The 72,089-nt window shown below is 42.9% G+C and overlaps 1 pseudogene; it reads right to left on the reverse strand.

The window, feature by feature from the left end:
- Positions 1 to 2,265: 2,265 nt before the first annotated feature.
- Positions 2,266 to 46,891, reverse strand: LOC115649368 (annotated as a pseudogene).
- Positions 46,892 to 72,089: the final 25,198 nt, after the last annotated feature.

Below are 72,089 nucleotides of genomic sequence, written 5' to 3' on the forward strand. Positions count from 1 at the left end.
CATCCAAGCGCTGCACCAAGGTCATGCCCCCCCGAGCGCCGCACTCCCGCCACCCCTGAGTGCCACGCTAGCCCCTGCCCCCCCAGTGCTGCCCTGACAAACCAAAAAAACCCAATCCCAGCGCCGCCCTGCTCCAAGGTGCCGCCCCAAGCACGTGCTTGGTCGGCTGGTGCCTGGAGCTGGCTCTGCCTGCATTGCACTAAGCACTCGAGTTCCTCTAAAGATAGTATGGGGGAGAAGGGGTTGAGAATGTTCAGTACCTCACAGGTGCATTCTGCACATTGCAGAATCAAGCCCTAAAAAGAGCCTTTCCAAAATAAAGAACTATAATCAATTCCAGTTTGACTTCAATATCCTCCTCTTCCCTTCTCCAGTCAAAGGTGGGTGATGTCACTTGCAGGTCATAGCCTGCAACAGTTCCAGCACTGAAGCAAAAGCAATAAGGACTTGGGTGGGGGGGGAGGCAGTGTTCACTAGACACTACTCCTCCTCTACCATGGACTCGGATAGCTAAGTAATTTTATTCACAAAATATGAAAATTCCTCAAAGTGAGAAACACTGAACTCTGTTATTGGATACAAGGAACCTGTATTAGTCAAGTTGTTTGCCACCTGGAATGGTCCTGCTACTCTTTGCAGATGCTGTTGTGGAAGTGAAGATATGGTTTTTTTCTTCCTGAACAGGCATTGTATACAAAACTTCCATCACTGGTGCTCTAATTTTCCCCTCTTTCAGTCACAGGTCAGCTGAACACTATGGTTAACTATTAGGCTAAAGACAATGAAAAAATAGTTGAGGACAAAAACTGTGTAAAATGTCCTACCAAGCCATCTAGAAACTAGTTTGTTGGCACAAGAGTATTCATTCCAAAAGCCCTCTGAAATCCCACAGGATCCATTAGACTTTGAGGGTGGACCATCAGAACAAGTCCTTTGCTCCAAAAGCTTAGATATTCCCTGATCTCAAAAGAATGGAGATAATGCTTAATCTATGCACGTAGATGTGATCTCTACTCTTTACACTTTCAATCTGATCCTAACTACTGGATCTGGAGTTTAAGTATGGCTATAAATAGCCTGAGACAATCCCTTGGATGTATTCGAGGCCATGAAATCTGGAGTTCACTCACAAGACTTATCATGTGAGCACTAAAGTTTCCAAAAACACCATACTACAGTCAGCATATTATTATTAGGTCTTTGTACTGTGGTACTACGTAGAAATCCCCAGTTAGGGGTCAGGGCTCTATAGGTTTAATGCTGTACATACATAACAAGTATCAGAGGGGTAGCTGTGTTAGTCTGGATCTGTAAAAGCAGCAAAGAGTCCTGCGCCACCTTGTAGACTAACAGACGTATTGGAGCATGAGCTTTCGTGGGTGAATACCCACTTCATCGGATGCATGTCATGTTATGCATGTACATAACAAGACTGAGGCAGGGAGCAAAGAACTTATGATCCAAATACAAGCTAAAGCCAAGCTTCGTGATGCAGTGGAACTACACATAAACCAACAATAAGTTCTATCTTGGGACTCAAATAAAATATTGATACATGACAAAAAAATTTTGCAAAAACAGCATGAGAAGTAAATGACACTCTTCCTCCCCACTTTGAGTAAGCAAAAGCATATTACAGTCTGGGTAAAAGGTGAGTTCTGCCTGTTTAACTCTTTGCAAGATGGGATTTAGCCCCTGCTGCAAGTAGCAGCATGTCTTCCTCCTTTAATTAGTGCCTAAATTGCTTGATCATGAAGATATGCAATGGGTGGACTAGCTTATCATCAGCAGATGTCATAAATACTTAATGTAGAGCAGACTGATTTCAGCCTGCCAAATTCCGAGGAATGTATAAAGGCTTAAGAACCCTCATACAGGTCTCTGATCCTATATCTTTTCTTAGGATGGAAACACAGGTTGGCACCACAAGAGATAGACTTCCATAAAATTAAAACAATCATGTAACGTTTTTCAACTTTTATTATAAAAAGCATTTCCCAGGTACATTCAGAAAAGAAACAATTGTTTGGATGTCAAATATAAAACATGGCATTGCTTTATATTAATATATGTTGTACAACGTACTCAACATTTAAAAAGCAAATGCAGTATTTTAAAAACAAATATCCTCTATCTGAACAGGTGCCATTTAAATGAAATGGTTCACCACTTAGAATCATAGATTATTAGGGTTGGAAGGGACCTCAAGAGATCATCTGAGTCCAACCCCCTGCTCAAAGCAGGACCAATCCCCAAACGGCCCCCTCAAGGATTGAACTCACAACTCTGGGTTTAGCAGGCCAATGCTCAAACCACTGAGCTATCCCTCCCTTCCTTCTTAGGTAGGATTATCATGTTATTATTTTACACTAAAAATTCACAAAGTGAACTGGCTTCTAAATTAAACAGTAATTCATATGTATTTTTCAAAAGGTTTCAATTTTGAAAAGGGAGCAAACACGTACTTTGTTCAATTACACTTGTTTTCTTCCACATCAAAGGATTTCATGATGTTTCTCTCTGAAGTCTTCACTCACTTTGCTTGCCATACAAAAGAAGATGATGACTCACTTTGCTGATCTACATCATTTGGAAGATAAGGATCGCACCCTGTTTTACATATACCTGGAGGCCCTCTAAGTCCTGGGTATCCTCTCAAACCAGACTGTCCCATGTCCCCGTGGGCCAGGCTGACCTGGAAGTCCATTGAATGCTAGTCCACTTCTTCCATGTTCACCTTAAGAAAGGGGCAGTGAGTAAGAGAAATCAGGCAATTACAGTAATATAGGTTAGAGATGGAAAGGACCTGTGGTCTCCCTAGCCTCTCTCTCTTGCCTAGCTGGTGATCTGGCACCAGCAGTGATGTTGAGACTCCACCAACCCCCATTAAGCTATGATGCTCAAGACCTGAAAGTGTGGCTGGCCGTATGCAGGGTGGACAGGAAAGGTCATGTTAAGTAGACGTGTGCAGTTTGGCCTGACATGATACAGCCTTTATGGGAAGGTTCTTTATATGGATATTGGAAAGTATCCACGTAAATAATTTTGTCAGAAAAGCGGCATGATCTTTATTTGCTTTTGATTTAGAGAAAACCAATTATGTAGAATTTTCGCGATTTAAATAATCAGACTATGTTAATAGTCTACTCTAAAGTGTTTAATCTGCCATGACAGGCTGCAGTGCAAAATATAACCTATTTGGGCTTTACATGGTGCCTTTTATATACCTCTTCAGAGGTTTGCCCCAGTTTTGAAAGAATTGCACATATACAGGATCATATGAGCATCAATTCACAGGACACATCTCGTACATCCATACCACATTAAAGTGTTTACGAGAACCTACCATAAAACAGTATGTACTGTACAACATGAATGCAGAATATACTTAATATACTTATAGCAAGAAAGATTTCAAGAGCAAAAAGGAGTACCTCTTGGGCCCTGATTTCCTTCAAAGCCAGCAAATACAAAACCTTTGGGACCTCTATCTCCTTTGTCTCCATGTTCAGCTAAAATTTAAAAATAATTAAGTGTCTTTAAGTGACTACCATATTTGTCAACAGCAGCACTTTCACACTTGTGACTGCTGTGATTTATTCAAACAAATATTGCAAAAAAGATATTTTCCATTTTGAAAACATTTTACCTTTTGGTCATTGTTTTCCTGGGTCACCAACATCGCCATACAAGCCTTTAGGTCCATGTTCTCCATCAGCTCCATTTAACCCAGGTTTGCCCTATAGAAATGTTAAAAATATTACAGTACATGAAACTACTCTATATTTTTTTTGTGTTGTTGAATTCCAATCAGTACTATCAGATAAAATACTGTAACTATATAAAAATTAAAGGATTAGCTACACTGAAAGGAGAAGAGTCCAAATGTCACCTTAAAAATCAGAAGTATTTGACTTCAATAAACTTTCCTACTCTCCAACAATAAAACATTTAATTCAGTTCATAAATGAAGAAAGAACTAAGGGTTATTAGAAGTCTGCTATGAAAAAGTCATAGTAAAATGAAAAATCTGTAAAAAATAGAAAAAGCACAGTTCATTTTTACATAGGAAAATTCCTATTGTAGTTCATTATGCCCACCATAATAAGGCGAGAGCCAAGAATATTTGAACTAGATAAAGGTCATGTGGGGAGAAGGATTAAGGCATCCACAAAGGCCTCAATTTCTCTAGATCGAATAGTGTTTAAACTTGATTTTTACCAATCAAATCAGCTGACATGGCGCTGCTGACCACTGCTGAGTGGGCCATGGCACAAAGACAAATTGTTGTTTAATATTTTGTTGTATAGTTATGGATAAACACTGGTCCTAGTAGGGTTTACTCATTATTGAGTGGATGCTAAACACAACTTTCCTTTTCCATATCAGGCAGTCAGCAATGGTAAATATCATCTCATCTAACTCGTTACATTTGCTAGGGGAGAAAACCCAAAAGCTACTGAAAACAGGCTGCGTGTTTGGGAGGTATGTTTTACCCACCAATGCAGTTGGAAAACGTGAATATAAGAATTTCAGGAGGGGAAAGAAAGGTGTTCTATATGTAGGAGTGAAGTTGTAAGTAACTCTATATATCAACAATGAAGGGTGAATGGGGTATACTGAAAGGAGTTCAGAGGCAACTGAATGAAGTGGAAGAGCAAAGAGTGATTAGGCCAAAGAAATAAGATGGAACAAGGCTACAGAAAGATTTGAGAAACACTAGCCAGATCTTTAGTTGTATACTTTGCAGTAGAGAAGGTAAAAAACTGAGGCAACGTTGCCTGCTTGCAGCTTGGCACTGTACTCTGGGAGTTGGGGTCACCAGCCAGGAGAAAGTCAGCATTTAAAGATATTTGAAGGCATTAGTAAAATGTAAGTTTTAATTTGTTTATTATTTGTATATTACTTCTATTAGGTGATATTAACCTTTATCCAACATATTAACCTAAACTTTCACATTGAAACAAGCTTTTTTTTTTGGCCATGCTATTCCAATTTTGCATGCAGTATCTTGAGTCCATTCTGTTCAGAAAAGATTAATTTGTATATTTGTGGAAAAGGTCACTAAATATAGCTGTTCCCTGGCTTGATGTTTAACTTTAGGTTATGAAACTAAATCTCTCTTTTTTTTAGAATACTTCATACTGCAGACAGTCATTTGCATGTAATAATACAGATACCTAAAGAACCATGAAGATGAAAAGGAATAGCTCAGAAATATTACCAGGAAATCTTAAACTTTTAAAAGTTTCTTACCATGCTATTTTAGATTATGTGAAAGGGTATTGGCTGCAACACAATAATGAATGTGATAACTCTGAAAAATAAGAACTACTTAGGCAGTTACTCATGTGTTGTACTGTAGGTACTGGAAAATACTACTGCGCTGTACACAATGAAGTTATGGTTCCTCAAAGGTCAATATTTCATAGATTAGTGGGTAATGAATGCCATGGTTATGAGTCAGAATTTGCCTTTGGAGCTGTCAAACATCATGATAGCACTAAATAAAAAATCCTGTTTCATATCACTTTTTAGCAGCTTAATTACTTGTGAAAAAGGTCATTACATTATTGTTCAGCTTGTAATTGTATTAAATGTACTTGTCTGATACAGCTCCACTACACATTTCTTTAAGCTTAAGATAACACAGTTATGATCTCAGGTTTTTTTCCAACATGTTAATTTCCTCCATAGTAGTGTTGTACTTGTTGGAGGAAAACGGGTCTTCTCCTGAAGTCAATACCAAGCTCACATTGATTTCAATGGGAGCAGGATCAAGCACAATATTGCCACATGGAAAAATGTTTTCTATTTTTTCAATTCATGTGTTAACTTCATTTAATTATGTTTTCAGTGTTTCAATAACTGGTTAATTTTTTTTTAATGGCTTGTTTTTCTCCCCCTGTATAATTACTTCTTCTCCAGCATGTCCAGGCAAACCAACAGGTCCTGGAGGCCCCATGGGCACATCTCCATAAAGCGGGCACGTGCTGGCACATTTCCTCCCAACACTATTGGCAAACATTGACATTTGTTCTGAAACGATTCGTTTGCACACTTCTATCACATGAGCGGCTGGGAAAGGCAGCCCCTGCATGAGAAGAACATGAGAACAATCAGAGAAATAAAATATGCAGGAACAGTTCCATTAATAGCATAACTCGCTGAAACACCTCCTGGGTTTCCTGTAATTATCCATGTAACATTTGGCTGTGCTGTTCTTTGTCACTGTACAGCTAATTATATGATAACATTAAAAAAGATTATTTCCAAGCATATTAACAAATGAATCTTGTTAAACAATTATTTTACAAAATCAAGCCATTTTTACAAGAAAATGCCTGATGGACTAATTTAGTTTTTAAATAAAAATTTAGAACTACTGAGCCAACTTCATCCCTTCTATAATTTCACTAACACGAGGAATGAATTTGGCCGCCTTCTCCAATTCTGATCCTACTTACACATGTACAATCACATTTATTACAACATGTATGTAACTGTGAGCAGAATTTGATACACCATCTCACAACTTTGAATACTTAGTTTCTTATATAATATTTTAGATCAAAAGAAATGTAAGTCTTACAGGAGGTCCAACTGATCCAACATTTCCTGGTGAACCCTCATCTCCAGGAACACCCTGTTCTCCAGTTTGGCCTCAGGATCCAGTCTCTCCTGGTGGACCTCTTTTACCAATAGTGCCCTCTGGTCCTGTTGGTCCTTTGTCTCCAACCTAAAACAAAGATTTGACTTTGTTACACTTTGTAAGTAAAGATTTCTTAGAATGGTGTGTCATAAACAGATAGCTAAGGGTTAATGTCTCTTTCACCTGAAGCACCTGACCAGAGGACCAATCAGGAAACCGGATTTTTTTCAACTCTGGGTGGAGGGAAGTTTGTGTCTGAGTCTTTGTTTTCTTTCTGCCTGCTTTCTCTGAGCTTTGGAGAAGTATTTCTGCTTTCTAATCTTCTGTTTCCAAGTTGTGAGTACCAAAGAGTTTGTTTCTTTTGTATTTACATGAATATAGTGCTGGAATGCTTTGAATTGTATTCTTTTTGAATAAGGCTGTTTATTCATATTCTTTTAAGCAAATGACCCTGTATTTGTCACCTTAATACAGAGAGACCATTTGTATGTATTTTCTTTCTTTTTTATATAAAGCTTTCTTTTAAGACCTGTTGGAGTTTTCTTTAGTGGGGAACTTCAGGGAATTGGGTCTGCAGCTCATCAGGAAATTGGTGGGAGGAAGAAGTCAGGGGGAAGTCTGATTTTGCATTCCCTCTGGGTGAAGAGGAAAGTGCTTTTGTTTCCAGGATTGGAATTACAGAGGGTGGACTCCTTCTGCTTAGATTCACGGAGGTTGCTTCTGTGTATCTCTCCAGGAGCACCTGGAGGGGGGAAGGGAAAAAGGAGTATTTCCCTTTGTTATGAGACTCAAGGGATTTGGGTCTTGGGGTCCCCAGGGAAGGTTTTTCAGGGGGACCAGAGTGCCCCAAAACACTCAAATTTTTTGGGTGGTGGCAGCAAGTACCAGGTCCAAGCTGGTAACTAAGCTTGGAGGTTTTCATGCTAATCCCCATATTTTGGACGCTAAGGTCCAAATCTGGGACTAAGGTTTGACATGGTGTTTGAGCAATTATGATTTGCTCTTGTTGGCTTTAAGTTCAAATACCATACACCTTTGATGAGTGCAGTACAAGTATCCTAAGATAAAGACAGAACAGCAAGGGGGTAAAAGGTGTTTTTACTTACATTTCCTTTTGGTCCTTTAATTCCTTTTTCTCCCTTTAAATATAAATACAAATACTATTTTTGGCACTGAAATTCATACAATAATATTTCCCATTGCTTTGTTTGCTATCCTTGTGTAGAAGTAAGAATGTTAATACCTTACAATTATGCAGCATTTTTCATCCAGATCCAAAACACAGTTGCAAATTACAAACTAGGAGTTCGAGGGGTCTTTGGGCATATCATTCAAAACTTCTGTTCATAGAATATATATTCATATAAGGCCAAATCCTCAGCCCAGCATCCACCTGTCTTTGACCCAAGTTTGCATAGCAGCTGTTGAGACACTGTTGAGATTACTTCTACTGTATGGCCCAGATTTTTAGGCATTATGGCATTCTGTGTTGCACTGCCTAATTGATATAGGGATTTTCTCATTTTCAAAAGAGATTTAGGAATTTAGGAGCCAAGATCTTGAGCTCTGACATGCCTTAATCCCAGGGGCGGCTTTAGGTATTTTGCCTCCCGTCCCTGCAGGAGGTCCCCAGTCCCGTGGATTCGGCGGCAGCTTGTGGGAGGTCCACTGATGCCGTGGGACCAGCGGACCCTCCACAGGCATACCAAAGGAAGGCATGCCGCCCTCGCAGTGACCGGCAGAGCACCCCCGTGGCTTGCCATCCCAGGCATGCGCTTGGTGTGCTGGTGCCTGGAGCCGCCCCTGCTTAATCCCTTTTGAAAATGAGATTTAGTCTCTTAAAACAGTTAAGCATTGCAATACTGAGTACAGCAACAGCTAATACCTTTAAAAATCTGGGCCTCTATCTGATTGTTTATTGAAATGTAATATTCAGTCTACACTGTACTGACTAGCTACGTAGGTCATTCAGGGGATTGAAACAAAGCCATCACATTTATATAACAGAGCAAATTGTGCAGTTTACAAACCAGTATACAATTCAAAAAAATCACCACTGGTGAATATTCAAAAACACAGGCTAAACATTTGTGTTTCATGAACACTTGCACTAGTAAAGCTTGTTTGCTTGAATGCTTGTGGAAAGTGAATGTGGAAGTGCTGTAAATAGGGTTGAAGAATTTTCACTGCAATATCCACTTGGTTCTGCATGGGACATTTAGGCCAATATTCTCAAATTTTGAGTGTCCAACATTAGGCACCTAAATAAAAGGCCACATTTTCAGTGAGGCTGAGCACTGCACTCTCACCGGCGTCAACGGCAAACCAACACATCAGTAACTAATATTTGTTGCTTGCAAGATTCTTCCTTTAATTTTACTTACCAGTGCAAAGTTCCACATACCATAAAAACAGTAAATGTCAAAAGCTATGGTGTTGCTAATATCTATAGGAAACTAATATGAGTGTGTAAAACTATAACAATGCCAAGACTGTGAACAATGTAATATTCAATTACACATACACCTCTACGCCAATATGATGCAACCAGATATAACACAAATTCAGATATAACACGGTAAAGTAGTGCTCTAGGGGGCAGGACTGTGTGCTCCGGTGGATCAAAGCAAGTTCGATATAACGTGGTTTCACCTATAACACGGTAAGATTTTTCGGCTCCCGAAGACAGCGTTATATCGGGGTAGAGGTGTATGTCATATATTACTGTACCTTGTCACCTTCTTGACCCTTTATGCCTGGAACACCAACATTGCCCTGCACAGAGAAAGAAACCCCAAACAAATATTATAATTATATTTTTTTAAGAATAGTCACAACAAGACTCAATGCTTATATTCATTTTTTGTGAGCATTATCAAAAGCTTAATAACCTCACCACTTTTCATTCCAAATACTAAGTGCACTTCTTCAACCTGGTCTATGCTAATAAATGACAGTAATATCACTCTCATTCCTGGTACACTGCAATGTCTTCATAACATGTTAATAAATAATATCTCTCTCTTTTCAGCAGCAGATCTCAAAGCACTTTACAAAGGAGATCAGTACAATTATCTCCATTTTACAGATGGGAAAACTTACAACCAGAGGGTGAAGGGACTTGCTTATGGTCACTCAGGAGACCCCTGGGAACAGAATACATATCTCCAGAGTCCCAGTTCCGTATCCACTAGATGACACCAGTGGTTCTGGGGGGCCATGGACAGGTTTCAGGGGGTCCACCAAGCATGGCCGGCATTATACTCAGGGCTCCAAACCCCATCACCTAAGGCTGAAGCCAAAGATTGAACAACTGAGCATCACAGTGCTCCCTGTGGCATGGGGCCCTGCTTGCTACCCCCTAACTCTGGCTTTTATATGCAGAAAAACAGTTGTTGTGGCACAGCTGGGCCATGGAGTTTTTATAGCATGTTAAGAAAGAAAAAAGTTTGAGAAACCCTGGACTAGACCATTCTGGTATCTCAGCAGGGGTCTCTTCTTTTCAAATGACTGATATTCAGCGCCGATAAGGTGATTAGCAGCCTTTAGACTCTATTAAGGGGCCTGCTGAATGCTCAGTGGTTGCAGAGCCAGCATAGTACCATTTGTATAGTTAAGGTAAAGAACCACAGAAGATTAAGGTTGGAAGAGACCTCAGGATGTCATCTAGTCCCTGCTCAAAGCAGGACCAATCCCCAACTAAATCATCCCAGCCAGGGCATTGTCTGGCCTTAAAAACCTCTAAGGATGGAGATTCCACCACCTCCCTAAGTAACCCATTCCAGTGCTTCACCACCCTCCTAGTGAAATAGTTTTTTCCAATATCCAACCTAGAGCTCCCCCATTGCTCCTTGTTCTGTCGTCTGCCACCACTGAGAAGAGCCTAGATCCATCTTTGGAACCCTCCTTCAGGTAATTGAAAGCTGCTATCTAGCATGAGTAACAGTTGCAGAATAAGACCCCATATTATTAAGATACATTTTACTGCTACTAATTGCTATTTAAGAAAATAATAGAAATTCTTTTTTTTTTAGAAAAAAAGCTAAATTATATATAAAAAAAGAACATATCAGAAGCTACTTGCTACTTTTCATCTCAGATTATTTTAATTTAAAATTCATTATACCTAGACTTGTAAGGATTAGATTTTTATCAGTAAATGACAGTTTCCCATACGCACATAAACTGAAGAAAAAATATTTCCATTGATAATAATCAAACATTAACAGATAGATAAAGTAAGTAAAATATTGCTTAAGAACTTATTAGAGTTTGATTTAAGGATATACACTGTTTACTTGATATATTTTGACGTGATGTTGACAATTTGTTTTTTAATGGTTATAAAGTTTTACCTTTTTGAATCTCATTGTCTACTGTCATTAAATAAGTATTGTCTCCCCCCACTAGTTTCCTGCAACTCCGAAAATTTAAAAAGATGAAAATAGAAAAAAATGCTTAAAAATGAACATAGAAATTATCTGTTGAAATTATAAAAAAATATAAATTGAATTCTGCCAAGTTTAATTAGATTGTATATGTAATCTATGTTTGAGCCACCAGCTCAGGTTCTTAGCTACCTCTTAACACATTTTTGCTCAGTTCTCAACTAGCCTTCATTCAGTGCATGCGCAAAATTTTCACATTCATGCTGCACTCATTTGTGTATATAAAACTCACATATTTTGTGTGCACAGCAGAACATTATACATTCAGTTACCTGATTTTACAGTAAATATACAGTTTTCCGTGGACACAACACTGCGGTCATCTGAAAATTAAAACCTTTATCTCTTTGTCATTCAAATAGAAATAGAATAGGTTTGCCAGTTATTAAGAGCCAGGCAGAACCTGGCTCTTACAGAGTTATTCAATGAGGGAAGGAAGGAGCTTTCCCCCCTGTCTGCAAGGCACAAAGGCTGCCCCATCCTTTCTCCACAGAGGCAATGACAGCCCAAAGGAGGTAGGAAGGGAAGAGGTGGGAATAAGGCAGTGCTACTGCTCTAGACCTATGCCTGTGGGAAAGTAAGTCAGACCCCACAATGAGGAGAGTAGCAAACACACCGCCTGCTCTGTCTGGATGCTGAGAGGTGCTCCAGGAAACATTATGTTCCCCTAAAGCAAAATTCATTCCACCACCCACACTGCTCTTTTCTCTGGGTTGCTCCTAAGCAGCACAATGTAGCTTTAATGAGGAGCCTTTTAATGTTCAGATCATACTTTCTCCAACCCTAATACAAGGATGTGTTTCAAATTCCCCCCCCCAAAAAAAAAAAAAAAAAGGTTGTGCATATTATCAGTTATAATTTTTGCTACACCCACATGCATTTAAAGTTAAAATTTGGACAAGTTTCCAGTAGCCTGTAATCTTTTTCCACATCTGTTTACCTCATTGAAAGGAAGTTCTCCTTTACTGTAACCATAATCAGCCCTGTGCTTACTGTGCAACCTTAAGAATCAAACTAGAAGTGTTTACTCCTGAAATAAAAAGCAAGATTTCCAGTAAAAGAGTTTCATAAAGGTACCTTCAATCCACGAGTTCCTGGTAGCCCAATATGACCCTGAAGAGAGCAGGGAAAGAAAATGACAACTGTCAAGCAGCAGGGGCAGCTCTAGGTATTTTGCCACCCCAAGTACAGCAGGCAGGCTGTCTTCGACTTGCCTGCGGAAGGTTCCCGGTCCCGTGGATTCAGCAGCAGCCTGCAGGAGGTCTGCCGAGGGACTAGCAGACCCTCCTCAGGCATGCTGCCGAAGGCAAGCTGCCTGCCACCCTCACTGCGACTGGCAGAGCGCCCCCAGTGGCTTGCCGCCCCAGGCACACGCTTGGCGTGCTGGTGCCTGGAGTCACCTCTGTCAACCAGTATATAGACAATCATTCACATACAATTAGGACCTGAATCCACTGCCCATTCAAGTCAATGGAAAGACTCCCATCAGTTTCAGTGGGTGGTAAATCACGGCCATGGTTACTAACAATGAAACTTACAGTAGCTCCAGGGGGACCAGCGAAGCCAGGCCTACCAGGAATTCCTGCAATCCCTTTTGAACCAGTATCACCCTGTCCAGGAAACATTGAATCATTAAAAATAAATTCACCCACCTTGATCACATGCTTATTGCTTTATATTATCACGAATTTAAAAAGGAAGAGAAACTAAAAAGTCCAGGTATACAAGTTTAGATATATTTCTGCCAGTATTTGTTTGCTTTGTTTAGATAAAGGGATTTCTGTGATACTCATCACAATGAGAACCAGTCTGCAAAAAACGACCAGCATTTTCTTCTGTCTGTTAGGTAACCAGAGTGCAAGCAATTCAAACAGGGATGTCCCAGAGTGTAGTTTTTCAGAGCCCGATGGCCAGCTCCTTCTTGATCTCCAACCTAAGGTGATGTGTGTCTGCTCAAATCTCTGGGTAAACAGAACTGGAAAGATTGTGTGTGTCTGTTTGTGTCTATATCTGTGCCCGTGCACAGATATATTTTATAATATACACTCTCAAACACAACATATAAAATGTGGTTGTATCTAGCATCCTCTTCAAAAGTCCAGTCCGTTTGCTACTCTTTATACTCTATGATTCTGTCCAGCAATTTTAACTAATAGGAATTAATCTATTTATGTTACTATAATAGCATTTTCACTATCATGATCCTGTTAATGTTTATCTCTAATAATCAGCACAGACTTCTTTAATTAAGCCCTCTATTAAAGACCGATATCTCCTCTTTATGTGTTATTCAGAACATAGTTTGCCCATGTTTAATAATAAAGTTAAATGTTAAGCTGGACAGAGTCTAGTACTAAAATGTGCATCTGGAAAGTTATTGTCACACTGATTTATGTCTTTTGTTAAATTATCTTTAATAATAAAAAGAAATAGTTATTTCAGGGAGGCAAACTAGACATGGGAGACCAGAGACCAAAATTAATTCATAGATAAAAAGATCCAATTTATGATTGTTGCTTTTTTGCCATGTTTAAAAATTTACAGCAATTTTACCAGCTGTTCTAACTTACTCTTCTTGTGAAATCAACACCACCACACACTGGATGAATATATTCTCCAGTCTTGGGTCTTCCTCAAGCCACTACTGTTACAGATGCCAACCCTATCACAACCATTGCAGGATTGCAATCCGTTACCATGGGCAGCAGCAGAATACCTCCTAGCCTCTCCCACACACACACATGCTATATTCTTCTGCATGTGTCTTTCTGATTTTAACTCCTGGCAATTATTACTTTGGGACTGTCATAAACAGATAGTTAAGGGTTAATGTCTCTTTTACCTGTAAAGGGCTAACAAACAGGGAACCAAAAACACCTGACCAGAGGATCAAGCAGAAAACAAGATTCTTTCAAATCTCGGTGCAGGGAAGCCTTTGTCTGTGTTTTTTGGGTTTTGCTTTGTTCTCTCTGGGTCCTGAAAGGGACTAGACGTGCAGCCAGGTTTCTTGCCAATCTCCCTGCTACAGTCTCTTATATTTTCAGAATAGTGAGTATTAAGTAGAAAGGCAGTTATAATCTTTTGATTGTTTTCTGTATTTGCAAATGTGTAGTTTGCTGGAAGTATTTTAAATTATATTTTGCTGGGGGGGGGCTTCTCTCTAGTGTCTATAAGCTGAAAGACCCTGTAACTTTTACCATCTAAATTACAGAGACAACTTTTACTTTTTTCTTTCTTTTTATTAAAAGTTTTGCTTTTTAAGACCTGTTTGATTTTTTCCCCTTGTTAAGGCTCAAGGGAATTGAGTCTGTACTTAACAGGGAAGGAGAAAGAAGGGGAGAAGTGTGGAATCCCTTTGTTTTAGATTCACGGAGCTTGAATCTGACTCTCTCTCCAGGATAGCCCAGGGAGGGAAAGCCTGAGAAGGAGAGAGAAGGAGGAGAACAAAACCTGATTTCTCTGTGTTGTGATTCAAGGAGTTTGAATCACGGTGATCTCCTAGTGTACCCAGGGTGGGAAAGATCTGGGAGGAAGAAAGGAGAAGGGAGGGGGAAATGGTTTATTCCCCTTTGTTGTAAGACTCAAGGAATTTGGGTCTTGGGGTCCCCAGGGAAGGTTTTTGGGGGGACCAGAGTGCCCCAAAACACTATAATGTTTTGGGTGGTGGCAGCGTATCAGATCTAAGCAGGTAATTAAGCTTAGAGGAATTCATGCTGGTACCCCAACTTTTGGACTCTAAGGTTCAGACTGGGGATAGTATACCATGACAGGGACAGATCCTCAGGTGGTGTAAATCGTCATAGCTCCATTGACTTTAACTGAGCTATGACAGCTTGCGCAAGTTGAGGATCTGGGCCCCGTTGTTGAGTTTGCAGAATGTAGATTGGAGAGCTGGTACCTTTTGGACAGCCCACACAATTGCTCTCCATTTCCTGAGTGATCAGAGGATTGTTCTGCCATTTCCTCTGGTACAATCAGTGGTTATTCATGTGATTTCTGTTTTTAAAATCTATTACTTAAACCACATCCAGCCTGGTAAATGAGTGACCTTCAAGAGCTCCAGAGTTGGGTCTGAGCTACTGGGTTTGGATATTTATCCAAGACATTTCCAAGTTTACCCAAACCTCATTGACGTGAAAGCTGAGCTGGAAATATACTGAGAACAGATTTGCATGTCTAAGCAAGGCTGGGTTCTTTCCTAGCTAACTGATTAGTCACCTGGGAAAGTTTCAGAGGGGCTATATGGGCTGCAGATTAACTTCTATCTGATAGTTCTCTTACAGAGAAAGAGTTGTCAGTCAGATAGATACAAGGATGCTGTTAGCAGTCTGAAGAATCCTTCCTCCTCATCATCCCTGCAAATGGTGTTTGTGGTAGACGAACGACAGGATCCTTCTTCCCCTGAGAGAGCCCAGCCCCAACCACAAGAAGGTGTGCTGTTTTGTTACTTTTTTAAAGAACCCACCAAGGAGAGGGATCTCTCTCTCTTTCTTACATTCTTCCCTATAACAGGACCCCTAGAATCATAGCAACTTTTGCCCTCTGCACAGCCCCAACAGTTAGGAGAGAGGAACTCAACTATTGTCTAGGACTAGTTATGGAACAGGGAATTTATTTATATGTACAGACTACACCCACATACCTTTGCTTCTACAGACAATTAGCCTGGTGAGTCTCATTTGCTTCTGTCTTTACATATTGAGGCCAGGAGCCGAAATCCAAATCCTTATTGCCCTGGTCAAGCAAGTAGTCCAGTTAACTTCTATGGAACTACTTGTGTGAATAAAGGCAAACTGGAATCAGCCCTGGGTCACCAATCTGAATGAGTAACAGCTCCCACATATAGCTCCCAAATGCTGCCTTCTGATACATGTGTGTCCCAGAAAGCCATGTCACTGAGCAACTAGACCGGGCTCCTCACAAAGAGAATGATATTTACTGTTCTTCCCCAAGGGCCTTTAGGACCTGCTTCTCCTAGAAATCCTCTCTTTCCCTACATAAGGGTAAAATAGATTATTTTAATCTACATAAAAAAGTATAAATACATTAATAATAGATAGTTGAGGGGATAAATTCAGATTTTAAAAACTCTACCTTTAAACCCAAAGTACCTTGACCACCCTCTGGCCCTTGAGATCCTTGATAGGCCTAAAGAAAATGCAGCAATTAAGACAAAGAGGTTCGGTTTTAAGATTACATAAACAAAATACTGGTTACTTCATAATTTCACACCCCATTTACCTCTATACCAGGATTCCCCTCTCGCCCAGGCAATCCAGGGTCTCCACGTATTCCCTGTAAATTTACAAAATCCCATCAAGTAAACATACAAAAAGAGATTGTGCAGTTTAGCAAGATGGAAAAATTAGGCTTATTCATACGATACCTTTGGACCAGGTGTACCTTTCCTTCCTCGAGATCCAGTAAAACCCTAGATAAACAATTAATGCATTGTTTTTATTAGATTTTTAAAAAAACCACAAAGGCCAACTGTGGTCTTTATAACTGTGACAGTATACAAGCAGGTATAGGTATCTAGTATCTGAGAAACCAATGAAATTCTGGCAGGGCATGGCTGTTTAATCCTATTTTCTCCATTTTTTAAATATCAGCCATATATATATATATAATATAATGTATTTGGCTTACTTAATAATAGTATAACATCATAATATTTTCCTTGTACAATAAACTAGCACATATTCAGTGTCAATAGCCCAATTACTGCATTCTAAGGTTTCATAATTAAAGGCCCTATTCTGTAAATACATTAAATGGGGATAGTGATTATTATTATGTGATTAGATGGTGCCTTTAGGCACAGCTCTGAGTATGGGATGTGGCTAGTTGCACCATCTTGCTGGATTCCAGCAACTCTGGAAGGCACTGTGTCTCAGACACACCTCGAGGGCACAGTTCTTCTGTTACTGCTTTCTTATACTGGGGAAATGAGAGATTAAGGGTATGTCTATGCTACCCGCCAGATCGGCGGGCAGCAATCGATCAAGTGGGGGTTGATTTATCATGTCTGGGGGGGAGCAGCAGCAGTCGACTCACTGCAGTGAAGACACTGAGGTGCATAGATCTAAGTACTCCGACTTCAGCTACGTAATTCACGTAGCTGAAGTTGCGCAGCTTAGATCGACGCCTCCCTCCCTCCAGTGTAGACCAGGCCTAAGAAGAGTAATCTACTACAGTCCTTTACAGATAACAGCACATTTCCTGCTGCCCATGTACAGCCAACTCCACTGACTGGTTCATAGAAAGGTAGTGCCAGACATCTTAATTGTACCATATCAAGTGCTAGGTTCCAAATGAAAGTAGATTCTGTCTCCTAACCCCACTGCACCACAGGGAAGGGTGCAAGCAGAGAAGATTTTCCTTGAAAGCTTTGGGACTCTTGGTTCCCTTCTTCTCTCCAGAAACCAGACAGAGGTTCTGAGGGAAGGAGTCCAGGAACCAACTGAGTTTATGGGGAGGAGTGATCAGAGGCAAACAGGCTGAGCTCTGGATATGTGGAGTACTGACGAGTTGAGCTGGATCTCAGCAATGGTAGGAAAGCAGCCATTAGTGGGCTATTACTTCACTTCCCACATGGGTGAGCAGGGATAGGCAGGTAGAGGAATAGAGTGGGTGGAGCTGAGCTGGCCAAAAGGAGAAAGTACCTGTACCAGGAAAAACATTGGTGCATCGTATTTCCCCACAGAACAAGGAGAAAGCAGGGACTTAATGGTGCAGCTTTCAGAGACAGAACAAGAACATGCTGCCCCTTAGTCAAGCTGGTCAAGTTGTCAATCCAACCCCATATGGGAAGCTTCAGTACTGAACTTCGGTCTTTCAAACACTAATACAAAGCCATGGTTGAGAAAAGTTAGTGGCAAATTCATCCCAATGGAGCTCTACTGAAGCCAATTAAAAAATCTGGCCCTAATTGTTTTAGAGTTTGTTTGCCTAAAAGCAACAACCCATACATAACACCTCTGCCCTGTAAATGTTTTCTGCTCCCTCTATCCCTAGTCATTCTTTCCACTCGTTTTTCAAAATGTATTTTTCTATTACTATTTAGGGCACAATCCTATTTAACTCAATGGGTTTTTTGACACTGATATCCATGGGAGCAGGGTGACTGTCCCCTTTAAAAGTATATGGAGGCCAGCCACACCCGTACCATAATTAATTAGTTGCTTCACAGCCTGTAGCATGCTGATGCATCCAGACCAGCAATCCCAAGACAAAGGAAATCGGAGCAAGACATGCAGGTGGTCAATCAAAATGTATAACCATGGAACAGTTAAGTCAGCAACAGCCGGAACAAATTACAATCGCAGGCCAAATGGCAGATATGTAGCAACAGGTCCTGAGTAACCATACACATACACACACAACATTATGTCCACACATACAAGAACACTGAACTGAGTTCAGGGAGCAGGAATCAGGAAAAAAATAGGAACAGGAAGCAGGAAACAATAAGCAGGAAGCACACATACACACACACCCCAGTCAACACAATTTCCTTCTTTTTTCCCCAACGTTCAACAGCACCTTGCTGGTAACTAGGGGTGGTCCCAGGGCCATAGGTTATACCTCTGATTCAATGCAGGGGGTGGACGCTGTTGCTCTGGTGCAACTTTCCCATATAACATCATCATACACAGAAAAAGAGTGTCCTCTTCCCTATCTGTTTCCCTTTCAATACACAGTCTATCTCGCTGGTTAACAACATGTTCTCCATGTGATAAATGTGCTTGCCACTCTCTGCACCCTTCAGCCTCCAAGATCATGCCACAAACATCAAAAATTCTTCCAGTCCTCATCTAACATATGATGCTTATCCAGGATAGAATGCTTGGAGTCTTGCACAGATGGGCTTGTTAAAACTCATATATTTCCTAGACCCATCAGTTGGCTCTGAAGGGCAGAATGAAACTTTTCCATCAGCAGAGGCAACCTGGTCCTCATAGGTTGGCTGAAGAGCCAATAGATAAGGTTTTCTCCAGTACTTTCATGAGGTGTACACCCAATATCACATAGGCTATGACTCAATGCAATAGAGAGGGATGTATCTGGACATTCCTCCAGTATACAAGCTCCATATTTCTTCAGAGTCCCATGCAATCTCTCCACTATCCCATTTCCTTGGGGATGGTACACAGCAGGTTTATAATGTATTTTAATAATATTCCTCAGAAAACCTTCAAACCATCTGGATACAAAAGGTGTCCTATTATCTGAAACAAGGCTCTCTGGCAGGCCAAACATTGCATATAAAATGATTAGGCAAGAAATGAGCTCCTTTCATGTGTCTTGTGAAATTATGAATGCAAATAGATAAAGTGAGCAATAATCTATAACAGTGAATAGAGTATAGCCATGGGAACTGTGCCTAGGTCCCTACTGCATGCATCAGCCTGAGTCACTACAGACTTCCTTGGATCAAAACAAGCATGGGATTGGATCCCAAAGAGGACTTGATGCAGGGTTTCAAAACCCTGCTTTGTCTCTTTAGTCCAAACCAACTGGCCGCAAACTAAAACGTGGCAAAACATGGCAACCTCTATATTGAGCTAGGCCAAGGAATGAACATAAACTGCTACTATCAGTGGTAAGCAAATGATAGCAAAACAACAGCACGGAGCCATTCAGATGTTGGTTTCATACCATCGACAGACAGAATTCCCTACAAACTATACAGCATCTTTTCTTAAACTGCACTTGGCTGCTTTCAGCTGTATGCCAACTTGTTGGAGTTGGTCTAGCTGGTCCAGAATAGCATTATGCTCAGGAAGGGTCTTAGCAAAGATGAGAATGTCATCCTGGATATTATCGAGGAGCTGAGAGATCACTCTCAGAAAAACCTCAGGCAGGGCCACCCGGGGGGGCAAGTGGGCAATTTGCCCCAGGCCCCGGGCCTCACAGGAGCCCCCAGGAGAGTTTTTCAGGGCCCCTGGAGCAGGGTCCTTCACTCGCTCCAGAGGCCCTGGAAAACTCTTATGGGGCCTGGGTCCCCAGAGCTTCGGCGGTAATTTGGTGGCGGGATGCCCTTCCATTCCGGGACCCACCACTGAAGGGCCCCAAAGACCCACAGCGGGGACCCCCCTCCACCGAATTATCGCTGAAGACCAGGCTGCACTTCAGCGGCGGGTCCCGCTTCAGTGATAATTCGGTGATGGGCCCCGGAATGGAAGGGACCTCCAACGCCGAATTACCACCAAAGCAGGGGGCACCCAGCTGCCGAAGACCCCAGGTCCCCGGAATCCTCTGGGCGGCCCTGACCTCAGGAGTAGAAACTACACCAAAAGGTAGCCATTGATAGCAGTGCCTCCCAAATTGTGTACTGAAAGTCAATAAAAGCTGTGAACTTTCAAGCACAGGTATTTGCCAATAAATGGATCAGTAATCCAATTTAGAGAAAGTCCAGGATCCACTTACCTGGCTTATTATCTCTTTGAAGGTTGGCAATTGAAACTGCTCACATTTCATATATTTATTAAGTGTTCTAAAATCTGTGAACATTCAAATGTTGCCATTTTTCCTTTATACAATAACTGCGGGTGAACTCCAGTCCAAATGTCAGGTATGTAGCAGCAGGGCCTGGATAACTCTACAGACCAAATGCTATGTACATGCATAGAAACAGACACTGGAACACCGAGTTCAGGGAGCAGGAACCAGGACACAAACAGAAACAGGGAGCAGGAGGCAATAAGCTGGGAGGCATCATACACACACCAGTCGTTACAGAGCATGAGGAGCGGGACTAAGGAGGGTCAGGTGATAGACAAATGGAAACCTGGCCCTTGTAAAAGGAATGAGAGTGAGGTCAGTCAAAAGTTGAAAGCCCAAGGAGTGAGCAGGCAGGCACTCAGGCTGGCTGGCTTCTGCGATAGGTCCTGCAAGGAAAAAGATCATCCAGGGGAACCAGTCTGGGGCTCTATACCAGGTCCAGGAAGGACATGAGGCACTGAGCCCAGGAGGTGAGGGACTTTTCTATTTGGTAGGACTTTTTAATTTGGACTCCTGCTACCCCAGAAGGGGTTATGTTTGTTGTGACTTGGCTGGAGGACTAAGCCACATCTCCAGCACAGACTAGCGTGCAGAGAGCCAGGGAGACCCACCTGGTGGAGGAAACTGAGACAAGGAGTGCACAGCACCATTTTTGGCCAACAGGGAGCACTACTGAGTAGCCATGTCCCTATGACAGCCCCTTCTTCTTCTTCTGTGAATTTTACATGATTCCTTTATGTGTGGAGAGTGCAGTCACCATCTATTCAGTTCTAAGCCTCTCTACTGAGGCTGCCAATATCAAGGCTAATGAGTACAAATCATGATAATGGTTCTCGTGATATTACTGTCTAGTGGAAACTGGACTAAGATCATCTCATTTTAGAGACTAGTCAATTAATGTCAGGTGGAAACAATTTGTGGGACTAATCACTAGCAGCTTGGGATGCATTTAAACTGGTGACCTGGCAGTAAAAGACTCAATTTCCCATTTACCAATCCTCTAAACCATATGGTCCCTCTGTCTTTAGTAGTCTAGCTTTAGATACGGTAGAGTTGCTAGTTCTTGTAAAGCAGAAACATAGCTTACTAGAGCTCCTTTAGGTCCAGGTGAACCAAAATCCCCTGGAAAACCGACAAGACCCTGCAATTAACAAACACAAATACCTGCATTGTGTAAAAAGAGGTATCAGCTTTCATGAACCACTAACTTCTACTATGAATTATCAGTGCAACTGTAACCTGTATAAAATCACTACATACGAGCAAGACACATTGCTGTCCACTAGGAGCACAAAGTTAATCTTACACCTGAATATTGAAGATATGGAGTCTTGGAAGGCAGGGTCAAGCCTGTAAGTATTATAAGAATAATGGAAAATATTTTGGTTCCACTGGAACATTCATTGTAATAATTTGTGTGGTGTTTATCTGAAAGGAGTGTGAAGAACATGGGAGATATCTGTATTATTTTTTATGAATATTTATATACACCATTTTCTGCTGCAGGGGGACAAAGAATTAACTTAGCCTATGTCTACACTACATCATTTACAGCAGCACCAATGCACCTGTGCCACTGTAGTGCTTCTGGTGAAGATGCTATAAGCAGACAGGAGAAAGTTCTCCTGTTGGCTTAATAACTCCACCTCCATGAGAAGTGGTAGCTATGTCATTGGCACTTAGGTCAATATAATTTACGTTGCCTGAGGAGGTGACTTTTTCACACCACTGAGCAATGTAAGTTATACCAAAGTAATTAGAGCATAGACACAGTCTTAGTCCTCCTCTGCAGGATGGCAGACAATGGATACAGGTGGCCCAATCACTGATATTTAACCAAGCAATACAGGTATCAAGAGCTGTAGTCCAAGGGGAGACTACTGGCCAAAGACTATTGACTTCCTAATGATCAACTGTAACAGAGTATTGGAGAATGGAAAAACCCAGGGGTAGGGCAGTAAGAGACAACGATGTTAAAATTTGCTATTAAAAGTGTCTCTGCAGCAAGACCAATTCCAAACCAGAGGACAAGATTGCACAGGAGAAAAAGGAGTGTTGAATAATCTTGGATGCCCTGGAAGACACTAACTAAGACCCACTGAATAAGGAAGGGTCTTGTGTGCAGGTGTTTGTTATTTTTCCCTAGATCTGTATATCTCTGTGCTGTGTTTAAGAGTAAAGTGTGTGTGTGATTTGGTAGTCCATATGTGTAGTGAAGTGGAGTGGCCGCACATGGACCTGGAGGGGGAGGAACCCCACACTGAGCCCTGGTGGGCAGAGCCAGGCCATGCTCAACCCTCCCACCAGAAGTCAGTGGGCAGGACAGGAAGTATAAAAGGTGGGGCTGGAAGCTCAGTTGGGCTGCAGCTGCCAGATGCCTCCTGCTTGCTCCAGAGCTGGGAGGCTGCTGCAGGCCCCTGGGGAACTGAGGGCTGGCTAGAGCCATATGCTGACCTGACTATGGAGTTGCCAGAAGTAGCTCAGGCCTTCTACCCTGAAGACAACCCTCTGCAGACCCAGGTACAACCCAACGGGGTATTAGGAAGTGGCCCAGGGGCAGCTGACTCAAGATTAGCTGCAGCACTGCCTGAGTTTAGGTCATCTTATTATGGTCAGAATCCCCAATGACCCAGTGGCAAATCCTGCTGCCACTATTAGGGGACGGGGCCGAGGTGCAGTGGGGTGGGTGGGCCCTAATAGCGCCCCTCCCTGCCACCCCAACACTGGGGTGACAGTATCCCCCTCTCTATGCCACGGAACCAGTGTTTGTTGGTCATCCACCGAAGCTAGGATGCCTGAACCCCTTGCTGCTCGGCCCTGACCACAGCCTGAGCCCTAGACTCCTGTTGCCTGACCCTGACTGAGGGCCTGGGCTACTTAACTGCTGTTGTTGCTTGACCCTGAAACAGGCCCGAGCTGTGAACTCATTGCCCTGCCCTGCCTGAGGGCCTGGGCCACCTAACTGCCTTTGGCTGCTTGGCCCTGAACACAGGCCTGAGCTATATACTCTTGCGGTGCCACTAAATCCCCAGGACAGGCAACGCCCAGAGACGTAGTGAGGGGTGGACTGGCCTCCCATGGACCCAGAAGGGGAGGAACCCTGCCACTGAACCACTACACTGTTACTTGCTTTAACTGTCAAAGTCCCTGGAGGGTGAAATATTAATCGAGAGCACCCACAAATTGTGGATCTTGTGATTTTGGGGGTCAGCACTGATCTTGGGACACAGGGTAGCAGGACCACAAGGTCCCCCATCTTGAGAAGCAATACCAGACTTGGAGACTGTACACCCGCTGTATGTCTCAAAGACAGGATATAGAAAAGAAGTGTTTAAATGCTACTGCAACTCAGTACACTGAAAAGCCCATGGGATCCAGAGGGTTGGATCCAGTGCAGCAGTCTGGTGAGCGTCCATAAGGGGGAGTTTAGCAAGAGTAAATAGGCAAAGCTCCATGACATTTATTTCACTTATTTAAAAAGAACAAACCACTAAAGCTAGTGAAAAAAGTGTTAAATAATGTAGAAAAATACATAGTGACTAATTCTGAGAAGTGTTTGACAATCTCACAGATTGATCTTTATGGGAATAAATAGAGGCAATACATGGAGTTTAAGATTAAATGAGACCCTTATGATCATGTAGCCTGACCTCATGCTTAACATAGGCCATAGAATTTAACTCAGGGTACGGCTACACTTGAAACTTCAAAGCACTTTGAAGTGTGAGTGTGGTCGCAGCGCCAGCGCTGGGAGAGAGCTCTCCCGTGCTCCCAGCGCTGCAGCACTGATTACACTGAGGCTTTACAGCGCTGTATCTTGCAGCGCACAGGGGGATGTTTTTTCACACCCCTGAGCATGAAAGTTGCAGCGCTGTAAAGCGCCAGTGTAGACATGGCCTTAGTGATTCCTGCATCAAGTCCATAACTTCTGGTTCAGCTACAGCATATGTTAGACAATACTCATTTAAAGATTTGCACCACTTTTTTTGGTAAATTGTTCCAATGCTAATTACTTCAACTGTTAAAACTAACTAGTGGATTTAAGGAAATGTGTGTAAACCTGTGCTTTAGTTAATATTACCCTAGGTCCTTCTTGGCCTGGTAAATCATCAGCCTCAGAGAAGCCTTCATTATCCTAGAAGCACAACAACAGACAAAGACAAAACTGAGTTCTCAACATGTAAGATAATCACCTTATGTTGTATGTAGGTATGGAACAGTGATGCCTTTGTTTTCTGTATGCTGCACCCTAAAATTTCTAGACAGCTGTCATTTTCTTCCCAGAACAACTGCAAAGTCTATTATAGTGAAGGTTGCTAAGCATCTGGTTTTCTACCAGAATGCCCGGTCAAAAAGGGACCCTGACAGCTTCAGTCAGCACCATGGACCAGGCCAGCAAAAGTCCAGTCAGTGGCGCAGCAGGCCTAAGGCAGACTGCCTGCCTGCCATGGCTCTGCATGTCTCCTGGAAGCGGCCAGCATGTCTAGCTACTAGGCACAGGAATGGCCCCCACTCCAAGCACCAGCTCCTCAGCTCCCATTTGCTGGGAAAGGCGACCAATGGGAGCGGTGGGGGCAGCACCTGCGGGCACGAGCAGCATACAGAACTCCCTGGCCGAGCCTCCACCTAGGAGCCAGACATGCTGGCTGTTTCCTGGGAGTTGTGCAGAGCCAGGGCAGGCACAGAGCCTGCCTTAGCCCCATGTGCCATGGACTGGGAGCCACCTGAGATAAATGCCATCAAGCTGGAGCCCACACCATGAACCCCCTCCCACACCCAAACTTCCTCCTGTAGCCTGCACCCCAAGCCCCTGCCCCACCCTGAGCCCCCTCGCACCCAAACTCCCTTTCAGACCCTGCACCCCAAATCCATGCCCCACCCTGAGCCCCCACCTGCACCCCAGAGCTCACACCCCCAGCCCGTGCCCCCTCCTGCACTCTGAATCCCTCAGCCCCTGCCCAGAGCCCCCTTCTGCACCCCAAACCTCTCATCCCTGGCTCCACCCCAGAGCCTGCACCCCCAGTTTGGGAGCCTTCACTTCCTCCTGCACCCCAACTTCCTGCCCCAGCCCAGAGAAAGCGAGTGAGGGTAGGGGAAAGCAAGCAACAGAGGGAGAGCAGATGAGTGAATGGGAGGCGAGGCCTCAGAGAAAGGGCAGGGCAGGAGCACGGGAAGGGTGTTCAGTTTTGTGCAGTTAGAAAGTTGGCAACCCTAATTACAGAGGAGACATTCTGTGCTACCTCATTAAGATTTTTACTTCTGTTCTTCCTAGGAAAACTTAATCCTAAATAAAAGTCATTTTAGGGTGAAGGTATATAGGTTTTTTGTGTATTGATATCAGACACCTAAACACCATATTGACACATTCAAAATACTGTGTGAGGGACAGTTCAATTCTAGGTATAGCAAGGTTGTTTTGCAGTGTGTATGTAATATTGTTCTCTCTCTAAAGCATAGTACCTTCACTCCTTGGAATCCCATGATTTCCACAAGCCCCAGTTCTCCCTGGTCTCCCTGAAATATTAAAAAAATAACTACCAGTAATTCAGTACTGGACACAAACATTTAATACACAAAACCTCTATTTCATGTAGTATATCTGTGTAAATCTCCAACAGAAATCTAAAACAGAAATGCACTAAATAGTAATGAGTTATCAAGGATCCCAATACACTTTACATAGAACTCTTTATATAGGAATTCCATGCCTATAATTGAAATACTACAGGTCTGTTGCATCTTACGTGCATTTAACATGCGCGATTTCAGCTTTACACTACTGGCAAAAACAAAAAAAAAAAGAGAATAATAACTATTTTAATACTGTACCTGCAGTGCGGGCGATTCTGCCCACCATTCAACTAAATGTAATTTTGACTATACGCGGTTTTCGCTTTATGCACTAATCGCGGAACGGATCGCCCGCATAAGATGAGACTCGGCTGAATAGCACTCTATGTATTGTCTATGCAAGGATCACTCACTCACTACTGAAATGGAGCCACCCGGGGGTGGAACATAGCAACCCTTCTGGACCAACAACACAATACAGCAGTTTTTAGGAGCGGGGATGAAAAAATGCTTTCATTTGAAATTACTAGGAAAATTTTAGTTATTCAGAGTGTAATAAGTGACCCATGATTTGGCAAAGAAACTATGGGATTGTTTAAAGAGCACAGACAGTCAGAACTTCAGTAACAAAACTTATCAGCAGTTCATTACCCTGTAGAACCATGCTGGAGAAATGCCCTAAATTAGCTAAGGCCCTAAATTATTTCTGATAGCAGATTCATGGTTAACATTTCATATTTACAGATGAAGTGCTCTGTTTAATATTTTGGCAATGGCAACACGTTTCTAGAATACTTCAAATCACAAGTACATTGTTCATTTTCCCTTTTATATTTCACATGAAAATACATGGCAAAAAAGTTAATAGGCTGCCTAATTTCCTGTTTGAGTCTGAACTTTGGCTTCATGCAGAATATAATGTAATACATACTCATTCACTTTCTAATCCTCTCATTCCTTTTTCACCCTTAGTGCCCACTAAACCCTTGAAGGAAAATAAAATAAAATGTGATACCAACAAATGAAAAAAAATCAGATATTTTTATATACTTGAACAATATATCAGTCATACTTTTGGACCAGGCTCTCCAGTGTGTCCATAATTTCCCAGGTTACCACGGACTCCCTATTAACAAGAAAAACAGTTTCATTGTTTAGTTTTAAGTGAATATAGTGCTAGTGAGTGTCATTGGAAAGACTGCATTGGGCTCTGAAGTTCTTTTTATATCCACACAAGAGTCAATGCAAGTTTTCCCCTGCTGCCAATCAAGGTCTTTAAGCGAGTCCTAGAGACTGAAGACCTCTACACCCATTCTGCCCTTAGCTTCTCTACTGAATCTTGCAACACCATCTAGTGGCAATTGTAACTGGGACTGAGTGGGCAACCTAGAAGAATTTCCAGTGTTAACTACAGAGTTGGATTAAAGTATGAGGATATCATCACATCAAAGCCAAAAATAGTACAGTGCAAGCTCAACAGGGCTCATGGACTGGGGTTGGAGCTTGGGTGCAGGAAAGAAGCTGGTCAGATGACAAGAGAGCACAGTTACTATCGATGATCTTCGTATACTTTGGGACTGGTCCTGAAGTGCCAGCTCTCATGAAGTGACATCATAAAGTGACACCAAGACTACTGAAATCAAACCTGTGATGTTTAGGTTTAACTTGACAAGTTCAGACAGCTGACATGAAACTGAATATGTGTTTTTCCTGAATCATAAGAGGGACTTCTGCTATTTAGGAATGAGATTAAAACTAATTTCCCATATGTGTTAGAACTGCATGTTATCACTTTAAGAGTGCGGTGGCATTCTGGTCCTGCTTGCAGGCTAGGGGGCTCTGTAGCAAAGCATGAGCACAGAGTCAGTAATGAAGGATCCAGCTTAAAGCAGAATGAGGTGAGTTGTGCCTTGCTGCCTTAGGGAACAGTCTGTTTTCAGGTTCTTATGTGATATTGTTCTGAAGTCTAAGAAATAAAGTAGTGTTAGGTTGCAACCTTCCGGCAATAGTATTTATGTTTTTTATCTAACTTCTGTAAGTATTCTGAGAACATAAAACAATAGAACATGGATTCTCAACTTACTGGTCATGAACCCCAGCAATATCGGGGGTCATGACTACCCTCTTTTTCTTTATGGCTAGATTAGAAAGAGGTCCTGAAACTGGTTTCTGTGGTAACATGGGATCACAGGATGGAAAGGGTTGAATCACAGACCACTGAACAAACTTTGGTTAAGGAAGCTGCAAAATCCTTTGGTCACGAGGTTTCAGCAGGAGCCTGGACCAGAAAGGGAAGGAGCAGGTATTTCATTGCCCCTCTGCTGACGATCCCTTTTGTCCACCATGTACAGCAATGGTGAACAAGTTTTCAAAGCTGCCAGTCTTCATTACTGAGCAATGCAGACTATACAATGAAGGCATGTTGTCTTATTTAATATTAAAAATAAGGCATAAATGGTAATTACCAGATTTCCAACATTGACAGACTTTCCTTGTTCTCCCTTCTCTCCTTTTTGCCTCTGGTGCAGGAGTAGAAAAAGGGACATCATTTCTATACAAAAATTAAAAATGATCTTCACAAATAGAAAGTTGATTTTTAAATTATAGCTTGGGCCCTGTTGTTCCTTGATCTCCTGATCTCCGATGGGCACATTTACATACTGTGTTTCTAGTAAGATCCTATTGAGCGCTTGCTCCACACCGACAATGAAGATACACCGCTACCTCAATATAACACCACCCGATATAACATGAATTTGGATATAACACGGTAAAGCAGTGCTCTGGGGGGGCAGGGCTGCGCACTCTGGTGGATCAAAGCAAGTTCACTATAACACGGTTTCACCTATAATGCGGTAAAATTTTTTGGCTCCCAAGGACAGCGTTATATCAAGGTAGAGATGTACTTTTTTTTTTTTTTTGCATTGCAAAGAGTGAGTTGAAGGACATGACTGATTTGACGGCATGGGGAGCTGCCATCTCTGTTCTCCACAAACAGCATTAGAAAATGTTCCTGAATCATATAAACGAGCTGGCATTAGGCACACACATCAGGTGCATGGCTTTGGAGAGTTCTTACTCTGTCAGCTTTCACATTAAGCAGAACAGAATTTAGTGGCCTGCTGGGAACCCTATATGTACCTTGAGAGGTACATGCTACAGGCCCAGTCTCACCAGTGATGGTGGAACTAGGGGTGCTGCCACACCCCTGGCTTGAAGTAGTAATAACAAACACCAAATACATGGTCTCCATCATCAGCATCCCCACTATAAAAATTGTTCCAGCACCCCTGAAGCTCACTCTCAGCTACTAATGCCCTGCCCCATTTCCAGATGCTGAAGCCCTTCTGAATCTGCACAATAATGACAACATCCTGAGCCCCATTATATCCCTTCTTCAATCTCTTTAGCCAAAACCATCCTGATCCACCAGCCAAACACTCCTCCCTATGTGACATGTGATTTGGGGAAGGCTCTCGGAGGCCCTGTATACCTCATTTTGCACAGAACACTGCAAAACCTGTGCTCACTTTGTAGGTTAGTGCTGAAGCAAAGGAGTTCATGAAAGAAACCACATAGCCTACTCACGACATCCAAAAGCTCACAGCAGCCTTCCAAGTAAGCTTTATCTGCGTCACAGTGCATTTCAAGTTGTTGTAAATCCACCTGACACATACAATCATTGGATTAAATTAATGTGAGCAATAGCAAACACATGCTAAATAAAGAGACTAAGAAAACCCCTCAGTGCACACGCACACAAATTCACACATTCACACCTACTCATTTTGTGCTCCTCTTCACATAGACACATTTGCCTCCATCTCCATCAGCTACAAACACTCAGTCAGTTGCAGACATTGACCAATTGTTCCTCCCCACACCCATTCTTTTCAGCCTCTCACCAATGAATTCAATATGAATTCTGTATCCGGAGTAGCTGCAGAATCTGGCTTACATTAAAAGAACAAATTCTGTCCTGGCTGCTTTTCTCTTTTTAAATTCTAAATTACTCAGTCTGATTTTCTTGTATAATGCAAACTTTCAAGTCAAATACATGCTGTATGCTCTATTACCCACTAACAAAATAGAGAAGTGTAAACAATTTTTAAAATCTTATTGGCTTTTCTCACTCTTCTATGTTTGCTTGCATTCATAGCCTACAGAAATACTAAATCAAAATACAGTTGCCTCTAGCATAAAGTCTGTGCTAGATCAGTAATTGCATTTGTTATTATATTTTTATGTAGAAAGTATTTCACTGCTATTCTGAATGCTGATACTACAAATCTTTATTGCACAAAATAGTCACAAACATTTTTAGTGTCAAATGCTCACCACCAGAGGGAACTCTAGCTAAAGTAATCAACTATTGCTGTGTGCCACTTGAATAGATAACTGCATGAAAAATTACTGTTACTTTTGTGTTAATAAAAAGCCTGCTCCTGTACCTCTAAAATTAATTAGAGTTTTGTCATTGATTTCAGTGGGAGCAAGTGGAGAGAAAAAAGGAAACTGCTGGAGATATTAAATTTTAAGGGGCAGAGGGAATTTAAATGCAACAGATCCATTTGAAAGGTTCACAGACAAAAGGATATAAACTGCAGCTAAGGAAATTTCACCTTATGGGAGATTGCACAGAGGATAGTTAGTGTCTGGAATGGAATCCCACAGGCAGCAAGATGAGCAATTATGAACAACTGCAGTGCCTGGTTTACAATGGCTCCAGTGGCTCCATTGGGCTGTAGCATGTACCAGCTCAGCCCGGCAGACAGGGCCGGTGACTGTGGCCAGGAGGCAGGGGTTGGGGGAATAGGTCTTTGGGGAGTATGAGGGGGTGCTAGGCTGTGAAGGGTCAGGGAGGATCTGTAGGTGCTGGGGAGTAAGGGTTATGTGGAGGGTGCTGGTCAGTTGTGGTGGGGCTGTGTGCAGGGGTTGTGTCGTGTAGGGCGCTGTGCATTTGTGGGTGGGTCTGGGGGACCTCTGGTCATAGGGAGTTGGGGGGTGTTGGGCAGGGGGGATCTGTGTGGTGTGGCATGGGCCTGCCCCCGAGGGGAAGGGGAATGTTGGCAGCACAGGGCCCGGTGGGCCACTGTGCATCTGGCCACTGCTGGTTTGTAAATAGTGCCCCCGCATGAGGCAGAGCGGGGCCGCCCCTGCCATGCCCCGCCCCATTGCCTCTGGCTGGCTCCTGGCTTCGGAGACTGACCTCCCCACACCGTGCTCCATTGCCTCCATGGGAGCCCACAAAAGGTTAATCCAGCCCTGAACAACTGTATTTAGAAAAAGAATCAGGTGGACACAGAATAAAAACACTGAACACTAACTAGGTTCACTAACTAGGTTCACTGACCTAGCCTAATGGCTTTCTTCCCTTATATTTCCAGTAGATGACACTGTACAGTAACATTACTCATGCTAAGTATCAGAGGGGTAGCTGTGTTAGTCTGGATCTGTAAAAGCAGCAAAGAATCCTGTGGCACCTTATAGACTAACAGACGTTTTGGAGCATGAGCTTTCGTGGGTGAATACCCACTTCTTCAGATGCATGTGGTGGAAATATCCAGGGGCAGGTATATATATGCTAGCAAGCAAGCTAGAGATAACGAGGTCAGTTCAATCAGGGAGGATGAGGCCCTGTTCTAGCAGTTGAGGTGTGAAAACCAAGAGAGGAGAAACTGGTTCTGCAGTTGGCAAGCCATTCACAGTCTTTGTTCAATCCTGAGCTGATGGTGTCAAATTTGCAGATGAACTGAAGCTCAGCAGTTTCTCTTTGAAGTCTGGTCCTGAAGTTTTTTTGCTGCAGGATGGCCACCTTAAGGTCTGCTATAGTGTGGCCAGGGAGGTTGAAGTGCTCTCCTACGGGTTTTTGTATATTGCCATTCCTAATGTCTGATTTGTGTCCATTTATCCTTTTCCGTAGAGACTGTCCAGTTTGGCCGATGTACATAGCAGAGGGGCATTGCTGGCATATGATGGCGTATATTACATTGGTGGATGTGCAGGTGAATGAACCAGTGATGGTGTGGCTGATCTGGTTAGGTCCTGTGATGGTGTCGCTGGTGTAGATATGTGGGCAGAGTTGGCATCGAGGTTTGTTGCATGGATTGGTTCCTGAGCTAGAGTTATTATGGTGCGGTGTGCAGTTACTGGTGAGAATATGTTTCAGGTTGGCAGGTTGTCTGTGGGCAAGGACTGGGATCATTGTCCAGGATGGGTTGTAGATCCTTGATGATGCGTTGGAGGGGTTTTAGCTGGGGGCTGTATGACCCTATGCCACCAGCACTCCCAGCTATCTCCGTGACACCACTGATTTCCTGAGGAAACTACAATGCATTGGTCACCTCCCAGAAAACACCATCCTAGCCACCATGGATGTAGAGGCTCTCTACACAAACATCCCACACACAGATGGAATACAAGCTGTCAGGAACGCTATCCCTGATGATGCCACAGCACAACTGGCTGCTGAGCTCTGTGCCTTTATACTTACACACAACTATTTCAAATTTGATGACAATCTATATCTCCAGATCAGTGGCACTGCTATGGGCACCCGCATGGCCCCACAATATGCCAATATCTTTATGGCTGACCTGGAACAACGCTTCCTCAGCTCTCGTCCACTCACGCCCCTTCTCTACCTACGCTACATTGATGACATCTTCATCATCTGGACCCATGGGAAGGAGACTCTGGAAAAATTCCACCACAATTTCAACAGCTTCCACCCCACCATCAACCTCAGCCTGGACCAATCTACACGGGAGGTCCCCTTTGTTGACACGACGGTGCAAATAAGTAATGGTCACATTAACACCACCCTATATCGAAAACCTACCGACCGCTATGCCTACCTTCATGCCTCCAGCTTCCATCCCGGACACATCACAGGTTTGCTGAGCTGGAAAATGAAGAAGGGGCTCAGCAGTCTATAACTGAAGGAGGGAGGGCAAGGAAGAAGAAAAGAGCAGCCAATCCTGTAAGGAGAAGAGCCAATGGAGATACCCAGAATTCAGAGCTCCAGAAGGATACAGAATGACTTACAGAAGATTGCAAGGAAGAAAAAAAAAGAGGTCTTGCAGACAGAAAACAGGAGGAAGGCCAGAGAATCACACCATCACCAGGAAAAGGCATATCTACATGACTGGGAATTCCCTACTAAGAAGAACAGACAGGTCTGTCACCAGAGCTCATCCAGAGAACCAAAGGCTGTGCTGTCTTCCAGGATCTAAGATATGGGATGTGGACCTGAGGCTGAAGAGAATCCTAATGGGAACAGGAAAGCATCCACTGTTTATCCTTAATGTGGGAACAAATCACACAGCTAGATTATCTCTGGAATATATCCAGGGAGACTATGCCAGGCTGGAGAAGATGCTTAAGGAAATGGAGGCTCAGGTGATCTTCAGTGGGATTCTGCCTGTCCCTAAAGGAGGAGAATGAAGGTGAGACAACATTATGATGATCAACAGATAGCTCATGCAATGATGCTATAAGGAGGACATTGGGATGTTTGACCACTGGGAGACATTCATAGATAGAAGACAGTTTTCTTCGGAGGGAAATAGACTTCTGGTAAGGAGATTGGTGAAACTCATTAAAAGACCTTTAAACTAGGAACTCAGGGGAGACTGTTGGGAGATACTAATGTAATCTCCAGGCCTGATTTTAACATTGAGAGGGAAGAAAATCAAGTAAGGAAGGATACAGCAATGGAGAAAAGAACAGCAGCAGGTAGGAGAATGGACATTAAGAGGAAGGATAGTGCTGATACCAGTCAGATAGTCGACAGTAGCAGAAGAATGACTGTACCCACTCGGGTGAGGAATGTGGGCAAAACCAAGCAACATCAGTTAAGATGTTCGTACACCAATGCAAGGAGCCTGGGTAACAAAATGGAGGAACTATAACTACTGGTACAGAAAGTGAAACCAGATATTATAGGGATAACAGAAACATGGTGGAATAGTAGTCGTGACTGGAGTACAGGTATTGAAGGGTATGTGCTGTTCAGGAAAGACAGAAATAAAGGCAAAGGTGGTGGTGTAGCATTGCATGTTAATGATGAGGTAGACTGTAAAAAAATTAGAAGTGATGGAATGGATAAGCCAGAGTGTGTTTAGGCCAAAACCACTTTGGGGAAGAAAGCTACTAAAGGTTCCCACGATATAGTGCTTGGGGTGTGCTACAGACCACCAGGATCCAATTTGGCTATGGCTTGAGACCTCTTTAATGTTTTTAATGAAATAAATACTACTGGAAATTGTGGGATCATGGGAGACTTTAACTTCCCAGATATAGATTGGAGGAAAAGTGCTACTAGTAATAGAAGGTTTTCTTGGGTATGATAGCTGAGAGATTTCTTCACAAATAGTTGCTGAACCAACAAGAGTGATGCCATTTTAGATTTGGTATTGGTGCATAGCGAGGACCTCATAGAAGACTGGTGGTAGAGGACAACCTTGGTTTGAGTGATCATGAGTTAATTCAGTTTAAACTAAATGGAAGGATAAACAAAATAGATCTGAAACAAGAGTCCTTGATTTCAAAAGAGCAAACATTAATAAATTAAGGGAATTAGAGAAGTGCATTGGACCAAAGAATTCAAGCATCTGAATAACTTGGAATAACTTTAAGTCAAAGTTGCCAAAGCTATCTGAAACCTGCATCCCAAGAAAGGGGGAAATATTCGTAGGGAAGGATTGCAGACCAAGCTGCATGAGCAAACATCTCAAACAAGTGATGATGAGAAAACAGCAAGCCTAAAAGGAATGGAAGATGAGCAGGATCAGCAAGGAAAACTACCTCTTGGAGGTCAGAAAGTGTAGGGATAAAGTGAGAACTGCCAAAAGCCAAGTAGAGTTGGACCTTGGAAAGGGAATTAAAAGATTCTATAGCAATATAAACAAGAAGAAAGCAAGGAAAGAAGAAGTGGAGCCACTAAGCACTGAAGATGGGGTGGAGATTAAAGATACTCTAAGCATGGTCCAACACCTAAACAAATACTTTGCCTCAGTTTTTAATGAGGCTAATGAAGAGTTTTGGGGTAGTGACAGAGTGGCTAATGGCAACAAGGATATGGAGGTAAAAATTACCACATTTGAGGTGAAAGACAAACTCAAACAGTTTAATGAGACTAAACTGCAACCCCTGGATAATCTTAATTATAGGAACTGGCACATGAAATTGCAAGCCTAATAGCAAGGATTTTTAATTAATCTGTAAACTCGGGTGTTGTACCCTATGACTGCAAAACTGCTAATATAATTCCTATTTTTAAGAAGGGGGTGGAGGGGAAGTGATCCAGGAAACTACAGGGCTGTTAGTTTGACTGCAATTGTATGCAAGGCTTTGGCACAAATTTTGAAAGTGAAAGTAACTAAGGACATAGAGGTGAACAGTAAAGGGATAAAATACAACATGACTTTACAAAATGTAGATCATGTGAGACCAACCTGATCCCCTTCTTTGAGAAGATAACTGGTTTTTTAGACAAAGGAAATGCAGTAGATCTAATCTACCTGCATTTCAGTAAGGCATTTGATACAGTTCCACATGGGAAATTATTAGTTAAATTGTTGAAGATGGGGATTAATATGAGAATTGAAAGGTGGATAAGGAACTGGTTAAAGGGATGAGTACAATGAGTCAGACTGAAAGGTGAATTATCCGGCTGGAGGGAAGTTACTAGCAGAGTTCCTCAGGGATTGGTCTTGGGACCAATCTTACTTAATATTTTTATTACTGATTTTGGCACAAAAAGTGAGTGTGCACTAATAAAATTTGCATATGACAGAAAGTTGGGAGGTATTGCCAATACAGAAGAGGACCAGAATATCATACAAAAAGATCTAGATGACCTTATAAACTGGAGTAGTTTACAAGAATAGAAATGGGATGAAATTTATAGTGCAAGTTCATGCACTTAGGGACTAACAAATCCCCAGCTTATAGTAAAAATTCTTATCAGTTGAAAGTGACAGAGGAGAAAGACCTGGGTGTACCGGTTGATCACAGGGTGACTATGAGCCATCAATGTGATGCGGCCATGAAAAAGGCAAATGCAGTCCTAGAATGCATCAGGCAAGGTATTTCCAGTAGAGACCTTTCTTTTATGGAAACTTAATATTTATTTATTTTTGCTACCTGATTTGTTCTACATTAATGTCTTTTCAAAACTAAAGATTGGTTGGTAACTATGAGCCTTTTCCTTCCTATTTTTTGAGAGTGGCTTCCTGGAAAATAACTGTTTTACACAATTGCTTATTCCACAGGTAATGAGAATGGTTTGTCAGGAAATGTGTTTCTTACTCTGCTAGATAAAAACAGAACTCCAATCTAGCAGCTAGGCTTCAGTACTGCCCACCATTTGAGGTGTTTACCTTCTGCTGCATAGTTTTGTTTTCCCATGCCTTGATACAGGTATCATCAGATGCCAGATTTCAAACTATGCCTTGTGACAGTATTTGAGCTACTGTAGGAATTATGAAGCAAAGTGAGACACTTATTATGTATATTTGCATGCTGATATCCAGAATGCTTTTCCAACAGCTATTTAAGATTTGAGAACAAATTGCACTGTTATATTGTGTGTTCTTTATTATTATTAGCAATAGCATATTTTTAGCTGTATATGGCAACTTTTTTGTACTGTTGCATGTAAAATAAAATAAGCATAAAGTTAAATTACACATTAGAAAAGAAGGTTGTTATTCAAGCTATTCTTCAGTTTCTCTCTCTCACACACATGCTTGTTTTGATGCAGAGCCAAATCACTGCAAAATACTATAATGGAGGAGGGGATCACTTATTTCGTTACACAAGAATTAAGCCCAATTCTCTCTGAAGAAATATATTGTCAGTTAGTAAAAGAGTACTTAGAATATGTCCACTTGAAACTTATTTTGACTTAAAAAAACAGGAAAAAATTCATGGTGCTTTTCACAATTTTTTTCTATAACAAGCTGGTCAGCACAGTGTTGGTGAAAAATATTTTAATCAGCTCTGAATGTATTAACTCTGAAAGGAGTATGTTCACATACCTACAGTATTTGGTAAATCCTGACATAGGGAAATATTGAAAAGAGTCACCAGGACCATCAGAACTGGAAATTTCATTGTAGGACTTCTTGACTATATGCACCTATGAAAGGAACAGTTAATAGTTAGATCTGTTTATTGTTAATTCTAATCTGCTACTCTCACTCACTAGCCCCTAAAGCACTGGGTTTGCTGTGTTAGGGAATCCCCACAACAGATGGGGAATGTGAGTGTATATATACACAGTATATATGTATAAACATACCCAGAGACACTGCGTGCATAAATTAAAGACTTAAAATATGCATGGTAATTATTTTCAAACTATATGTCTAATAATTATCCATCATATAAAGGGTCACAAATGACCCCAAATCACCTTCTATAACTAGATTTCTATGCACAAGTATTTGATACAAAGACATTGGCTAGTTACTTTTAACTACATTATGGATACAAACAATAGTGGTGAACTATATGCGCAATTCAATCATCCTCTACTGAATGACAAAGGTAAATATTGAACCTTATAGATTGCTGTGAAAGGCCATTCTAAGAATGGAGCTTTTTACTTTACTAGATGCTCATTGTCTTATTTTTCACATAGATTGTTTTCTCTTTAATGTTTTAATAATTTAATTATTAGACTAGTACTTGGATGATATTATCTACATAGCATCATCCCATTAAAAAGATTTAATCCTTACAGTTTTCAGTCTAAAGCTCTATCCTACAGTCATTGATGTCAACAGAGTTTTAGTCACTGACCTCACTTGAAGCAGGATGAGGCTCAAAATTATACATAGTGAAATATGTTTCCATTGGTTAATCTACAGCCCAGTCCTGCTGCCACTGAAATTAAGGGGTTTAGGACCAGGGCCTTTGTTAGCATCTTTGAAGATTTTCACAATATGCTGTCACTCTACACACATCAGTCACTCTAATTACTATCTTCTTAAAGATGAGAAAGAACCAACACTTGTCTTCTGACATCTAGACTTTTGGGAAAGTTTCAAATCTGTAGTTAGATGCAAATTGCACTACTCAGCTAATCCCTAACCATTTTTACTAGAAAGTCTGCTAGCCATGCAATTGTTAATCTTGCAACAATTAATTTGGACTAACTATACATTATCCTTTTCCTTTATTTCTTAAAAAATAATCAAAAGACAGAGGAGCAAGGCGCTTACACATATTATTCTAGTATCATTCTGATGCACACATAATGTGAGTATCAAGGACAGCATAGGATACATCAGCGGCAATAATCCTATGCATTTAAAGCATAATATTGTAACCTTTACTTATGTGAGTAACATCATTGAAATCAGTGAAGCTATTTGAGTACAGGCTGAAGGTTTAGGTCCTACACCAAATCCTTCACAAGATTTGTAATATATTATACATTTGATAACTAGATATAAAAGCAAGAGACTCTATTCTTAGATTCATAGATTCCAAGGCCAGAGGGACTATTGTGATCATCTAGTCTGTCCTCCAGCATAACACATAGAACTTCCTCAGAATAATTCCTAGAGCAGGTCTTTTAGGAAAAACATCCAATCTTGATTTAAAAATTGTCAGTGATTGAAAATCCACCACCACCCTTGGCAGATTACTCCAATGATTAATTACTCTCATTGTTAAGAATTTATGCCTTATTTCCACTCCGAATTTATATAGCTTTGACTTCCAGCCATTGGATGGGGTTATAGCTTTCTCTGCTAGACAGAAGTGCCCACAATTAAATATTTTTCCCTTGTAGATTCTAATCAACTGTAATCAAGTCACCCTTAATTTTTTCTTTGTTATTTTATGTAAGAATGTTAATTACACAATTCAGTAATTTTAAAAAGTCATCTTTGTTAAAGTATATTTTTTCTTTAAAAAGTGGCATAGGCATTTAGTGCCTGATTATTATAGACATAGACAATGTATTCTAACATTAGTATGTTGCAACATTTCAAATGACGCATTTATACAAACTGCATTTCAACTAGCTGCTGCTTTCCCCCCCCCCCCCCCCCCCGGAGATTCCGAATGCAATCTCATGTTACTAAAACATGGGGAAGAAAACTACATGCTTCATAGCTAAGGTATAATGAAACTTGTTAGCAAGCACTTTTTTTACACAAAACATACAGCATAATGTGCTTGTACATATCATAACTAGCAAGCACTGGTCCATGGATACAGTAGATAAAGTCTCATATAAGGTGGTACAATGCCAAATGGAAGCAATAAGAAGAAAACTTCCATTCTTTCTAGCAACAAATGTGGATGAGGAGCAGTGTACCTGTGAGGTCACAAAGCTTTAGATTGACTGCTGGAACACAAAGAATATCAAGAGAAAGTACGTGGAGAAGTTGAACAAAATAGAGCTAAAGATTCCTCACACTACATACTTTCTTCAGTTTCAGCCATTTCTTTCAGTAACCTCTTTGCTCCCCCTATAATGGCTAGAGGCTCTGCTGTCTGATCATATAGTAGCTCTCACAAGTTTTTTAGGCCTCTGATAGGACAGTCACTCCCCAAATAGAGTTTCTTGGAAAATCTCTCCAATGCTGAAGGGGGGTGGAGTGGGTGTCTGGATTCCCTCCCTTTCTCCTTCCACCTCCTGTCACGAGAATCTTCAAATCTGTGACAACTTACTGAAGAGCTGAATAAATGAGCATTTGTTAGAGTGAAAGAAGTGTAGTATCTCTCTGATTTGCTTTATCCAGCTTTGCCTGAAGCCCTGCGATCTCTAAGCTTCATTTGATCAGATTTTCTCATAAGATTTCCATATCTTCCTTGTTTGCAGGGCTGGTGGTACATTAAAAAAAGGCTTTTCATGTTATATTTAAGTGCTTCCACTTGTAGTCCTATACATAAGGAACATCATCTGCATAGTGCTGAACACATTGCCAGGCTGAGACCACTATATCTACCTGTAAGTAATACTGACTAGTACTTATTACTAAGATCATATTCTCCATGAGAGAAACAGATATTTGCACAAAAGCCCTTCAGCAAGTGATCTCAGTGATCTGGGACCAGTATAAATAAGTATAAGCCAATGCATCCACCATTTGGTCATCTGATAAAATATTATTAAATGAATCAACAATCACATACTTTATGAAACAGTGTGCAACAAACTGGAGACAGACTCCCACTAGTTTGTGTCAGGCCCAATTTGCACAAATTTGTTCTCAAGGTTCTGATCATGGCAAATACAAACACTGGGCTTAAAACAATGGTTAGGTTTGGGGGTTTTAAATATGTTTTAGTTTAATGTGTTTCAAACTTGTTAGTTTTAGTATAGCGTTTAAATTGCTGCTCATGATATCTTGTAAGACTCAAAGTAACTAAAATTTTTCAGTTGTTTATTCATTCCTATATATTATAGATAACCTCAATAATTTCTCGCTACAATGCAGATACCACTCATGAAGAACTTTTAGTTACACATGTTTAGTGAGTGAGGATACTGATATCAATCATCAGACATATATAAAAGACATATACATATACAGAACTACAATATGTATCCTTACTGTATGATTCTCTTCTTTAGTTTTTAGTTTTAGTTTAGTAATTCTCTTTATTAATGTAAAACTTTGCTGAAGCAAAGTTCCTAGTCATGCTGTGAGAGACACTACATAGCAATAGGGTGTTATATTTTACAGGGAGTTAACAGACCTAAGACAAATATATCACCATTCTGAAGCATCCCTCATATACTGTTGCTGTTATGCTGCTTGAATCCCAGAGATAGTGCATAGGAATATGAAATTTGGCTGTTTAAAAACTTCTTTCACGGAAGTAAGATCTCTTCTTTGTGCTGTTTTTGTACCCACTCTTAGGCCTAGGTCCTGATCCAAAGCTCATTTAAGTCAGTAGAAAGACTCCCACTGACTTTAGCGGCATTGGAGCTGACTCATTGTGTTTAGTATAAGATCTAGTGAATTTGACAAACTTCTGATTTTATTTTCATCTTTGTCTATAGCAGTATATAAGGCTGTTCAGCTCACAAAAAAAACTTCTCTTTTTATTCAAATTGCACCTTCTGATTGGGAAAGCACCAGAACATACTCCTTTGCAACAGGTTTATATTTGGAAACTGAAAGTACTGGATATTGCTATGAGAGATTGATATGATAGATTTGTATATAATATTCTAAGACATCAGTACAGAAATATTTCATGCAATTTTTCTAAGTATTTGGTTACATAAAATATACACTTTGATAAGATACTGTCAAATAGCTAAGGGGAAGTTTTGACCTCCCATTGAATTCTCTGGCCTAGATGATCTGTTCTGGTCAGCAAAGGTCTGATGGGAGTTGAGTCCAAAGGTGGCTTTGCATTCCCCCAGTCCTGGGACCAACTGAAGTCCAAGTTCAGCCCCACTGCAATTTACAGTGGTCCTAAAGTGCACTCAGCTGCCTGTGGCCCAGTAATGCAGTTGCTCTTATAACCATAGGAGACTCTGGCATCAGGGAACTCTGTTGCCAGGGACTTCACCTCTCTTGCACCCCCTGTTGACCACTTTCTCAGCCCTGCAATGACCTGTTCTCCGGCCAGGTCACCCCTTAAGTTCAGCCCTCTTTCAGGGTAACAAAAGGTCCAGCTGAAAGTCCAAAGTAGGGTTAGGTCAGGACTGGGTCAAGAGCAGCACTGAAACTGGGGTCTGGGGACAGGTCACAAGTCAGAACTGGAGTCAGAGTCCATGGATTAGCCAAATTGAGATTGTAATCAGACTCAGGAAACAGACCAAAGGATGAAGCCAGGTTGAAGTCAGTCCAAAGGTCAGGCATCTCAGGAGGCAGGTGCAGGGCTGGAGTGGATCAGGAATGGCTGGAGCAGGGTCATGGGCAAAGCATCAGGGCAGTAACAGAAATGGGATCAAGAGCAGGCTGGAAGGCTACGGACTCTAACACCGAGATAGCTGGAGGGTTCCTGGCCAAGTGGTGCTATTGCACAGATGAACTTGTAGCTCTAGCAGGGTCAATGTACCTGTGCCTGGGGGTCCTCTGACCAGGGCCCTGCCAAGGGATAGGCTGCCACAGTGTGACTGTGTGATTAGTCACTGCAGGCTCTGTTTAAGGGATGAATCAGTGCAGCTGAGTTGCTGCAGCCAGCTTGAGTGTCAGTGACAAGTCACTGCAGGTTCTGCTGGCACCTATTGAGAATGTGGGCACATCTAAAGGCCCCCTCCCCCCAGGATCTACTGAACGCAGATCCCAAGTAAATACTGGGGACAACAAATGATAAAACACAGACAGGAGTGAAGGATGCAGGGTCAAAATCAGGGAACCAGAAGGGGACACCAAACAGAAAACCCCAGCCAGCACCCACTGTTCTTCAAAGGCATCTAGGGAGCCAGTGGTGGTGGCCCAGAAGAACTCTGCTCAGATATGTGACTTAAGGGAGGAATGGAAATAGGCTCCACAGTTGCAGAGAATCTCCCCATCCAAAATCCTTTTCCTGATATGATGGATGGCCCCTTTCGCCAACACAAGGAGGAAGTTGATGAGAAGATCTCATGACTTCATGGAGACTCTGCAGAACCCACAAATCAGGAAAGGGCTTATTGAGCCCACCAGTAGGGGGAAAGCTTGCTGAAGCAGCCAATAAGGGCCACCGAGGTCCATATATAAAGGGCTGCTCAGCAAAGCAGAAGGGAGTCTCTCCCTGGAAGTCGAAGGAAGAGGACTGGCTGCCTGAAGAAGTGCCATAGCTAGAGCAGTGCTGGGCAGGGGCAGCAGAGTGTGAGGGTGAGCTGCTGGCTGACCACTGCCAGGCTGGGGTTTTTTCTATAAGGGCTAAGAGGGTGCCAGGGCTACGGGGGAAGTGGCCCAGTGAAAATGGGCAGCAGGTTGGAGGAGGGCAATAGATGGCTCTCTTATACTTTCTTCCAGTTTGTTGGAAAGATCTTTGCTATCACATGGGTATCAGTCAGCCCCCATTGGCCAAGCAGTCTCCACTGCATAGGTGCCTTCTCTAAGGAGTCTCTGGGATAGTGGATTGTGTGCTGATGAGCCACTAACATCTGGCTATCGATGGCTACTCATTTGTTGTGATTGAAAGGCTGGTTGTGGGTGTTTCCAACCTCACAACATATTTGAGAACACATATAGCAGTACTTCATAACGTCACATATAATGACAGCACATAAAATCCAACAGGATATTAATGTTCAACGGATCAAGACTTTTAAAATGATACCTCACAAGGTATACTTTGTACAAAACATATCATTATAAGACAGTGGTGAACATGGGAGCTCCAGGGTGCTACTTTCATGTACAGAGTGGGACAACCAAAACCCCACTACATTTCAGTAAGGGGACAATCCTGATTTTCTTACATCCTGATTTTCTTGATTAGGAATCCATATCTGCAAATCTGGGGCCAAATTCTACATTGACCTCGCTGATCTCAACTACTTAGCTATATCCTTTTCTCCCTGGCCTAATCTAATCTCCTTATGGTCAGGATCATAGGTGTCAAATCCGTGGGTGCTCTGGGGCTGGAGCACCCATGGAAAAAAAATAGTGGGTGCTTAGCACCCACCAGCCACCCCACCAATCAGCTCCTCCCACTCCCACCTGTGCCCCGGGCCTGCTGCCGATCAGCTGTTATAGTGGTGGGTGGGAGGCACTGGGGAGGGAGAGGAGCAGGTGCAGGAAGAGCAAGGGCAGGACACGCTCAGGGAGGGAGGCAGAATGGGGGTGGAAAAAGGTGGGGTCGGGTGGAGCTTCAGGGGAGGAGGCGGAGTTGGAGCAGGGCCTCAGGGCAGAGGGGGGGTGAAACACCCCCAGGGAAAGCAGAAAGTCGGTGCCTGTGATCAGGATTACATTTGGGTTTGTTATTTCCCCATAGATTAGCAGTTATTTCACTGAGGTTTGGTTAAAGAATTCTCTCCAATTCTCACCTCAGTCTCTATAGAAATGTCTAGCTAAGGTATTTAGCTGACTGCCAAGGATTTAACTTTGTAGATACATAGCTATATTAAAGCCTCCAGGTGAACAGAGCTTCTCCCCAGCTCCTCCAACTAGAGCAGCATTCATCTCCTCTAACTAGACAACAGCTAGCAGGAGAAATTTAGGGGCAGGACCCGAGAGTCCACACTCATATTACTAATGCTACCTAAATTGTTGTATTCAGAGAATCCCAGTGGGAGATACCTCACAAATAAAACACAGCATGGATGGACAGACTTCCTGCCTGCAGTTAGGATTTCCCTGCTGTCTCCTTTGCTTGGGATATGGTGGCCTTAAAACCACATTGCTGGTCCCCTGATGTAACATGCAGGATTGCCTTCTTTCTGGCACTATGAAGGAGAGGAGCTGTGACGTGCCAGCTGACATACCACTCCTCTTGGTCACTGCAGAAGTACAAAAGCCCCTTCTCCCACATTTGCTTTGTGCCAGTTCTGCTCTGAATCCCTTGGGAGGTATGCAGCAGAAGTGCTGAGTGGGTGTCCAAACCCAATTGGTCGCAGAGATGGGGCAAACAACCAAGTTCAGATCTACAGCCAAACTTTCCCAAAGACCAAAGGGGTTTAGCTGTCTAGTTTGTACTCTAGTTATCAATCTAGATGGCTCTTATCAACATAATATTGGCACACTCTATAATCATTGGTGGATTTAACCCTCACACCATCCCTGTGAGAGAATAGGATACTATTCCCTTGTTATAAATGGATTACTGAGGCACAAGAGATGATCAACTGACTTGTCCAAGGACTCACAGAAATTCTGTAGCTGAATCAGGAATAGAACTCCTGCCTCCCATTCCAATGCCACAGCCACTTTCCTACCTTATGACCATTACACATGAATAATATGTGAAAAAGGGACATTCTCCATTCACCCCAAACCACTATATATCTGGAAGGTATAACCCTAACTCACACCTTGTTTTCATCAGTCCAAGAAATCCATCTCCATGCTTGCTGCTGTAATACTTCCAGAAAGATCAAAGAATGATCAAATCATAACTATAAAAAGATTTTGGCATTTTTCACTTTCATCCATTGTTAAAATAATATAGGGTACGATGCACATGGCAGCAATTACTATCAACTTCCAACAAGATTTAAATTCTACACACTTTCTTCCTGGGAGAGCAGATTCCTTAGCATGTAGCCCCTGATAGGGTTGCTGCTGCGACAGCTGTTCACTCTTCCCCTGCATTACATGAAACAAACATCCTCTGTGACCACGTGATCAATTAGAACAGAATAGAATATTTCAGATCTCTCTACTGCTCCTTGTCATGAGTGACATCTTTCACTTTAGACCTCAATTTATCAATGTCCTAAACACACCTGATGTCACCTCGCTTTTATTATTGAATATTATCTATAGCAAAAAACACAGAATCATGAAACTGATAGAACAGAAAATTATTGTGCTACAGAAATTAAGCCCACATAATTTTGAGGCTCCTTATTTATATGTTTTCATTTTGAGTGCCTGCCCTGCCTTGTGTGCCCTTGGCAGTTTGACAGGTGCAGTCTGATTTTAATTAATCTCTTGAACTTTAACATTGAAAGTTAAAACAACAAACTCTGTTCCCAGAATTATTGTATCTGCCAATAGACTGGAGAGTGTTCCGTTGTTCCTCAAGCCACTTGTCTGAATAAGAGAGAAAAAGAAATTAAAATATAGAGACAATCTAAAATCTTTGCTCAGGCAAAGGGTCACTAATCTACCTTTCTAGCAGCAATTGATACAAGAGGAATAACTTTACTGAAACAAGTATCTCAGATGGGACTCCTTGCAGAAGGTTAAAAACAAAGATCAAGGGTACATCTACACTACCCGCCAGATCGGCGGGTAGCAATCAATCTATTGCGGATCGATTTATCGTGTGTAGTATAGACGTGATAAATCGATCCCCGATCGCTCTCCCGTCGACTGCTGAACTCCAGCTCAGTGAGAGATTGAAGCAAAGTCAACGGGGGAGCCTCAGTGCGCCGCAAGGATGCGAAATAAGTAATTTTATTCAATCTAAGATATATCGACTTTAGCTACTCTATTCTTGTAGCTGAAGTTGCAGATCTTAGATCAATCTCCCCCCACAGTGAAGACCAGGCCAAAGACTACCATTAGTACTATTTGGATAGGCAGTCAAGTAGCAGTTAGAAGTAATCTCCTTCCCTCTTTGAAATTTGCCAGTTCCTCAAAACCAACCTTTCCTTTCATTCACATAAAATTCACAACCGTTTCATGTCATCTTTCCTTCCAGATAGCTGCACTGCGCCTCACCTCATCTCAATAGCTGGTGACAATACTGTTTTTTTCCTCTCTGCACACTACTGCATCACTCCTGTTCCTTTGTTAACTTCTTACCCTCCCTTCTTCTTCAGTGGCTTTAACAGTCTTCCACTCTGTCCATAGATGGTAGCCTCTCCTACAGCCCACTGCATCAGGGGCAGATCCCTTGCAAAGAACCCGAGCCAGCTTTTCTCTCTGCTCTCCTGCTTCAAAGCAATCACTTCTGGAAGGGGAGTGATAAGGGCCAGGAAACTTCCCGCATTAACTCTTCCTCTCTGTTTTTCCCCTTCCCATCTCTCCAGCATAGATGAATCAAAGAGACAGTGATGGGTGGCTCCTGGAGACTGACTTTGTTTGGTCTGGTATTTGTCTGCTAAGCAAAGAGTAAATTTGTCCATGGTATGAATGTTCCAAATCTACTGAATCCATTCATCAATAGCAGGTAGCACTTCTTCCTGTTTATCTTTTTCATTGTTCCAAAATACGATCTTATGCCTACTTCAGCTAATCTTAAAATAGTGCCATGAAAGGAAAAGAATATGCTCAGATCTCAAAATTATTCAAGGTGTTTTCCAATGTTGTCCCACTAGAGGGCACCAAAGCATTTTACAAAGAGCTTCCTAATTCAGTTACTGTTGCTTCATTACTAAATTCTCTCAACAAATGCTAAAAGTTTGAAAGAGTGAAATCCTTTTTTGTTTGGTTTATGTGATTGTTTGGTCATTTTTTGGAAGTAGAAGCAAATTTTTAGGATATTTAAGCCTATTTTTCATATGCAGAGATTATACCTTAACAAGTAATGTTTCCTGCGTAAATTTTGTGGCGTTACCATTTTTCATAATTGATGACAATCAATATATTAGTTCTGGTGGATGGGTGGTAAAGTGCTACCTAGCAGCAGCCAATTAGCACACTCTGTTGAGGAAAATTTGCTTTTAACTGAGCAGTGGTACATACTCAACAGTGTGTCTCCACCACAGCAGTATTGGCTCACAGATCAGCTTGCATCATTCATATGCTATGAGGATATGTTATCTCAGCTTTTACTTTAATAGAAAAGAGAGTTTGAACAACATTAATGAGACATTTTTAAGTCTGTGTCCTAGAATAGAAGTCCTGTTTAAAGCATGTTATTTTATGACATTATGCTGTTTGTAGAAGACTCTTTTGTATAATTCTATTCTAAAATAATATGAAATACTTTAATATTATGTCTCATGAAAAGTACAGCTAATGGTCATCCACACATGAATGACATGAGTAGAGTGAGGGGTAGAATACAAGATCAAGATTTCGTGTTTAGTATAATCACTGAAATCATAGACGATTTCTAACTGAGGACTGTGTGTATGACTTTTTATGAAATGTTTTGGGCTGTTCTGGAAATGAGCTTTCCTAGATTTCTTTGGGGACACTAACGCAGAAGACAGAACAAAGAGACACAACATGGTTTAAAGTCAGGAAAGGAGCAAAGAAAGGCTGCATTATGCCCTAGCATCTGTTCATTCTTTATACTGAGAGGGTAATACCTATTCCTCAGAATGGTTACAACAGTGGAATTCAAATTGGCCGAGGAGGGCAACAGATGCCATAATCTTTGGGTTGAGGAGGGATTGGAAAATGGACCTGAAATGCAGTGCAGACTGTGAGGAGAGACACTAACCCACACAACTGAGGTATGCCACAGGCTGATGGGACTCTTCTGTTGCTCCACCTTGCATGGAACTGCAGTTTAACTGCTGCTGACTCACTGAGACAAGGTGGGTGAGGTAATGACTGCTATTCTGTTGTAAGGACAAGCTTTTGTGCTACACAGAGCTCTTCTTCAGGTCTGAGAAAGTTCCTGGGACCAACACGGCTACAGCAGCACTGCTGACTCACCGAGGCTCCCAAAGCTTATTCAGTTGCACCCTCCTGAATGCAAAGGAAGTAGGACTAACCCTCTGTTAGAAGGAGTTAGGCCTCAAGAGCAGCCAGGCCTAGGCTTATATTGTTATCATGGGATTCCTTTTCTGCTAATGGAGACCCCAGGAGAGGTGACATTTTTACTCTACTACAGGTCAGTAATTATTATTTTGACCTGGGTGGGCACTCTGCAATTTTACAAAGTAAATTAACATAAGAGCGACCATACTGGGTCAGACCAAAGGTCCATCTAGCCCAGTATCCTGTCTGCCGATAGTGGCCAATGCCAGGTGCCCCAGAGGGAATGAACAGAACAGGTAATCATCAAGTGATCCATCCCCGGTCACCCATTTCCAGCTTCTGGAACTCAAGAAGAAATGTTCACCTGACTAGAATATGACTACATATAAAAACACCTGTAGTATATATCACATGTAATAGTGCTTCGTATATAGTATGTATTCTGCTTTATGTGTGCATGCCTGGTAGAGCTGGAATGTTAGTTTCATTGAAACATGCCATTGAAAATGCAGCTACAGGAAATACAGTCTCCTTAAGGAGCTGTGAATCCCCACTGGGACAAGCATCCCACACTGGCACCAGAATGGAAATCTTGCAAGGTGAGAGTACCTGTGCTCACTGCACTGTGTGGAAAGATACCGACTAAGGGAACTGGCACTGACCATGCCCCTTTTGGAAGACTGTAAACACTAACGCTGCAGAATAGGAATGAGAAATGAACAACCTCTGTAATGCATTCTACCCACCCCCAGCCTTGAGAGGAGAAAAGGATAACTAGCATCTTTGGTGTAACATGTATGTCTTTAGTGTACCATGGTGTAAAGAGGAATGGATGTAACATCCAACCCTTTGATCCCATATGCTGTACAGCAAATGAGATGATTGACTTCTGCATACATATGGTACCTCTTACACTGCATTTCTCTTGGTGAACAAACTTTACCAATTATGTCTTGTCAATCACTTCTTGGCACCTTTTAACTTTTCCCTTTGTATAGCCTTTAAGGAGGGGCCTTTGAGGAGGAAAAAGTACAAATAAAAAATACCCCTACAACAGATACAGAAATGCACTCTGGAACAAATGCTTTAAGACTCTTCAAGACTCTTTTGCTCACAAAGCTCACGTGCACAATACTGACACAACTTACTGTAGCCATGTGGAAGCCTGTGAGACATACATTACAGTGTATTAATATTTCATGTTATTTTGTAATCACATTAAAATCACTTTTTTAAGCCTGGCTCAGCACTAACATTAAGTGTATGGAGTTTCTTTGATGACATACCAAGACTAAAACTAAGGGCGTTTTTTGAGCCTGTCTAAAATCAGGCCAGAGCAGGACAAGCAAAGGTGAAAAGAAGAAACTGCGGAAACCCAAGACCTTCTAGAAAAGGAATGAGATCTGTGCTTGAGAAGCAAAAACCTGAACAAAAACCCAGTTGTGGGTTCTCTCTTTGTACTCAGGATACTGGCCTTTGCTTAGCTCCAATTAGACAGCAGGTTGAAAACAAAGGGAGAATTCCTTTCGGATTAGGCAAACTGGCAAGAGGAATTGAGCTCATGGAAAGGAGTTAAATCTGAAATAGTCCCCCAAAAGCAAAAACACTAGTTTCTTCCAGATGAGTATTTCCATTGCTTAGCTAGTGGAAAATGTTTCACAGCTAGTAAAAGAATGTGCTGTTTTCTACTACGTATGAAGTTATATTGATTGTAGGAACATTTCAGAAACCTTGAATTATTGTCATTGAGGGATATGCAGGGTAAGAAGGACTGGCTAGTGCAACAATGTTATTACTAATAATCAGCAGCATTTTTGAACACTAGAAATGTGTAAGAGACAACTACAAAGCCAATCCCTGCCCCAAAGAGATTACACTCTTCAATATAGACACACAGATCACAAGCTGAACTGGGGAAGGCAAGCTTAATCCTGGTATTAATTCTTCACTTTTGAGTGCTTGACTTAATGAAAGCGACAGAGTCCTGTGGCACCTCATAGACTAACAGACGTCTGTTAGTCTATAAGTTGCCACAGGACTCTTTGTTGCTTCTTACAGAACCAGACTAACACAGCTACCTCTCTGATACTTGACTTAACGAAGATATTTTAACATAGTTTTATGTATCATTTCCTAGGTTTTTAAAGAAGCAAACTGAAAATAACACAAATTCCATCATATGACATCATATTGACACCCACATAGGTCATCAACAGAGTTGCAACCTTAGATCCACTGCATGGTCATCTGTCATTTGAACTAATGGAGTAACTGATGATAGGGTGTCATCCTCTACATGGACCAACACTACAGGGGGATGAGACACACACTTTGCCAATGGCTTTCATATATATTTGCTGACAGCAGAGGAATGGTGGAATTCAGGAATCTTGAGTTCTTCTGCAGGGGAATGTGCTCAAGTGGACACAGACTCTTCTGTCCCTTCCCTCCAAGTTTACATCCCTTCTGACCCAGCCCTTGTTTGTTATCCCAGTCCCATTCTCCTTTCATATCCAATCCTGGTCTCCACAACTCAGGCGTCTCTACCCAGGCCCATTCTCCTTGCCCAGCCAATCCCAGACACCCACCCCCTTCCTTTGGCTCACAGTCCAAGTCCCAATTTCCCACTCCACAAATCCAGTCTAAATCTATTGGCCCAGCACATTCCAGTTCCCCCCCAAAACTTTTTGTCTTCACGTCCAGCCAGGCTTATTTACCCCCTCCTAGGCTCCTCATCTGATCCGTCTCCCTCTGCAAACTCTTCCCAGTGCTACATTCCCTTTCAGGGTTCCTCGCCTAATCTTTCTCCTTCCCCACTCCTCCTTTGCTCCTCGACCTAGTCTCTTTTCATGTCTGTCTCCTCTCTTCCCTGTCCTTGTTTCCCAAAACACAATGGCTCCTAATCTCAGCTAGTCCCCATCACCCCACCTCCACACAGCTTCTTGTATGATCACAGTGTTTCCTCTCAGCAATTGTCCACCCTGTTTCTCTTATCAGTTCCCAGATCTAATCTCCCCTCTGGCTCCCATATAACCTGACATAGCATATCATGCACTAATACTATGGACACTACTAGAAAAGATAGGATGCCCACCAACCTTGTTAAGTCTTATATGTTCATTTCACGATAACATGAGAACAACTGTCCAGTTGGATGGGTCCACTTCGGACAGCTTTGATATGAAAAGCAGAGTGAAGCAAGTGTTCTTGCCCCGACACTCTTTGGAATTTCCTTTTGGTTATTCCTGAACTGCATGTTTAAGGACATGAAAGACGGAGCACATCTCCACACAAGATTGGATGAGAAACTTTTCAACTTGTCCCGACTTAAATCAAAGATTAAAGTAAAAAAGGTGCTAATCAGGGAACTTCTATTAGCTGCTGATGATGCCCTCATAGCCTACAATGAACATCTACAACAAAACTCATGGACAGCCTTTCAAGTGGCTGTCAGGCATTTGCTGTCACCATCCACATCAAGAAAATGATTGTATTAGGACAGGGAGTTCCTCAAGAGCCTTCAATCACCTTAAATGCAAACCAGCTAGAAGTAGTCCAAAAGTTCAGCTACCTAGATTCTACAGTGACCACCAATCTCTTACTGGATGAAGAACTGAATGTTCACATTGGAAAAGCTGCCACCGCCTTTAGCAGACTAACTAAAAGAGCATAGAACAACTCAAAGAGCATAGAACAACTCAACTACCATCAAGACCAAAATGCTAGTGTACCAAGCCTGTGTCCTCAGCACTCTCATGTATGGTGGGGAAAGATGGACAACTTATGCTCATCAGGAGAAAAGATTAAACAGTTTCCACCTACGCTGTTTATGCCACATACTCAATACCAAATGGCAGGATAAAGTAACCAACGCAGAGGCTCTTTAAAGGGCAAATTTAGGAAGTGTGCCAGCCCTGCTCAAGCAAAGATGACTGTGCTGGCTGGGCCATCTGAGTAGTTTGGAAGATGGATGCATACCCCAGGACTTGCTATATGGGAAGCTATCAAAGGGAACAAGAACAACCGGACATCCTAAGCTTCTCTATAAAGACACATGCAAGTGAGATACAAAGGAATTTGGAATTGATCCTGATGGATGGGAAACCTTAGCAAGTGGTCATAACAAGTGAGACCATCGTCTCCATCAGGACATCAAAGTCCATGACAGAAGCTGAATCCTGCAACTTGAAGAGAAAAGAGATTGTAGGAAGCAAGCAGCTCCCAACCAAGATACATACATTTGCAACAACGGCCAAAGATCATGCAGATCTCAGATTGGACTATTCAGTCACATGAGACATTGCAAATCATCTACACCATTATTCCCACCATCTCTCGCAGCTCACGATTGATGTGTCATAAAATGCATGAAAAGCAGCTCTAAAAACAGCAACATTTATTAATTATTAAATTAGTTAGCTATTGTCAAAATGCAATGCATCTGCACTGCTGTTGATGATGTGGCTCTCCCACTGCTGATTGGTTGTTTCACTGGACCCCCATGGAAAGGTTTGTCATGGTCCTACTCCATTGCCCTGTCTTCCAAATAGTGCATGTTTAGTTTCTCCCCTCTGACTGTGCTACTCCAGTCATAGCTGTGAGAGATACCTCTAGCCTGCCTACCTTGGTTTCTATTGCCCTCCTGGTCTTACTTCTCTGATTTCCTGCTTAATTTCCCGAGAACTTGTTCTTCACTTTCTGCAGCAATGTTACACAAAGAGAAAGTTTTCTGCTCTTTCTCCAGCAGGGAAATTACTCTTCTACCACAAACAAGCTCTCCGTCCTACATTGACATTTGCTGCCAGTATGCTATTAGCGAAGGGCTGTATAAAAATAAAGCAGCTCTGTAGTTAACAGCCCTGCAATTACCAATAATTTAGCTATAAACAATATTATACTCAACGTGAGTTGCTCATGGATGCTGACTCTCCTGGTCAGTATTAAAGAGCCAAAGCTATGCCATATGACTATGAGAGATGTGACAGCATTTCTGTGTAAGATGCTTACATTTTAACTCCTCCAGGCTAAAGTAGATGGCAAACACAGATATTTGCATGGGTATATAGAAAATAAAGAACTAAAGATAGGTCCAAATCAAAACTCCAGAGCTGACCATCCCTTAAGTCTGTACAAGTTCAAAACTTCACATTAGTAACTGCCATGGAGCAAACACTCACCACAGAACTGAATACCCCCAAACTCTGGGAAAGTTTGACTGTGGATCCATTTCTGAACTTTGCTAGAAAAGGCTATCTCTGTGGGAGGCGAAAAAAACCCTCACCCAACAACACTACACAGCAACTTCAGCTGGTAGCTGGAGGTTCTTCTTCGAGTGATTGCTCATATCCATTCCAGTTAGGTGTGTGCGCCGCGCGTGCACATTCATCGGAAAACTTTTACCCTAGCAACTCAGTGGGCCGGCAGGTCGCCCCCTAGAGTGGCGCCATCATGGTGCTCGATATATACCCCTGCCGGCCCACCCGCTCCTCAGTTCCTTCTTACCGCCCGTGTCGGTCGTTGGAACAGTGGAGCGCGGCTTAGCTGACCTCCACTTCCCTAGCTACTCGTAGTTCTCGTATATAGTTATGCAGTTATAATCCTTTTATATATATATTTGTATAGTTATACGTTTTTTCTTTGCTAACATAGTTTAGTAATAGTTAGCGGGGTTCAGGAAGTAGCCCCTTTCCTGCACCGGTGCCGGAGCCCATGCATGGCTCACCGGGTTTTAAAATGGGCTCGGCCTGCCAGAAGCCGATGCCGAAGGGAGATCCACACGACTCCTGTTTGAAGTGCCTCAGGGAATCACACTTGACAGCTAAGTGCCCCATTTGCAAGGCTTTTAAGCCGAGAACAAAAAGGAGCGGGACTTTCACTTACCCCTCAACCTTTGGCACCGAGCGATGATCAAGCGGCTGGCAGAAGCGCCTCCTCGGCACCGGACCCCGCCGGTACTGCCAAGGCCTTTCGGCACCGGCCGTCGCCGGCACCGAAGTCGACTCGGCACCGCTCCCTTCCTCCGAGGTCGAGAAAGCCTACAATTCCTGCTGGTGCCTGACGGCTCCCCGGCACGCACCGTGGTTGAGCCCCCTGCTCCTGCTGCTTCCGTGCCACCGGCATCGCAGTCAGAGAGCTCGTCTAAGTCGGATTGCCCGGCACCGACACCTGCAGAGGCACCGATGACATCGGCACCATTGATTCCAGTCCCCCAGGGCCGTCGAATCCAGAGCCTGACGGCTCCCTGGCACGCGCCGTGGTTGAGCTTACTGCTCCAGCTGCTTCCGTGCCAACTGCACCGCAGCCAGAGAGCTCGTCTAAGTCGGATTGCCCGGCACCAACACCTACCGAAGCTCTGACGACCTCGGTACCGTCGATCCCGGTCCCACGAGAGCCGTCGAATCCGGTGCCTGACAGCTCCCCAGTATGCACTGTGGTTGAGCCTGCTGTTCCCTCCACGCCGGAGGCATTACCAATGGCGAGGGATCTCATTGCCATGACAGAGTCTATGCTGCCTGACCCCGGCACCGCCGGTGCGGGTAATACAGTCTCTTCATATGACCGTCCTCTGTCAGCACAGCAGAGCGGCACCGTTCATGATCACGGTCCCGCAGACGCTCCAGGTCCCGTCGGCACACCCGACACCACTTGCAGTCCCTGTGCTGTTTTCCTCATCGGTACTGGTCGCACTCGCCGCACAGGTCGGTATCCCATTCGCCGACCCGCTACTATCGGCACCGTTCTGTCTCCCGGCACCGCGACAGGTACCGGGACTCCCGTAGCCTCTCCCCGAGCCTCAAGATCTCAGTCGACCTCCCGGCACCGTTCTGGTTGCAGGTCTGGATCTCGTTCCAGGTACCGGTACGCCTCCCGGAGCTGGTCCCCGGTGCAGAGTTGGGCAAGGTCCGATAGAGTCAGAGACTCTGTCCTTGCATTTTTTTAGTACCTCCATGGCCATCCAGACACGCATCCGTGTCATCCCACATGCGCAGATCTTATGCTCAGGACCACGATTCTGATACGCCCCCCAACAACCTGAGGTGGAAGAGGTCTCAGAGGTAGAGGACCCCGTATGGTGCCCTCTAAGGGGTACGACTACTCGTCTGTCCGCTCTCCTCTCTGCTCACTAGTCTTTCAGTCTGTTAAGGAGAGGTATTGGCATGGCCAGCGGGCGCCAGCCCCGAAACTGAAGGAGGCTTGGTGAATGAACCTACTTGGCCGCCAGGTGTACTCTGCAGAGGCCCTGCAGCTCTGGGTAGCAAAACAACAAGCCTTGCTTAGCTGCTATAATTATAGCACCTGGGTGAAGGTAGTTTAGTTTATGGAGTTTCTCCCTCAAAACTCCCGCCAAGAGTTCGCTGCCGTCTTGGAGGACGGGGGAAAAAGGTACCCAGAGCGTCCCTCCAGGCCTCGTTGGACGCAGCAGACTCAGCAGCCAGGACTCTGGCCTTTGGTGTCGCCATGAGGTGCATCTCATGGCTTCAGGTTTCAAACCTCCGGCCAGAGCTGCAGTATGCCATTCAGGACTTACCCTTTGTTGGTGAGGCCTCTTCGTGGCAAAGACAGCCCCAGGCTGCGAAGCCTGATGGACAATAGGGTCCTAATGCGCTCTCTCAGCATGCATATGCCAGCGACCAAACACAGGCCTTTCTGTCCCCAGCCGCCATACTCTGTGCCTAGCCAGAGACAGGACTTTGGCAAACGGCGAGGCCAAGGTGGTCGCAGACAAACGTCAGGACCCCTAAAGAGCCAAGGTCAAGGTCCCTCGCAATTACCACTGGGACCAAAGACGAACCTTCCAAGGTGCGCCTGAGGGCGGTGTACCAGTCACAGGCTGGGATCCCAATCCCGCTTTCTCCTGGCGTGGCCCCAGTTAATTTCAGATCGCTGTGTCCTGCGCACGGTGGAGCATGGGTACCACCTCTAATTTGTTCCAACCCTGTCCCCCTTCAGGGACCCGTCTCACGAGCAATTCCTCGTACAAGAGGTGCAGACGCCGACGGACGAAAGGGGCAAGGGGGTTTACTCCCGTTATGCCCTAGCCCCCCACTCGAACGGAGGTCTCAGGCCTTCCTAGTCCTGCGCGGACTCAACCAGTTTAGGATAAGGTTGAAGTTCAGCATGGTATCCCTGGGAACCATTATCCCATCCTTGCCTCCTGGGGACTGCTATGCATCCCTCGATATGAAGGACGCGTACTTTCACAACGCCATCTTCCCTCCGCACAGGAGATATCTCCGCTTTCTAGCCAACCGTCAGTACTTCTGGTTTACAGTCCTACTGTTTGGCCTTTCTGCAGCCCCACAGGTATTGACCAAGTATATGGCAATAGTCGCCGCCTACCTTCGCTGATGTCGGATATGCGTTTTTCCATATCTGGACAATTCGCTTATCCGAGGAGACTCCAAGACACAAACCACTCAGCACGTGGGCATCGTCACGGTCTTATTCACAGGTCTAGGCCTGATGATTACTATAGAGCAATTCACTCTGGTTCCCACGCAGAGGTTGGACTTCCTAGGGGCTATCCTGGTCTCCGACCTAGCCGGAGCCTGCTTATCACAGCCGCAGTTTTAGGCGATGGCAACAATCATCCGAGGTCTGCAGACTTTCCCAATGACCTTGGCTCGCACTTGTCTCAGTCTCCTGGGTCCATGGCTGCCCACAAGTTTGTAACCAAACACGCCAAGCTCCGCCTCCGTCCTCTCCAAGTCCGGCTCACCTCGGCATACTGCCCGGACAGGGAGCCAATGGTCATGGTAATCACCGTTCCCTCGAGCACCTTAGGCGCCCTAGAGTGGAGGCTAACTCCCTCCCTGGTGTGGGCAGGGATGCGGTTCCATCCGCCCCAGCCCTCACTGCCCCTGACGACGGACGCATCATCTCTCTGCTCGAGTGCTCATGGTCACCTCCGAGCTTAAGGCCTTTGGTCTTCTCAGGAGCTGGCATTCCACATCAATGCCCCAAAAATGAGAGTAGTCCGCCTGGTGTGCCAGGGGTTCCAGCGGCAGCTGCGAGGCCGTGGTATCTCGGTGTTTACAGCCAACACAACGGCCATGTGCTTCATAAATAACCAGGGAGGGACATGGTCCTCCCCCCTTTTGTCAGGAGGCCATCCATTTCTGGGACTTTTGCATGGCCCACTCGATGGAGCTGGTGACGTCCTTTCTCCCAGGCGTTTGGAACGCCTTGGCGCTTTGATTCAGCAGGTCTTTCCTGTCTTACGAGTGGTCACTTTGCCTCATGTGAGGCGTTCTGCTTTCCAGAAGTGGAGATTTTTCCTCACATAGACCTGTTAGCTCACCGCGAGAGCAGAAAATGCCAGATGTTCTGCTCCTTCCAAGGTCTCTCCTCGGGATCGATCTTGGACGCATTCCTGATGCCGTGGAAAGGCCAACTCCTTTATGCCTTCCCACTGTTCCCACTGGTTCATTAGGTCCTACTCAAACTCCGCAGGGGCAGAGCGCGCATCATCATGATCACTCCAGCGTGGTCCAGGCAGCACTGATATACCACGTTGCTTGGCCTGTCAATAACCAACCCAATTACCCTGCCACCTCACCCAGACCTCATCACTCAGGGCCATGACAGGCTTCATCACCCGGACCTGCAGCCTCTTCGCCTCACGGTGTGGCTGCTGCGTAACTGAGCCGGGGTGGCAGGAAGCCTTCCACCTGGTCAACGTACCTGGCCGAGTGGAAGCATTTCTTCTACAGGTGCAATACGCTCGCTCTTGCTCCTACTGAGATCTCGATCCCCTCTATTTGGCCTGCCTCTGGCATTCAGCGGCAGGATCTGGCGGTATCATCGCTGAGGGTATACTTGGCAGCCATCTCTACCTTCCAGCCAGGCTAAGGTGGACGTTCCGTGTTCTCACACTCTATGGGTTCGAGGTCCCTCAAGGGCTTGGAGCGCTTGCACCCTCGGGTGCGCCACCCAGCCCCAACCTGGGACCTCAACCTCGTTTTAACCAGACTTACGTCTCCCCCATTCGAGCCGTTCGCGACCGGCCCTCTGCTATACCTGTCTTGGACGACAACTTTCCTCGTAGCTGTTACATCGGCCAGACGAGTCTCCGAGCTCAGAGCTCTTACGGTGGTTCCGCCGTACACTAGGTTTCACAAAGACAAGGTGCAGTTATGACCACACCCGGCTTTCCTCCCTAAGGTGGTTTCGGCCTTTCATGTTACCCACAGCTCAATGCAATGGGCGCAACAGTTGCACTCTCTGGACATCTGTAGAGTGCTCGCATTTATATTGCGCTGACAGAACCATTTCGTAAGGTGCCCCAGCTCTGTCACGGTAGCAGACCAAAGGGAAGGCTTGCTTGTTTTCCTCTCAGAGGATCTCATCTTGGGTGATGGTGTACATCCGCACTTGTTATGATTTGGCTCATATTTCCCCAAGCCACATCACCGTGCATTCTACCAGGGCTCAGGCTTCATCTGCTGCCTTGCTGGCTCGTGTTCCTACCCACAAGATCTGTCACGCAGCTCCATTAGTCCTCGGTCCATACCTTTGCTTCGCAGTATGCCCTGGTTCAACAGTCAAGAGATGCTGTAGCCTCTGGCTCAGCAGTTTTCATTCTGCCACATTTCACTCCGACTCCACCGCCTACGTAAGGCTTGGGATTCACCTAACTGGAATGGATATGAGCAATCACTCGAAGAAGAAAAGACGGTTACTCACCTTTGTAACTGTTGTTCTTTGAGATGTGTTGCTCATATCCATTCCACACCCGCCCTCCTTCCCCACTGTCGGAGTAGCCGGCAAGAAGGAACTGAGGAGCGGGTGGGCCGGCAGGGGTATATATCGAGCACCATGACGGCTCCACTCTAGGGGGCGACCTGCCGGCCCACTGAGTTGCTAGGGTAAAAGTTTTCCGACGAATGTGCACGCGCGGCACGCACACACCTAACTGGAATGGATATGAGCAACACATCTCGAAGAACAACAGTTACAAAGGTGAGTAACCGTCTTTTCTCTTTTTAAAATGCCACATGCAGCAACAAGGAATTGGCTTCTTTATCCAGGGCAAGAGGAGACATGTAATTTTATTGTCCTTAGTCAACTATTTCTGGTGCAAGTAGGGATGTCTTAGATTCCCCAAAATAATTCAGATCACAGCAAACACAAAGATGCTTGTTGAGAGTGAAAAAGGAACATTTTTCACTAGCAAATTTTAACACAAATGGACTTGTCTTCTGATGCAACAGTCTCCTGACTGGATCAGGGTACTGATGGGGCATGCAGCAGACGCATGCTATACATCACATGTAGGCATCAGCGTATGAAAACTAACACCTGCTGCAGGACTAAAGCTATTAAAATAATGTGTTTTCTGTGTTCCAGAACTGTTTTCCCCAGTGTGTTGGTGCATGGAACATCGCAGACTGACAACCCTGGAAACCAAAATCCTCTTTTCACAGAAGAAGGACAGCACCGAGTGTGGCTAGATAAGCTTCTGCCACTGTCCCATCAATATTAGGAGCACACCATCTCCAGAAGGGAGGCTTTTTTCTCCAGTGCTTAATATCTATCCTGTCATTGCCAACAAGAGTTCCAAATAATGGTGTTTGTCCTGTGGAACCTTGTCCACTAGGAAGCTGGAGTAAGACCAGGGACGTATTTAGCACTGGACTACTAGAGTAACCACTTTTTGTCTCTAACTGGTCTACAGTCAAACCGCTCAACTCACAGTGAAGGGTTCTGTATCTTAGTATCCTTGAGCAGTCCAGTTGGCTGCTTTAAGTATTCTGCATCCAAAAATGTGGAGGAGAGCTGTGCTGCATAGTCTGAAAAGTCCCATTTTCACTAAGCTTATAGAGTCAAAAATAACAAACTGGCCTAGGATTGCAAAGTAACATTGTATTATTAATTCTTGAGGTATGTAGCTGCAAGAAGTGAAATATGTGTCAAACAATAGTGAAATCATCACTAAAATTTGACATGAGAGCTAAATAGTGGAGGTGTTAACAATAGCCAGTTTTAAATTGCTGACTTAGATACCTTGGATAAGAACATGCACATGATTAGCACAAAAAATCTAGCCAGTGGCTGATGTTATCTCAGCATTTTTCAAATGCTTTGACTAGAACCTTGTTAAAATAAATGGTGGATTTGTGCTCTATGTGCTTATATGGGAAGGTTGATCCACAGTGATACTATTACAGAATTGTAAAGCATAAAATCTAGTTAATGGTTCCTGCCAAACCATGAATCAGTTGAAAAATAATGGCCTGAAGTATGTTCTTTTTTCCATTCTCTAATATTTCTTCACAGCACACTCCAAACAATTGCTCATAATTAAACTGATTGGAGGAGCAGACACTGGCAGGAAATACACTGTTGGCAGTGATTCTACAGCACTTCATTGTACTAGATTTAGAACAATTACATCAGTTCCTTCCATTTCACAAAGGAAGAATGCAACAGCAACAGATAAAACAGCAAAGAATAATCAGGGCTTTTAAATGGAGAGTTACATATTTTTAAACAACCAAAGGACATGCATCTATAGTAAAATGGTAGCAATTTCCATCCCACCTCACTTTCTTCATGGATGCGTTCTTGCACTAATGATTATGAACCATCACCTCCATTATTAGGAAGGCATGCAAAGAATAGCCTTTAGGAAGTAAAGATAAATGAGCCAAGTACCACACGACAAGCTTGCAAAGGTGCTGAGTGAAACTAAAACTCCATGTTTCTGTTTGAACACACGAATTCTTCCACATTGAGGATGGGAGTTGTGTACATCTATGCCACAACAGAATATGCTCCCTTATTCCTTCCCAGCTTATGGCATGAAGCAAACTGCTCTAAAGAAAGCTATACCAAGCTTTGTATTTGAATGGTTCACCTGGATGTCAATGGAACTTGAGGATGCATACTGGAGAGACTGGAGAGCCAACTACTGAAAGGGGCCTCAGCTTTGCAGGCGTCTGTGCACATGCCACTCTGCTTTTGCAGTTCCCCTTCTGTACACACCATTTTCTCACTCTGTCCTGTTGTGCACATAAAGTAGTAAAATTTACGTAGACTCACAGAATATCAGGGTTGGGAGGGAGATCATCTAGTCCAACCCCTGCTCAAAGCAAGACCAATCCCCAATTAAATCCCTAAATGGCCCCTTCAAGGACTGAATTCACACCCATAGGTTTAGGAGGTCAATGCTCAAACCACTGAGCTATCCCCCACCCGTAAGCCAAAACCACTTACTGTTACCCTCTCTGCTGCAAGCACAAACAATAGTACTCAAATGTTTTTCACACACAAATAGAACTCACATTGTGAGAATGTGGCCTGTGACACAAATTGATCCAGCCACCACTTCAGCAGTTGCTGAGGGCCGTACACAGAGAGTTGAATGGATACAATTCTTCTCCATAAGGTTGATTTGGAGAGGCCATGTGGGGCATGCATACCTTCGGTGTGACGTGGGGCTCAGCTTGGAATCACTATGGGCTATCAACTAGGCAGTGCTGGATCTGAGTGGGGGGTTTAGGAGCAGGCAGAAGAGGGGTAAGAGGATCATCCCTGTACCCATCCTCTGGGTCTTTCTAGGCTGAAGTAAGGTCAGGGAGCAACACTGCTTCCACTGTGTGACCTGAGGGAGGATTCCCTCTCTAGTCCCCCAGCACTCATCCCTGTTATGCAGGGTAGTGCTGGGCAGAGGATATAGGCTGTGAGTAGACAGTCACTAAAACCAGAGGCATAAGTTGCACTATCCATGGAAACAACTGCAACTAACCATATATAGAGTCTCATTATACAGGACTGTATCATACACGGACACCACCATATTGTTACACCAATTATATTAGACCAGTAAAAACCAGCAGGAACTTATTAAAGGGGACAAGACAAAGATGCCACATTTATTATGATAATTTGATTTATGACTAATAACTAATATCTTAATTCTTATACACACACACACATTATACCTAATACCTGTACACACACACATTCACACACACATCCACATTCATCAAGTGTTCTGCAGCTGCTGCATAGTTACCAGTCCTGAAGATAGCTTAAGTTCATGGCTTGATTTTGCAGCTTGGGTTCATAGGCTGTGGCGGCTAATTGGTCAGGAAAGCCGGGCGAAAGACCAAGCTGGATCTCTGTGGGGCTGGCACCGATGTTCTTCCATGTTGGCAGCAGAATGTTACCCAGAGTCTCTCATCTCACCCTTCTTTTTTATAGGCTTTTAGTTTGGATTCAAAGTCTAAAGGTCTTGCTATGTCATGCTGCCTCTGGGTTTAGATTGATTATCCATCAATTGCAGGCGTGACTTTCAGCCTTGAACCTGGCTTTGATCTTCCTTCTGTTGTTCTGTTGTCCTTTTCTTTTTAGGGTGGCTGCTTCTTACTTTGTTTAGGGCTGTTGTCTAGGTCTTCAGCCGTTGATATTTGAACTTTATCTCATCAGGACAGGCTGGGGCTGGAGGTTGATTCCGTCATTCATACATACGTCATTCACACATCTAAACTAAACTAATAAGATTACAGCAGGGTTTGCAAAAATGAAGGTTGGAGGAAGCTTTAACAAAATGGAGTGAGTGTTTTAAAATGGGGTTTGAATGACAATATGGAACAGAAGGTACAGTGTAGGCAAGTGTAGTGAATGGTGAACAGAAGTTACATTAATAAAGTGAACAGTTAAAAACTTTCATTTATCAGTTCTACATTGTCCCCCTTTTGACCCTTCAATCCAGGGGCATTGAATGGGTCACACTTTATGTAATTGTTTTAAGGCAGAACCAACATAACAGTTAGGATTACTAATAGGACAACGAGGGGATAAAAAATTATGTTTAGAACTGCTGACCAGGTGGGCTGCTTCTACAACACTTTGCCCCTTGATTTATTACCATTACAGTAGTTGCTGACATTGTAGGGCAAGGTGATTTGTTGCAACCAAACCAAACAATTATAACTAGGTGAATATAACTAAACCCATTACAATTGACTAAACACCAGATATAATCTACACACAAATGAAAACAATTATAGTTATATTAATTGGGAATACAATAAAACTATAACCATTATAATTCTTGGGTATATTGACAAATAAAATAAGGACCAAGTTTGATGCTGCAATAGCCATTAAACAATAAAAGTTACTGAGTTCAGGACCTCCTTAAGCACACATAACAAATAAGATTTTGTAGGAGGACCACAGTTGTTATGCAAGGTTAAGCTGATTTGGACTTAAACTAACATTTTGTTACTAAAATGTTGCAGAATCCCCTATTTTTAACAGTTGTTTTCAAGAGGTTTCTGGGGACCTGAAAGATGGGGCCCTACAATTATGGGCCAAGGTCTTACAGGTTATGGGGGCCCAAGAACTACCCTTTAGGGCATGGGGAAGTAGAAAAAGGAAAAGACATTTGCCCTATCTAGTGTAGTATTTCTTTTTTCTGGACCAATGCTAGCATAGGACACCACTAGAAACAGACACAGAAAATGCAACACAGAACACTGAACACAGACTTTGTCGCGACACTATAACCATGGTATTTTTTATCTCTCTGCTTTTGCAGAAGAGGTTTGTAAATCTTGGTGCAGTTTTTCATTTTTACATTTAGCCAATTGAAGGAATACCTCATTACAGGTTTTCCATAGAATCAAACTGCAGCTGCTTCCTTTTTGATTGGAGTTGAGAGTTTATATATTAATAAGTACCTAGCCCATTTGTTTGTTTGTTTGTTTTTAAGGATCTCTTTAGACAGTGTTTTCTTAAACATTTTCCCAACAGTTGTGAACAACAACCAACCACAACAAAACCAAATTGATAAATATTAATATTAAGCACTATAACCCCTAATTTCTAAAAAACCAGCAGCTTACAACGGTTGTTTCACATATTTTCTTCCCACGTTTCCCGGGGGTCCCAAGCCTCTTTTTCCCCAATGTGCCATTACTTTCCAATTTTCTACCCCTTTTTTCAGTTGGAATAGTTTCTCTTTTAGAGATATTTTTTTCTTTTTACAGGCTGTTAGGTGAAGGTAGCTGTCATTACAAGCCTCCCACAGCAGCCAGATCCCTGCAGGATCTCTTTTTATTGCATTTGGGGGTTTACATATGAGGATATATTGGGCCAGCCTATCCTCTAGGTCTGAAATGGTGCAGATATCTGCAAGGGCTTGTTCAGTCTAAGGACTGTGCCCATATCTCTGAAGGATTTGTTTAGAAGGCATTATCTCTTTAATAAAAGCTGAGGTAGAAGCTACTTTTGACTCCATTCCTCCCTCTGAGACTGTTTTCCCTTGTCTTTTCTTTAACATTTTTAATGTTGTTCAGCAAGCAGCACTGCTGGCCCCTGGGACCCTCTTGCTGCCCCTGATTTTCCTTTCTTTTCCTGCTACCTATCTGGAGGCCAGCAGGTTTTGTTAACAATTTTATGAGCTCTTTATTTTCCTGCTACCCACACGGGGGCCAGCAGGTTTTGGTTAACCAAGAATAGAACCGTGCTCTGTAGAGCCGGTTGTGTGCACACAGATTGGTTTACAGTAAGTGAGGCAAAAATACCAATAATCCCCCTTTCGCTATTCTCCACCAAAATTTTACACCAATTATATTAGACCGGTAAAAACCAGCAGGATCTTATTAAAGGGGACAAGACAAAGATGCCACATTTATTATGATAACAATTTGATTTATCACTAATAACTAATATCTTAATTCTTCTACACACACACACACACACATTATACCTAATACCTATACACACTCACACACACACACACACACACACACACACACTCACATTATACCTAATACCTACACACACACACACACACATATTCATCAGGTGTTCTGCAGCTGCTGCATAGTTACCAGTCCTGAAGATAGCTTAAGTTCATGGCTTGATTTTGCAGCTTGGGTTCGTAGGTTGTGGCGGCTAACTGGCCAGGAAAGCCTGGCACAAGGCCGAGCTGGATCTCTGTGGGGCAGGCACCGATGTTCTTCCATGTTGGCAGCAGAATGTTACCCAGAGTCTCTCATCTCACCCTTCTTTTTTATAGGCTTTTAGTTTGGATTCAAAGTCTATAGGTCTTGCTGTGTCACGCTGCCTCTGGGTTTAGACTGATTACCCATCAATTGCAGGTGTGACTTTCAGCCTTGAACCTGGCTTTGATCTTCCTTCTGTTGTCCTTTTCTTTTTAGGGTGGCTGCTTCTTACTTTGTTTAGGGCTGTTGTCTAGGTCTTCAGCCGTTGGTATTTGAACTTTATCTCATCAGGACAGGCTGGGGCTGGAGGTTGATTCCGTCATTCATACATACGTCATTCACACATCTAAACTAAACTAATAAGATTACAGCAGGGTTTGCAAAAATGAAGGTTGGAGGAAGCTTTTACAAAATGGAGTGAGTGTTTTAAAATGGGGTTTGAATGACAATATGGAACAGAAGGTACAGTGTAGGCAAGTGTAGTGAATGGTGAACAGAAGTTACATTAATAAAGTGAACAATTAAAAACTTTCATTTATCAGTTCTACATTGTCATGAATAAGGTATGTCTACCCTGCAGTTAAAAACCTTCTGCTGGCCTAGGTCAGCTGACTCACGTTTGCAGGGCTCAGGCTAATGGGCTGTTTAATTGCAGTGTAGACGCACAGGCTTAAACTGGAGCTTTAGCTCAGGGACCCCACAAGTGGAGAGGATCCCTGAGCCCAAATATCTGCACTGTAATTAAACAGCACCTTAGCTGGAGAGCCATGAGCCCAAGTAAGCCAACCCAGGCCAGCTGTAGGTCTTTAATTGCAGAGTAGTCATACCCAGCTAGGCATAAAACTTCCCAGAGATGCCTGGCTTGCAGTGGAACAGTGACCATGGATATCCCCTCCAAAAGAGCTCAGTATGTGCTCTCTTCTATGCCAGTCAGCTTTAGTCACCAGCCCAGAGGGAGAAAGGTCATGACCTCAACCTACTTATGTGTTTAGTTTGGAAAAGAGAAGGCTGAGAGGGGACATGATAGCAGTTTTCAGGTATATAAAAGGGTGTCATAAGGAGGAGGGAGAAAACTTGTTCACCTTAGCCTCTAATGATAGAACAAGAAGCAATGGGCTTAAACTGCAGCAAAGAAGGTTTAGGTTGGACATTAGGAAAAAGTTCCTAACTGTCAGGGTGGTTAAACACTGGAATAAATTGCCTAGGGAGGTTGTGGAATCTCCATCTCTGGAGATATTTAAGAGTAGGTTAGATAAATGTCTATCAGGGATGGTCTAGACAGTATTTGGTCCTGCCATGAGGGCAGTGGACTGGACTCGATGACCTCTTGAGGTCCCTTCCAGTCCTAGAGTCTATGAATCCCTTTTGCCCTGGCTTGCACTCTCAGCATAGGGACGGTAGTTGTGGCCAGTCCTTGCATGGAGGCCAGCCATAATCTGACTCTGTCATAAACAGATAGCTAAGAGTTAATGTTCTTTTACCTGTAAAGGGTTAACACAGGGAACCAAACACCTGACCAGAGGACCAATCAGGAAACAAGACTTTTTCAAATCTGGGTGGAGGGAAGTTTTGGGTGTGAGTTCTTTGTTCTTTGTCTTGGGTCTGATCCTCTCAGCTCTGAGAGTGATTTTTCTATCTCCTGGCTTTCTAATCTTCTGTTTCCAAGTTGTAAGTACAAGAATAGTAAGACAATAGGTTTATATTGTTTTCTTTTGTATTTACATGTGTATAGTTGCTGGAATGTTTTAAATTGTATTCTTTTTGGATAAGGCTGTTTATTCATTTTTTTCCTTTAAGCAATTGACCCTGTATATTGTCACCTTAATACAGAGACTATATTTAATGTCTTTTTCTTTCTTTTTTATATAAAGCTTTCTTTTTAAGACCTGTTGGAGTTTTTCTTTAGTGGGGACTCTAGGGAATTGAGTCTGCAGCTCACCAGGGAATTGGTGGGAGGAAGAAGTCAGGGGGAAAAATCTCTTTGTGTTAGATTTACTAAGCGTGTCTTTGCATACCCTCTAGGTGAGGGGGAAGAGAGATTAGATCTCTCGGTACTTGTGTTTCCAGGACTGGAAGCAGGAAATCTCCTAGGGTCGTCCAGGGAGGGGAGCCTGGGAGGAAGTAACAAGGAAACAAGGGGAGGGGGTTATTTCCCTTTGTTGTGAGATTCAAGGCATCTGAGTCTGGGGGTCCCCCAGGGAGGGTTTTGGGGAGACCACAGTGAGCTAGGCACTGTATAATTCCTAGCTGGTGGCAGCAATACCAGGTCCAAGCTGGTAACTAAGCTTGGAGGTTTTCATGATAACACCCATATTTTGGACTCTAAGGTCCAGATCTGGGAAGAAATGTTATGACAGACTCCCAGTCATCTTTACAGCCAGTGAAACTAGCTTTCTCTCACACATGTTCAGAGATGTCACACTCTCTCTGAATGGTTGTGAATATAGCTTTGAAGTGGTTCTCACAAGAATGGAGCTATCTGTTTTGTGGAGGTGTGCATAAAGAAGGCAGGGCTGATTCATAGATATAAACAGATCTGTACTGGTACAGTCAATACACATGAGGATCATGTTCAAGAATCCAGAGTATTGTTTGATGAGGTAGCTTGGCCCTGTAGGTAGGAAACCATGATTGTAGTCGCAGTTCTGCTGTGTGATCTTGGAAAGTCACTTCACTTCTGTTTGCCCTTAATCTATCTGTTTATGTTGTAATCTCTAGGGGTGCTGGGACTCTGTTTTACTATGTCTGTACAGAATTTATTACTGGATCCCTGATCTATGTTGGGGTCTCTAGGTGCTGCTGCAGCACAAATGCATAATAATAATCCTCTAGGATAAAGTGTCTTCTAGGGACTCTGAAGTTCAGGCTCAAATATTTACACTGAATTTACCTTATGTAGGTCAGGAGCAAACCTTTAACATGGCTATTGTCCCTAATGGATTGGTTCCACTCTGGGCAGACTCCACTGCAGGGCCGGCTCTAGGTTTTTTGCCGCCCTAAGGAAAAAAAAAACCCTCTGAGAGCGCAACTGCAACTCTGAGAGCACCCGGAATGCCGCCCCTGAAATTGTACCACCCCAAGCACGTGCTTGGTTTGCTGATGCCTAAAGCCGGTCCTGACTGCAGGTCTCCCAGCTGCGGGAGGGGGGACTAGGCCTTGATTTGTCTCCACCACTGGTCTGATGGAAGAGATTGTGAAGCTATGTCAGATACCTCTCACTTTCCTTGCTTGTGCCATGTCATGATGTTGCTTATGCTCCCCTTCCTCATCCCCAAGCCCTGTTCAAAACAGCATTGATAGCATACTGCAATTCCCTCCATGAAGATTCAGTGCAGTCACTGAGCAGCAAAAAGCTCTTCTAAATATAGGAAGCTCTTTATATCTTTCCCCAAAAAGAACTTGATAAATACAGACAACATTCAAAAACCTCCAATTACAGAAAACAACACTCCCCACCAGAAAAATAAAAATAAACAATCCACACTGGCACAAAATAACTGTGGAAACACAAAGGAGAAAACAACAGATGCTTGTTACCAAAAATTGTAAAGGTTCTGAGATACAATGGGTAAAATCTTAGCATCATGATTGGACTTTTTCACTGTGTGCACAATGTCCCCTTGCAGCTGAGCTCAGAGTATAATGCAACACAAGTGCCTAGCTTCTATTTATAACTGTGCTGGGAAACATTCAGTGTTTTGATTTTTTTAGACCATTACGGGACATTTCAAGGTTCCAAGCTGAAAGATAAATTTGCATTCATGCTTGTGTTTCCTTTGAGCCTGTTATCCATAGCAGAACCATTTGACATACACTGTGGAGTGTATTATTAGTGTAGTTCTTTGTGTATTTGGACTGAAGTTTAACAAACTCAGGTCAGGCTGATCTGCTTTATAGCTGAGGATTTTCCCAGGTAAGAAATGTCAACTTTTTTTTTTTTTAAGACAAGCATAGCTTAATCTAACCCAGTTCACAACACTACACTGAATTTCCAAAGTGGGACCCAGAAACAAATTTTCCAAGTAATTTAGGCCAATGAGAGGTACTTGAACTTTCTTAAATTTTTTCTGTCCTACCCAGAGCCAAGATGTATTAGGTGGGGTGAGTACTCTGTGACTAAGAAAGATGTCATCTGTTGTATATATATACCAAGTTTACCACTCATTGCTGTAGCTACAGATTTCAGTTTAGGGGGAAAATGTGTGGGCAGATAGCCATAACCACTTCAGAAGACATGGCCAACGAAAAGTTAGCAATTCAAAAGACAGATTCCTTCACCATTAAAAACGATTAAAACTGAGTGAGATTTGGTACATTAAATGCTTGCTGGAAGCACAAAGAGTCATCAAAGCATTTCTGAGGCAAACCAAGACTGGCCAGGAGGGTACTGCATACTGTATTTTCCAGATTTCTGATAATTTGCTGTGTCCCTTTTTTTTTTATTGTCTTCTACCAGCACCAACACAATTGCTTTATATTTGCACATTTGGAAACTGAGTAAGGAAATACTAGTTTAAGGAATGTCCTGGTATCAAACAGCTTAAAACTAATGCTAGTTAACTTCTTTACACTGTGATACAATGTCTCTCGGTTAACTAAAGAATCTCCTGATGTTATACCAGTTAGAAAAACCACTGTTCAGAGTTTGTTTTACTGCCAGATTAGATCATGCCAAATAATGGCTGTTACAAAATGTGGTGTTAGATGTAAGCCTTCCTGTTTTCTGGTTGGCCTGTCTCCCTTTATGAAAGCTAGGAGTGGAGGAAAATCATTCCAGAAAATACGTCTACCATCACTTTACAATGCAGAAGGAACCTCCACTTAACCATCTTTCTCCATTCTGATAGGCTCAGTCACTGTGCCCCCCGTCCCCCACAGAACAGAGAGAGTCAAGAAAAATCAGCTGCGTTTTGTGGTTATGCCTTTGCTAGTTTTGTCAGCACTAGTTTTAAAAAAATCATATTCTGGTTTAGTATTAGTCTCACTGGTGCCATTTTTAGTAAAACTACAGAAAAACTAAATTGGGAAATATGTTTTAATAAGGCTGCTGTTATTTTCTTTTGTGGAATAGTATTTTGCAATTGTGATAAGGCACCTCACGGTGCAAGCAGGGACAGAATAATGTCACTGAGGGCAGCTGGAATTCAGCCTAAATTCTGTGAGCGTAGTGGATGTGAATAAAATATACCATTATTCTCTCCCTGACATACACTATTATTAGCCATGGCAGAATTTGATATTTTTAATGTAATTTTGATGAATGAATTTTATATTATTTTTACACATTTTTAAAAATTATTTTATATTAATTAAAATGTTCACAGTTGGGAAATTATGAGGAGGGGTCCGACAATTATTTACTGAAAATAGCTGTTGCGATTCAAAAAGTTAAAACTTTGTAAATCATTAAAACACAAAATGTCGACATAACATGTCAAAACATACGAAGTAAATAGCTTTAAATCAAATCATACCTGTTTTTACTATTCATGTGATAGTCCTTTTTTAACAAACCTAATTCAAAACTCTAGATTACTGGAGTTTGACTAATAAATTCTCAAGCAGCATTTTTTCTTACTTTGCCTATATGTAAATTCTGATTATCATGCTGGAAATAATTTCTTCATCAGTTTCTGTGTATGGTGAAATTCATGTTTACTGACATTTACTGATTAAAAGATAATCCTTCCAATCCTACTTATTCCTTAAGTAAATTGCCCCAGCTATAGGCAGAGATGGTGGTGCAATTTGGGTTTATATATCTTACTCCACATTGTAAAACCTATTGCAAGAACTGTGCCATTACTTTGAAAATTAGCATCTCAGCAAATTATGTTATCTCATATTTGGCTTTAATCCAATTGAATATATAGCTATATTTATTAACTTATCCCTGCATCTTATTGCTAGCAGCCTTAGACTGATCCACAAATTGGAAAAACTACAGCCTTCAAAGCATCCAGTCTGACAGGTTCTTTCTAATTCAAGGTTGATGTCTAAACTACTGGATAGCCCCAGGTTTCCCAGGGTATGTCTACACAACAAAAGTTGTGTTGGGTAACCTACTCACAAGCCTCAGAGTGGGCTAGCAAACAGAATACATAGCCAGGGTCCATGCTTGGCTTGTACTATCCATGGTAAAACCTGCACTGTGCTGACTTCACTGCTATTGTTACTCAAGCTAGCTTGGATAGGCTACCCAAGGATCGGCAACCTTTGGCAAGCGGCTCACCAGGGTAAGCAGGCAGAGGGTGCGAGCAGAGGGATGTGCTAGCCACTGCTTTCCGCCTCCACCCCCATTGGCTTGGAGTGGCGAACCACGGCCAGTGGGAGCTGCGATCGGCCGAGCCTGCGGACATGGCAGGTAAACAAATGGGTCTGGCCCACCAGGGGGCTTACCCTGGCGAGCCACATGCCAAAGGTTGCTGATCCCTGGGCTAGCCTGTGCACAGCTTTTGCTATGTAGACATGCCCACAATGTTTAGCAGTGTAGTCATTCAGTCCTCTGTCAATCATATATTATTGCAGGTTTAAATATTGTGTAATCTATCTAAGGTATTTTTTCATAGTTTTTTTAATCCAAGGTTGGGTGAACTTATTGTACCTAAATTCAAATCTATTCAAAACATTTGTTTGAAAGTTCAACTCAAATGTTATTGTGTTGAGGTTGCTTTTATTTATTTTATAGGTTTTATAGCCTTGGTGTTTA

The sequence above is a fragment of the Gopherus evgoodei genome, chromosome 3 (genome assembly GCF_007399415.2).
Source record: "Gopherus evgoodei ecotype Sinaloan lineage chromosome 3, rGopEvg1_v1.p, whole genome shotgun sequence".
Classification (NCBI taxonomy): domain Eukaryota; kingdom Metazoa; phylum Chordata; order Testudines; family Testudinidae; genus Gopherus; species Gopherus evgoodei.